Raw genomic sequence first — 72,089 nt, 5'->3', positions numbered from 1 at the left:
AGGGTGAGGGTGGAAAACCATTCACAAAAACAAGAAGTTAATTCTTCCAAGGATTTTGGTTTTGGCTTTTGCCAATTTTTGGTTCCTTTATCTGGAGCAAGCATAGTATTTTTATAGCTTAAAATATCTGAAAGAAAAGGGAAATAAAATTGTACATTTATTATTATTAATTATTTATTTTTAAAAATCTTTAAGCTTCTATATAGAAGAGTTAATATACTATGAGATTAATCATTTCAGAATATATTTCGCTTACAATATTACAGATTTACTGTACAATAGTTTTTACACATCTATCTAATAAATTAAGTTTGATTTCGGTAGTTTATCATATTGAAGCTCTTGATTTCATTTGTAATTATAGCCAACTTTGATTATGGCTGTAAATCTAGTTTTTGATTGAAACAAATAAAAATATCACTTTTTACAAATTATATTGTCATTCAATTTTGAGTTAGGTTTATTTCCGCATAATATAAAATTTAAAGCTTGTATTAGCTTGTAAAATGAAAATCAGTATCCATATCTTCTCCATGCTTACATATGGATGTAATTAGCCCATGATTGCTCCCATATTTGATGACCTATAAAGACACCATGTTTTTACCTGGCTCTAGGATCACAATGACGATAGTTGAAGTCTAAATAAACTACTAACTCTTTTGCTGCTCTGATTTCCATGTATTTAATTAAGTTCTCCTTGAGCTTTTCCAACTCCATCTTATGATGTAGGTGACCTTTAACAATTAGTTAAAACACACAATCAACATAAAACGAGCGGTAACAGAAATCCTGTGGAATATAACAAAAAAATCAATGTAAGCAGGCTCTGAATGAACTCTTCCCATGACATCTAGTGTTGAGCTGGGAAAAAGACTTCTGGAACAGACTGTATTTACATAGATACACCTACTCTGCCTAGGTATGGAGCATGATGGTGTTGCTTTGCCAAAATGACCACTTTTGGCTGGTGTTGGGTTACAAATCAGAGAAATGTTATTCTTATTGTATGAGTAAAGGGTAGCAGAACTACACTTTAGTCCACCGTGATTGAGGGCATAGGCGCCAACTTTTCCTGGCATCAGTGGGTGGTCGCCCCAGCCCTGCCCCAACTCTGCCTCAGCCGCACCCCCATTCCAAACCCTTCCACAAAGTCCCAGCCCCAACTCCGCCCCTCCTTGCTCCTATTGGACTCCAAATCACTGCCCTGGCCCCGCCACTTCCCCCAAGAATGCCACATTCCCTCTCCTCCCCTTTCCCTCCCAGCGCTTGCGGCCGCGAAAGAGCTGTTTTGTGGTGGAAGCGCTGGGAACTAGGGGGAGAAGCGGGATGTGGCGCGCTCAGAGGAGGACGCTGAGGTGAGCTGGGGTGGGGCAGGGCAGGGAGCTGCCAGTGGGTGCAGAGCACCCACCATTTTTTCCCCATGGGTGCTCCAGTCCCGGAGCTCCCACTGAGTCAGCGCCTATGATTGAGGGGATTATTTACCCCCTAAATTGAACCTCACTCAGTAAGGGGGTAAGAATGTCAAATCCTAATGGAAGGGGGGGCAGCTGTTCCTACTGGGTGGTGCGGCTCCTGCCCTAAACATTGTTTGACCTTCCCCTTCCCAGTGTTTAAAGACAGAACTCATAAGAATTATTTGAGAGTCATAGTTTCTCCTCAGTGATTACCATGGCTGAATAAGCAGGTCTAGGGGCTATGCCTTAGGCATAGCATAGGGACAATGATGAAAGGAAAGACAATGCAGAGACTGTACTGGCAGTGAGGTCCTCTGCTACCCAGTAAAATCATTAAGAGCTGAAATAACTAAAGACCAGGGTTAAACAGTGGAACCTCAGAACATGGCATCACAGAAGTGGCAGTGAGTTCCATCAGTGGCAGCATGCAACCAGCTGCAGCAGAGAAAGCAGTGGAGGCATCAGCAGCTAGCCAGTTGCAGAGCTGCACAGTGACCACAGGCATTCCTTGATTGCCCCTCTTTCTGGGGTGGGAGGTGAACCCCTGTGAACACACCTGAACACACAGCCAGTGACAGCCAATTGTGAGTGGGGTGCAGTGGAGGGAGAGGAGAATGATGTGTTAAAGGGACACTTGTTGGCTGGACTTTTCCCACTGGGAATCTGAGGAAAAGGATACTGCCTGTGCGTGCACTGTAGGGTTGGGTTTTTGTTTATGGTTGCATGCTTTTGAATGTGTTGTGGTGTTTCCCAAACTAATGCTTGGTTCCATTTTAGTAAAATGGTTCTCTTTTTAATAAAAATTCTTTTGTTATACACACACTCATTACATGCAAAAGGGGAAATATTGCCTCTGCGGGCTCCTTGGGTGGTTGTTTTGCCAGATTACAGGGTGGGGGCTTCAGCTGGTTCTGTTTTGTATTACTAAGAACTCCTAGATATTGAATCTAGCCCTTGTTGTTGACTCCACCTGGCATAAGGGTTACACAAATAAACTTGACAGCCCAGATAATAGAAATAACCCATCCTCACTCATTATCATTCAATCAGTATTTTCTTCCCCCAAAGCTTCCTTTAAAAGGTGATGCCCTGAAAATCAACAGAAATCGGGTATTTTGGACAAAGAGTGAGGGAGCATATGGCACAGGAAAGGCACCCATAAGAAGATGTCTCTACCAGCAATCAACCTGAGGGGAATCAAATTTTAGAAACATAAACAGATCCAATTACTCTACCACACTCCATTCCACAATGTGTCAGTAGTAACTATCATGGTCTTCTCTGCATAAGCAAAGAAGAGGAACAGATAGATCTGGGATTTTGTGGTGTACTGAAATGTATTCCTCCATCCATCACCTGTTCTAAATCTGCAGAACCTTTTAGAGGCCATAATATTGTCTTGAAAACTGCCCCGGGTAACCTTTCATTTGGATATGTTGGTTAGGTTCACACCTAGTATACACAGGCTAACCCTTACATGACCAGAAGGCCATATACTTTATTTTAATAGATCTCTAAGTGATATTAATTAAATGATTAATTAACACAGTTAATAAAGTTCAGCATACCTCCAAGTATATCTGAATGTGTCACTGCAAGCTATGAATCAACAGACAAAATCAGCATAGGTATCCAACTAATCTGTAGGTAGGGCTTCTGATTTTATGTTACTTGATAAAACAGTCTGGGGGGAGGGGTCACACATGTACACACACACACACACACGAATTGATGTTTATCCAATAAACACAAAAACCAGTGGAAATGATTTCTTATAGCTAAGGACATGTCTACATGGAGCAGTAATGCACACTACAGGGGTGTGATTTCTAAGGGACATTAACATGTGCATTTATCGGTCCATGTAGACTCTGCTGGTGTGCACTAAACCAGAAGCCCTATCTGTAGATGTGCGGACATGAAAGTTTTCAGCAACAAACTGATATGCTGACCATTATTGTGAAATCAGCAAGACTTAGCATGGGGCAGAGGTCCAGCACTTGGCCACCTTGCACACAGAATCCATACTCCATTTCCAGCACTCAGCTGAGCCTCTCTTCACATTCTTGCATCCCTCATGATTTGGGAAATAAATCAAGGTAGGTCAGAGGAGCAACTGAACTGGGCTTCTGGATCTGCTGCTTTAGCTACTCAGGTTTAAAGTGTCGGGAAAGATTTAACTTCTAGTAATTACCTTGGGTTGCCATGCAATGATATTTTGATATAGTGTAAAATAAATTCTACATAGCACGTAGCAGGAAAGAGTTTGCACAATGTTACGTGTGCAGAAACTGAATAATAAGCACCTCTACAGTGGACCAGAGGACATCCATGTTCTTTCATAATATGCCATTTCTGCTAGTAGGACTTTTTTGGTATTTTTGTGTTCCACTTGTATATTTTCTTAAGTTCAGTTAGAACTTCCTGGGAAGTTGCTTGAAAGGAGTGATACACTAAGTGAAACAGAACTTCTCTAGTTATATAGTCAGCAATGCCAAGAGGCATGCATATAGGTAGAATGAAAAAAAAATCACATAAAGACATTAAAATATTTTACTGAGAAAAGTGTAATACATCTCAAAACAGAAATACTATGAAAATATTTAATGTGAGGAAAACATTATACAATAATAACATATGTAGTTATTAATCAGTGCAGTAAGAGTTGAGGGAAGAGGAGATTTTTTTCTCAGGTGACTCCTTCCCCATGATCTCTAAGGGCCATTTGTCTGTCTTCTACTTCTGTCTTTTAGACAATTAGCTCTCCTGGGCAGGAATTCTCTTGATAGTTATGTGCTGAGCATATTGTCACTTAGAAGTAATTATAATAGCTAAGCAAGGTAAGATCATAACACAGATAATCATATATGTTCCTGGGCATAACCTGAGTGGTCAGGAAAGAATGATTCCCTAGTTTCAACCATACATAGCAGTATCATGTACTTCTCAGAGGCAGGATACCAGCCTTGATGAAGTAATAGGTTGATGTATTCTGTAAAATTTATGTTCCTATGAAAACTTCTAGTGCTAAGATAGCATGAGTCCATCTCCAAGAGAACACAGTTTGTCATACTAAATTTTAAGAGGTAGATCATCTGCCTGCATAACTTGGAGTAGCCCCTTTGTGTTAAATGAAGCCATGCCAATTTACACAAGCTTAAGATCTGGCCCTAAGGCCTGGTCACTTCTGCCTGTATTAATGGGAAAGACATCATTGGTATTAATGGTCATTGGATCATGCCCTAAGCATGAGAGGCAGAGGATCTCATTGAAGGACCAAAGAACATTTTCTTATATAAAAATTAGGGCTGTCAAGTGATTAAAAAAATTAATTGCCATTAAAAAAATAATCATGATTAATCGCACTGTTAAACAATAATAGAATGCCATGTATTTAAATATTTTTTGATGTTTTCTACATTTTCAAATATATTGATTTCAATTTTGACAAAACACAAAGTGTACAGTGCTCACTTTATTTTTGATTACAAGTATTTGCACTGTAAAAAAACAAAAGAAATAGTATTTTTCAATTCCCCTAATACTGTACGGTAATGCAATCTCTATCATGAAAGTTGAACTTACAAATGTAGAATTATGTAAAAATAAAACTGCATTCAAAAATAAAACAATGTAAAATTTTAGAGCCTGCAAGTCCACTCAATCCTATTTCTTATTCAACCAATCGCTCAGACAAACAAGTTTGTTTACATTTACAGGAGATAATGCTGCCCACTTCTTGTTTACAATGTCACCTGAAAGTGAGAACAGACATTTGCATGGCACTGTTGTAGCCGGTGTTGCAAGATATTTACGTGCCAGATGCATTAAAGATTCATATGTCCCTTCATGTTTCTACCCACTATTCCAGTGGATCTAAGGTTTTCTTTAACCCCTGTTGTGCCAGATGGCAGTTTCTCTGCTCCCTCAGATCTCCCTATTATTTAAAAACAAATAGAAAGTATAATTAATTCATATGTACTGCAATCAACCAGCAAACTGAAAGGTAAGTTTCCAATAATTAAAAAATATCTTAAATGCATTTACTATAATTTACACCAACACAAACACATGTGTGTATCAAAATGACCAGCCAGCCTATGAAATCTGTGTCCCAGAACACCACAAATCCAGGGTCAGAGTTCACACCATTTGGCGTGGTATGAAAAGCTCTAGCTTTTAGGACCTAGAATCTAGGTTTACCTTCATGATGGGATGATTTAATTTTAAAGGGAAAGTCCAAGCAAAATAATCATATTCCAGCTCTCACCGACCTTCCTGTTGCAAAAACTTACAAAACAAAAAGAGTACCCTTTTATCATTCAGTAAGTAACATACTTCCCAATCTTTTCCTGAGGTGTGATCCAAAGCCCATTGAAGTCATTAGAAAGGCTCCCAATGATTTAATAGGATCAGGCCCATGGTTACTAACAGCTTCTTTGAAGTATTTATTAATGCACAGAAAAAAAAAACAACCATCCTCTTATTATGTTCAAAATTCTCCCTGAAGAAACCAGCCTTATAAACATTGCTTTTTCCCCAATGCAATCCCTTGTCTCAGAAACCAAGGACCATCACAAACCTCACCACCTTCCACTTCAAGAGCAGGGCACACTTTTTGCCTTGCTTTTTCTAGCATAAATAAATTCCAACATGTCTATTTTAAAATCAACAACAAAACCTACCAAAACAAAACACTCCATTGCACATGCTTCTCCCCCTGGAAAGAAGATGACAGAATAAACAATATATGACAGATGTGAAGTTACATTGCTTAATGCACTATGGACGGTAGTCAAATAATACAGTGATAAGCATAACAGAAGAATAAGAACCAATATAGAATACAATCTGTATATTTTAATAATACTCCAAGTCGCCAAAAAAAATGTCTCCAACCACCAAAAGGAAAACACAAACACACAACCATTTATGCCTATACTATCAGTGACCAATGTATCTCTACTGCTCTATTCAGGCACTTATTGGATACAATAGGGCAAATCCTGAGCTGGTATATATGTTGGCATGGCGTCATTGATTTGAGTGAATCTACATGAATTTTCACCAGCTGAGGATCTGGCCCAATAGCAAGCCTTTATAGCAAGCCTTTAAATCTCAAGCAATGAATATCAAGATAGCTAGCCAGGAGTCCCTGTGTTTCACAACGTGTATTAAATTAAACCCTTAATTGAGGCAGCATCATGTTTTTCATGTATATGCAAAATGAAAAATGTTATATGTTACAGTTGGAATTTTATTACTTTGCACTTTACATTCTAAAAATGATTTCACTATATTGCTGCATGAACATACTCCATGCTGATTTGTGCATTAGTGGAATAAAAGTCAATACTCATGAAGCTGAAACAGTCATTCAAATTGCCTTTAAATATAATACTTGCAATTCTTCATATAGTATGTTTTTACAGTATGTTTAGCAGATGCTGCTATCCTTTCAATTGCAAAATACTCAGTAGACATTATATGAAATGTTATTTAAAAAACTAAAATGAAACAAATATTAACATTTTTCCAACAAGCAGTAATTTTACCATTTGCTAATTCATTTTTTTATAATTAAAGCTCAAATAAAACCTTTTATCGGAATGTCTTAGGACCTATTAGAATTACATTTTTAAAAAGATCTGACAAACAAAGCCTTGTAAAACTATTTCACAGTAAGTGACTTGGAAATATTACTAGAAGAAATAATAGTTACTCTCATGTGAGCAGCATGCACTTGGAGCAGGAGTCTCCTTTTGATACATATTTGTGGTTCCTGGTAAGACAAACAAGAGTTAATATATTAAATGTACACAAAGCAAAGAGAATAAACCACCATTGGATCTACATTTCAACACAGCCTCCACAAATGTTCTTTCAAAAATTTTAAGTTCACAGTCTGTCCATGAAAAAACATGTATGCTTTTGCATACATGAGTTGATATTTATAGAAAGGATTAATTGCCCAGTTTTGCATATATTATTGAAACTGGATAATGTTACTGGACTGGTTTTGGAGTGCTTGGTCCTAGATGGGCATCTAATACTGCATTAACATAAGGGAGAGTGGTGTGACCATGCTATTTGCATACAACCTGAAATGCAGAAGATTTCTTATGACAAAGTTGGATCTAGTACACTGCATTGATCTCAGATGTGAGTTCTGGGATGGGGCTAAGAAGATGGTACTGGCTGTCTTGCTGTACATCCCTACAGTTTCTCACTGCAGTGATATTGGAGGCATCGAGGCTGAGTGTCCATTGGCTTTAATACCAACATAGGTGATGAAAATTCTCTTATCAGCTCAAGATTTCATGGCCACCAGGATTATCCAGGTGGTCATTGGCTCAGTTCAAATAGCTGGTCACACTCTTGATCTCATGTTTCAACTCAGATTGGAGGTTGTGTAATCTGCCTTCATTTGATGTCTGATTACAGTTCCTCCCTTTGTGAAGATATCACTTTTTTGTGGATAAAACTGAGTGTATTTGGAACAGCTGTATGCTGCTGAGATGCAGGCAGAGAACTAGAGTAGACAAATGCTAAGTCTTTTCTGGATGAGTTTAGGCTGATGCTGCTTACTGGAGATGTTGGGAGCCCTTCATTTTTCCATGTGTGCTTTGAACACACATCCTTCTTGGTCAGTGAGAAAAAACAGGGAAGAAATGGTTGAATTATTGGTGGAGACTATCAACATCTTCCTCAAGAAAGGCAGGTTACGGGTGTCTGTTAATTAATCTGTTGTGCAGCCATTTTTCATCAAACTTTAACTTGGTATTGACAGCCTGACCAAGAATTGTCCAGTCCTTATTCTTTCACTGCTGACCAAGAGACCAGAAACAGCTGAGATGAGACAACCTAAACCACTTTATTGGGACTTAGCCTCCTAAGGTCACTTTTGAAAATGGGACTTAGGCTTTTTAATCACATAGGCACGTTTCAAATTTTTACTGTTAGGTCATGGTGTCTTCAGTATTCTGACAACACCCCGTTTATATATCTATATAATCCAATTTAGTAGTTTGAATGCCTTTCTAAATGTCTGGTGGAGATGGGAGCATACTTGAAGCTGATTAAAGCACAGTCTATATTAGAATGAGTTGATGAAGGCAAATTGGCAGTTCACCGGGTAGAAATGTTATCTGTCCCTATATTAATATTGTTACTTGAGTTCACAATCTGTAGTTTTGTTGGATACTCAGCTGCTGTTAGATGAAATAGAAACAGGTTCCAGGACACAAGTAAATTGTTTCCTTAAAGATAAGGACCAAGCTATCATGATCTGTGCCTTTGTTACCTCAAAACTATACTTACAGTAGTGTGCTATATATGATACTACAACTGAAATCCACACAGAGAATAAAGCTGATATAGAATGCAGCAGCCTGATTTTTTGGCTTGTGTATCTTGGCAGGAAAATGCATAATCTCTATTGGCTGCTTTATGCTCTGTGTTGGCTGCCTGTTGGTTTCCAGTTGGCGTTTAAGGTGATGGTTTTTCTATATAATTTCCTAAATGGGTTAGGATCTAACTACTTAAGAAACCATCTCATGATTCTCTCCATGCTTCAGCAGATATTAGCAGTGGTGTTTAAGGTGAAGATGTGTTTGTTTAAGAGAGAAGGGAGCTGCTGGCAGGGTTTCATCAACCAGGGGCCTCCATTTTGGGATGTACTCCTCTCCCCTCTTTGTCCAAAGGCACCTGAATCTGTTAACAATCAGTTGCAAAGCCTATAAATTTGTCTGGGTTAGGGAGGTGCATGTGAAGGAAGAGTATTATTTAGATTTTATGTTTATTTCTGTGTGGCTACTAGGTGACGAGGGGGTCATTTTATCTTGTATGTGATTGTATTTGTTACTTCTACAAAAAGATGCTTGGAATCCAGATTAGTACATTTTACATTTTGAAACAAAATTAATCATGAAATAAACAATTGCTTGCATAAGTGCCTGTGAATGTAGTTATTATTTGCTATGCACCTATAGTGTGCTTGGCTTTGTAATAAAAGAAGACCAAACACCAAGGAGCTTGTAATCAAAGGCCTCGATCCTGAAAAGGTACCTAACTTTAAACACATTGAGTAATCCCATTGATTTCAATAGGACTGCTCAGACTGTGTAATGTTAAGCAGCTGTATAAATCTTACAAGGAGCAGGACCTAAGAGCCGGGTGCTGCCACCATTGCTCACATTACTCACTTATTACGCACGTTGTACCATTTAATGTCTTGCATAGTGAGATGGTGCAGCAGACTTCAATATATCCTTATAATTAATCCTACCATATAAATGTATGATGAAATAGGGACTTGTCTATGCTAAGTCAGAGTTCAGTATGTACACACAGGTGCATGTGTGATGAGGTTTTGCAGGTCCCTTTGCATGTCTGGGTCATAAAGTCACATTTTGATTCATCCCTAAAGGGAAAAAACAAAAACAGCATTAAAAGGTGAGTGGAAGAAACAGAATCTGTCAGGAATACTGTCTCGATTGTCCCTTGGCTTTTGTTCACCTTTCCATGTCTCATTTAGTTTGATTTTGATTTCAAATGTAATTAATTTCATAAGAAGCAGCTAGGGACCCTGTACATCAACACTTCACAATAAATTAGCCACTGATTCTGAAAAACACTGTATGGAGCCTACTTGAATTGCAATGGGTTTCACAGACAATAATGCTTCAATCTAGGTTTTATGAAAACAGAAAAGTGCAAAAAAAGATTTTATTTTTCTTTTCAGTTTGCATTTAATATTAGACCAATGTTACTTTGAAATCATCCTAATTTGAAATCTATTACATACACAAACTCCATTAAAAATATTATTTAGGATGTAAAGTCCAGCACTGTGAAGTTAATAAATGCCAGAAATGAGGTTTCCCATGCAACCTTAATTTCTCCCCCCACCCTTTGTGCCTATGCATTAGGATGCAGTCATTAATTGCATGATTACATACGGTTTTTTGCACTGCACTGAGTGAGATAAGGGTTCTCAGAAAGCATGTGAAAACTGTTATCCCTCCCCCGCAGAGTTATAACTTGGTGAAATGTGGGCAGATTTTCAAGGAGACAAGAACAACAACAACTAAATCATGAAAGTGCTGATTTTGAAACAAGACCACTTTTTCTCAAAGCTTTTCCTGTTAAAAAAAATGCTCTTCAACCTCTGTGCCATCACAACAGCATAAAAGGGCCCAACTGTGATAGAGAAGCAGGCTCTGGAAGAGGTTCTGCATTTGATACATCCATTGAGGTGGTATAGAGCAGCAGTAAAACCCCCTCTTCAACCAGGGAAGAACTTCCGTGCCACACCCACCATCTTGAACTCTCAAATAGAGGGCATGTTGGCAGTGCCATCGGATGGGATGGAGCACTGGGGTAGGGGGCAAGAAAAGACTCTTCATATAAATTCCTTGTCACATCAATCTGTATGGACTCTGATTTTAGTAAAAAGAGCGAATTCCATGAAGTACTGTACATGCCATTTACAAACCTAAATGAAACATATTGTACTTATAAAGAACATGTTTTCCTTAGAATTTGGTCTGAGAACTGCATATGCTCTGTACACAAGTTTTTTAGAAATATATTGATTTGCACATATGTTTATTATTAAAATCAACAATATCAAATGCAACTTTAGGTTAATCTTTTCTTGGGAAGAGTCTTTGTATATATTTATAGAGAATGATCTTTCATACACTTATCTTTCTATCATATCTTAAATAGGCATAAACACTGAAATAAAGAACATGTGGGGCTGTATGACTGTGTGTGTGTGTATATATTAAATATATATATATATATTATACACACACATACACACTCACACAAACACACACACATGTATACACACACACACACTGGCTCAGATCAATGGTTCATTTAGCCCAATATCCTGTCTCCCAACAGCAACCAGTGCCAGGTACTTTAGAGGGAATGAACAGAACAAGGCAATTATTGAGTGATGCATCCCCTGTCATCCACTGCCAGATGCTGGCAGTCAGAGGCCAGGAATACCTGGGCATGGGGTTGCATCCCTGACTATCTTGGTGAATAGTCACTGATGGACCTATCCTCTGAACTTATCCAGTTCTTTTGTTGAACACTATTGCAGTTTTGGCCTTTTACAGCAAGTTCCACAGGTTGTGCATTGTATGAAGAAGTATTTCTTTCTGTTTGTTTTAAATCTGTTGCCTGTTAATTTCATTAGGTGACCCCTGGTTCTTGTGTTATATGAAGGAGCAAATAACACTTCCTTGTTCACTTTCTCCACACCATTCATGATTGTATAGACCTCTATCCTATCCCCCTCTTAGTCCTCTGTTTGTCAAGCAGAAAAGTCCCAGTCTTTTAAAACTTTCCACAGATGGAAGCTCTTCTGTACCCCTACTCATTTTGTTGCCCCTGTCCCTTTTCAGTTCTAATATATTTTTCTGAGATGGGGTGACCCAGAACTGCTTGCAGTATTGAAGGTGTGGGCATACCAGGGATTTACATAGTGGCATTATGATATTTTATGGGTGCCATGGATCAGCATATACATTGCACTCCCCATCAGTACCTGTCCCAAGCCAGGGAAGCTAATGAGCCAACCAGAGGACTAAATTTGGTGATGAATCCTGGTCATGTGACACCTACAGCAAGAAGATGAAATTTTATGTCTTCTTATCTATCCTTTTACTGATGGTTCCTAACATCCTGTTTGCTTTTTTTTTTTACTGCCATTGCACATTAAGCAGATTTTTTCAGAGAACTATCCACAATTACTCCAAGATATTTTTCTTGAATGGCAACAGCTAATTTAGCCACCATCATTTTGTATGTATAGTTGGGATTATGTTTTGCAATGTGCATTACTTTGCATTTATCAACATTGAATTTCATCTGCCATTTTGTTACCTAGACACCTAGGTTTGTGAGATCCATTTGTAACTTTTTGCAGTCTGTTTTTGGCTTAATTGTCTTCAGTAATTTTATATCATCTGCAATTTTTGCCACCCCTCTGTTTACCCCATTTTTCAGATCGTTTATGAGTATGTTGAACAGCACTGGTCCCAGTACAGATCCCTTGGAGACATCACTATTTACCTCTCTCCATTCTGAAAACTGACCATTTATTCCTACTCTTTGTTTCCTGGCTTTTAACCAATTACTGATCCATGAGAGGGCCTTCCCTCTTATCCCATGACTGCTTACTTTGCTTAAGAGTTTTCAGTGAGGGGCCTTGTCAAAGGCTTTCTGAAAGACCACATACACTATATCAACTGGATCACCCTTGTCCATATGTTTGTTGACCCCCTCAAAGAATTCTAGTAGATTGGTGAGGCATGATTTCCCTTTATAAAAGCCATGTCATCTGTTCCTCAACATATCATGTTCATCTATGTGTCTGATAATTCTGTTCTTTACTATAGTTTCAAGCAGTTTGCTTGGTAATGAAGTTAGGCTTATCAATCTGTAATTGCCAGGATTGCCTCTGGATCCTTTTTTAAAAATGGGTGTCATATTAGCTAGCTTTCAGTCATATGGTACAGAAGCTGATTTAAGAGAAAGGAAATTGTGATGTGGTGAGCTTTCCACCTATCCCCGCAAGAGCTGGCTTGGGCTGGATGGGCCCAATCAGCTAATTAGGCTGCAAACAGGGGAGCTTTAGTCCAGAGGCAGCTGGTTGGACAGAGGCTCATCTGGGCAGGAATAGGTGGGGCCTATAAAGTCAGATAGCTGGCTACAGACTGGGCTATAGGGAAAGGGTAGTCACTCCCTGGGAAGAGGGAGTTAATGTAGAACTAGTACCGCCTGAGAAGGGGCAGGGAGGAGCAGGAAGCAGTCCAGGGAAGTAGCAGTGAAGGTAGAGAGAGGAAGCTCAGAAATGTGGGTCCTTGGACTGGAACCTCCAGTAGAGGGCACGCCTGAGTTTCCCTACCAGCTACAGAAGGAGTGGTACTGGGGCAGTGAATGGGAAGACTGCCTAGGACTACTGATGGACTGAACCCTAAAAGGGGAAAATATTGAGTGACCTAGCCAGAAGAAAAGGAGTACTTGTGGCACCTTGGAGACTAACAAATTTATTTGAGCATAAGCTTTCGTGAGCTACAGCTCACTTCATTGGATGCATTTGATGGAAAATACAGTGGGGAGATTTATATACACACACACAGAGAACATGAAACAATGGGTTTTATCATACACACTCTAAAGAGAGTGATCACTTAAGATGAGCCATCACCAGCAGTGGGGGGGGGAGGAGGAAAACCTTTCCTGGTGACAAGCAAGACCATTTCCAGCAGTTACTGCCTTGCTTGTCACCATGAAAGGTTTTCCTCCTTCCCCCCCTCCCCCCGCTGCTGGTGATGGCTCATCTTAAGTAATCACTCTCCTTACAGTGTGTATGATAAAACCCATTGTTTCATGTTCTCTGTGTGTGTATATAAATCTCCCCACTGTATTTTCCACCAAATGCATTCGATGAAGTGAGCTGTAGCTCATGAAAGCTTATGCTCAAATAAATTTGTTAGTCTCTAAGGTGCCACAAGTACTCCTTTTCATTTTGCGAATACAGACTAACACGGCTGCTACTCTGAAACTAGCCAGAAGACTAAGTCACAAAGAGGATGCTGCAAATCCTGGGAAAGGAGCTAAAAAACATAGTCAAAGTGACAGTGTGCAAGCAGGCAAGCAGAGAATGGGAGCATTGACCTCAAGAGCTAATCCCTGGAGGAACCATGAGATCGGCAGTCAGTGGAGCACCCCATCTCTGTTCCTTGCCACAGTTAGTAGTTCTGCAGTTTCATATTTGTGCTCCTTCAGAATGCTTGGGTGAATGCCATCTGGTCCTGGTGATGTATTACAGTTTAAATGTATCAATTTGTTCCAAAAGCTCCTCTGGTGACAACTCAATCTGGGACATTTCCTCAGATTTGACACCTAAAAAGAATGGCTCTGGTGAGGGAAACTCCCTTACATCCTCTGCAGTGAAGACTGATGCAAAGAATTAATTTAGCTTCTCTGAAATGACCTTATCTTGTCTTTTTTTTTCCCCCCTTCAGTACTCCTTTTGCACTTTGATCATCCAGTGACCCCACTGATTGTTTGGTAGGCTTCCTGCTTCTGATTAACTTAGGGTGTTTTTTGTTGTTGTTGTTTTTTTGCTGTTAGTTTTCGAGTCTTTTGGGGTTAGTAGTCTTCCGATTCTTTTTTGGCCTGCTTAATTATACTTTTACACTTGACTTTCCAGAGTTTATGCTCCTTCCTTTTTTTCTCAGTAGAATTTGACTTCCAATTTTTAAAGGATGCCTTTTCCCCTCTCACACTTCTTTTACTTTGTTGTTTAGCCATGGTGCTTAGCCTTTTTAGGTCCTCTCATTATTTTTTTTTTGGGGGGTATTCATTTAGGTTAAGCATCTGTTAGAGTGTTTTAAAACAGTTTCCATGGAGCTTGCAGGAATTTAATTTTTGCAACTGTACTTTTAAATTTCCATTTAATAATTTTCCTCATTTTTGTGTATTTCTCCTTTCTGAAGTTAAATTGTTTTTAGTAAGTGTCTTTGGTATTTCCCCACCTCCCTATAACGATGTTAAATGTAATTACGTTATGGTCATTATTACCAAGTGGTTTAGCTATATTCACCTCTTGGACCAGATCCTGTGCTCCATTTAGGACTAAATCAAGAATTTCCTTTCCCTTTGTGGATTCCAGAACAAGCTGGTCCAAGAAAGAGTCATTATGGTGTCTAGAAATTTATTTCTGTATACTGTCCTGAGGTGGCATATACCCACTCAATGTGGGGTTAGTTGAAAAGCCTCATTATTATTGAAATGTCTATTCTGATAGCTTTTCTAATCTCCCAGAGCATTTCACAGTCACCATTACCATCCAGGTCAGGTGGTCAGCATTATATTCTTACTGCTATACTCTTATTATTCAATCACAAAATTTCTATCCATAGAGACTTTATGGTACAGTTTGATACACTTAAGATTTTTACTATATTTGACTATTTTCTGTCACATATGCCACTCCCCAACCAGCATGACCTACTCTATCATTCCTGTGTATTTTGTACCCTGGTATTACTATGTCCCACTGATTATCGTTATTCCACCAGGTTTTTGTGATGCCTGTTATATCAATATTCTTATTTAATACCAGGCACTCAAGTTCTTCCATCTTAATATTTGGACTTCTAGCATTTGTATACAAGCACTTATAAAACTTTCTATCTGTCTGTCATTATGTGAAGTAATTGAATGGGATTCATTTTAATTTGACTGTTTTCCTCCAGTTTCTCCCTGTACTTTATCAACTTCTATCTTCTTCTTCCCCTAATAGATCCTCCCCTAAGGGATGGCTATGTACAAACTGTATGCTCCTCTGCACCTGTTGACTTTCCCCCCACCCCTTAATTTAAAAACTTCTCCATGACCTTTTTCAAATTTTACATACTAGGAATCCGGTTCCATTTTGGTTTAGGTGGAGCCTGCAGAGGCTCCACCTTTCCCCAGTTCCTAATAAATCTAAAACCCTCCTTCCTACACCATTGACTCATCCATGCATTGAGATCCTGCAGTTCTGTCTATCTAGCTGGCACCGTGTATGGAACTGGGAACATTTTAAAGAATGCTACCATGGAGGTCTTGAACTTTAATCGTTTTACCTAGCAGCCTAAATTGGCCTCCAGGACCTCTGTCCTACCTTTCACTATGTCTTTTGTTATCTACATGTACCACGACCACTGGCTCTTCTGCAGCACGGCACATAAGTCTATCTAGATGTTTTGAGAGATCTGCAATCTTTGCACCTGGCAGGAAGTTCACCGTTTTTTCCGGTCATCACAAACCCAGCTATATATGTTCCTAATGATCAAATCCCCCATTACTATCACCTGCCTCTTCCAATAACTGAGGGGTATCTTCAGTTCCAAGAGGATACCATAATATTATCTGGAAGGAGGATCCCAGCTATGGGATCATTTCCCTCTGCTCCACTTTAATCTCCTTCCCTGAGGCTTTCATCCTCTGGAGCAGCACAGAGGCTGGAATACTGAGGGTGGGACTCCTCTACTGTGTCCAGGAAAGTCTCTTCTATGTACCTCTGTCTCCCTTAGCTTCTCCACTCACCCACTCTGGTCTCCAGACCCCATACTCTGTCTCTGAGGGCCATGAGCTTCTTGCACCAAATGCACACACATGCCACCTGCTCACAAGGCAGGTAATCGTACATGCTGCATTCAATGCAATAAACTGAATAGCCCCTATTCTGCTGCTGGACTTCTGCCTCCACTTTTCTTTTACTCCTGCAGGTTTCTGGGGGCTTGGGGAGAGTTTTTTGTATTTTTGTTTTTTGGTGGGGGGTGGTGTACATTGGCCTAAGTTCACAGAAAGTTAATTAGGTGTTTCTGGTGCTCCAGCTCACTCTGTAAACTCCCTCACATCACTCCCCTGTTAGCTGTTCCTGTTTGCTAGCTCCCCTGGTCATTTATGAATGGGCTTTTTAAACTTTTGTTCTCCCTGAGTAGACCCTTACCCTGGTTAATAGATGCTAATGGGGTTAGAGATCAAAACTTTGTTAAGAAGCTTTCAGCCTTGTCTAGCAGGCCCTAGGCTCGGTACATATCCCCCTAAACAAACAGATCACCCTATGTACTTCAGGCAAGAAGCAAGCGCATCACAAACCAACAAAGTAACAGATGACAAACTCATCCCTAGAGTCACATAGTCTCTCCTCGTTCTCCCTCCTTCACGGAACTCCCATTAGCTGTTTCTGTTTGCCAACTCCAGCTCTCTTTTATTCATGTGTACTATATTAGAATCCAACTCTCTCTCTCTCTCTCTCTCTCTCTCATTACAATAGTCATGAGCTCTGTACAGTGCAGTGTACAGAACTGCATGCTTACTTTACGCACCCACAGTACTGCAGGTACAAATCATGGGCATTTTCAAAGTTTTGATGCCGTAGTGTGCAAAGACCTACTTATTGAAAATGATGCCTTAAGTGTTCAGAGACAGCAATTGTCTTTGTTAAATGGAGATCGTTAACAGAATGAAGGCAATGAATGTTGTGACAAATAATTACTCTACTTGCACTACTGTATGCTATTTTTCTTGGGGGAGGGGAGCTTTTTTGACTCACTGTCAGCATTCTTACATTTAAAAAAGCAAAAACCTACCATTCGGCTTCGCCAGATAGCATTTCCATTCCCCTGCTATCCAAACTTGTGAAAATACCCCACTTCTATGGAAAGACTCTATCCACTGTAAGAGACTACACAGTAACTGGACACCCATGGCTGGTATTAGGATATAGATATTCAGGCCTGCCTGTAAAGGCCTATACTTTAAGAATGTAGGTATATGTTTATCATTTAGCTAGTAATAGAGGTATACAAGAAAGAATCTGTGTAAGGGCCTTCTCTCATTGTGACAGTCTGAGGCCCTGTTCTTAGGCTAAGGCCTTTAGCTAAGCAGCAAAGGCAGCCATAAGCAGGGAAGCGACCGGTCACCTCCTCACATTCCAAACTAGTCAATATGGGTTGTTAGGAAGGTGATCCGATCTATCCCCTCCAGAGAAAGAGAAGAGCCTAGAAGATATAAAAGGAAATTTAGGTTGTTAGTTTTCTGTCTGGTAAGAACTTACTTATCAATAGACACAGCTGGGAAACCCTTATGTCTTTATAGATATAGTTGTGAAATCCTCACTTCTGTATTGTTTTGTCATTATAGTTCCCACTTTGCTATTGTTTATTTGCATGGTCTCTGTCTGGTTCTGTGATTGTTTCTATCTGCTGTATAATTAATTTTGCTGGGTATAAACTAATTAAGGTGATGGGATATAATTGGTTAGCTAATCATGTTACAATATGTTAGGATTGGTTAGGTAAATTTCAGTAGAATGATTGGTTAAGATATAGCTAAGAATATTACTATATAAATTGGGGCAAACAGGAATTAAGTTGGGATTCGAAAATAAGGAAAAAGGAACTTGGATTTAAGTTTGCTGGAAGTTCACCCCAATAAAATCGAATTGTTTGCACCTTCGGACTTCGGGTATTGTTGCTCTCTGTTCATGCGAGAAGGACCAAGGAAGTGGGAGAGTGAAGGAATAAGCTCTCTAACAGCTGGCCTGTGCCAGCTGACTCAGACTTGCGAGATTTGCACTGAAAGGCTGTTTCTTTGCTGGATCCCAAGGTGTGGGGCCTTCCCACTGCACTGGGTCCCAGAGCCCAGGCTCCAGCCTGAGCCCAGAAGACTACAGAGCACTGAAACAGCCCTGCAGCCCAAGCCCCACAAACCCAAGTTGACTGGCACGAGCCAGCTGTGGGTATCAGTTGCTGTGTCTACATACCCTAAGTGACTTCCACTGTGGTACCTGCGACAGGATTTTCTGGGTTGGCTTTGACACTTTTGTACTCTGCTTGTCGAGATAATTAAGATGGCTTTTTGTTTTCAAATGAATTTGCAAGAAAAGCTCTAATGATGGCTATGGTCACAACATTGTTTTGTTTGCCACAGACTGAATGACCTGCACTTCATTATCTTCAAAAGACTATAATTATGTGTTTGCAGTTCTATTTGTTAAGATGAATTAGAACTGTGTGAACTTAGGAAATTATGTATCTTTCTATAGCTTTCCCAATGTATTACAGAAACTAAGATCTTTTAAACACTGTGGATTCTTATATCTAATATAAAGAAAAGCCAACATTAGTTTTTCATTAATAAGCCATTATTTTTTTCATAAACAATGGGCCCAAAACTGACCTCAGTGGCCGTTTTTAATGTGTGTTATTTGGCCTAATATGGTATAATTGGCATCTTATTTTGCATCATGAAAGTCTGACAAATTAGTGACTGTAATATCACATCAACTTGAAAATTACAGCCTTTTGGACCACAATTTTTCATGACAGGAAAAAAGTCAGGACTTTATATTTCTGATCATGGTTTATATTTACTGACTTTATGCTGTTCCACTGTATTTTCCCTCACAAATATTTACTTTATGGATCAAACACTGCTCCCTGTGGCTAAGGAACCCAGAGACTTTTGCTGTGTGGTGATGAGAAACAGGATTCAGGAAGCCAGATAATCTCTCTGCATGCTGTGCTGTAGTGTTCAGCTTCAGCTTCTTGTCTCATTAGATTGAAGGGCAGAGAGGGGAATGTGGTTAGCGGATGCATTATTACATAGGCATTGTAGCAATCTGGTTGCCCATTTTCTGTGCTGCTCTATCTTGACCTAAGATGGAAGGAATCTTTTTATTCTCTGCCTTGCCGGCACACAATCCACTTACTAAGCAACAATGGCCAGATCCCCAAAAGATATTTAGGTGCCTAACTCCCATTGATTTATATTGATTTCAGTGAGAGTCTGGTACCTTAATATCTTAGAGGATCTAGGCTAATTTATTTATTTCACCTTGCAGAACAAAAGCAGCTGAAGGAATGTGGCACAGATGTGAAATAAACTGCAGAGATCGCTCATGAAAAGCTTTGTGTATAAAAAGTGGTTGTTCTTTGTTTGAAAACAGAGTATTCTAAATGAAACTATTTTGTAGCATTAACTAAAATACTATAAAGCAAACACTGTAATACATACAGATATCCACAAAACCAACACATCTTCTATTCAGGTTTTTATACTAATTCATCATGGCATCTGAGCATCTTCTAGAAGAGCATTAGGGCCCCAGTTTGGAAAAGCATCTGTTTAAAGTTAATCATGACTAACATCTGCAACGTGGTGGTCTCTTTTTCTTCCTTCCTCATCAGAATGGATTTTTGTGTGTTCTTTATTAATAATGTTAGTGTATAACAAAAATACTTACAGAAAAATGTCTTCTGGAAATGCTATTCTATTAGATTGCCCAACACGTATCATACTCTATATATTACACTGCTAAATTACAGAAAATATTCTCAATTCTGATCTTCTGGTTGTGTCTGAGAATGCCTATGTGCCTCTGCAACATGTGCATTTTCTGTCAGAGCTGACAGGTAACATCTGATGAAAATGATGAACTCAGAAATTTTGCCTTTGGAGCCACTTACAGTAAGCCTGCTACATTATAGTTTTGCCAGCATGGAAAACTTGGTCTTGGTATAAAGACCACACATGGCTGATGCAAGGCATGCAAAATCAATTATTAAAGATTTAAAATAAGGCTAATGCCTCCCTAAGGACATGTTCCTGACACTTAAGTCAATGCTGCTAACATGATGCAAGCTCTTTTATCTATATATTCTTTTATGGGCCAGTTTGTCAGATGAGTCTCACCTAGTTATTTTAGAATCCATACATAACAGCCATGGTACAATCAACTTAACCTGGAAGTCTTCAGTTATGTTCTGTATAATGACTTTCTTGTACTGATCTAAGATCAATTGGACATTTTTTTTGGTTTTATATTAAATATAGTAACACGGTCTTCCCTTTGGAAAAAAAATGAATTTATTTGTGATAATGGAGTGGATTAAAATTACACAGAACAAATCACTATAGGAAGAAATCTTGGTCTAACTTAATAGGGAAATCCTATTTAAAAATGTAAGCTCATAGCTAACATACCTTAACTTGTAATTTTGATGACAACTTGTCAAATTCATATTAGAAAACAACACTACAGGGAAGAAGTGCTACTGGGAGAACTGAACATCCAGTTAAGTGAGTTGGACAAGCAAGCACATGGAAGATATAAGCATTTAAAATACAGATTTCATATTTAACACATCGCTATCCTGACAGTCCATCCAGTCCTCGTATTGCCAGTGCGTTGGGATGGAGCTTTCTGAGAGAGGTTTCACCTCTATCATTTTTATTGTCTGGAGTTCTTTTTTTCTCTCAGGCAGATTCTAGCAGATTGATCATAACCTCTAACATGTGACACTGCAAACATGGTAAATCTGCTACTGATCTTGCTAGCTAAGGTGCATATCAGAGGCCAGGAAGATCTAGCACAGGGAATTGGGCATAGTCTTATTTTCCAGCTTGCAAGGTATTCATTTTATTCTCTTCTATCAACAAACCTCTTCAGTTTGCCCCAGATGCTAATATAATCCAGTGACTGTTTAAATTAAGAAATTTACTAAGAATATTTTTCCCTGTAGATTAGTGAAAAGTATCTAAAATAAAACTATTAATGACAAACTGTTAGCTGCTTCTCAGATTAAATGAGACCGATAGGCCAAATTCTACTCTCCATTGCACTGAAGCAATTCTATTGACTTCAACAGGGCTAGGTTGCCATAACTGCCAGTAGAATGACAGGTTTCAGAGTAGCAGCCGTGTTAGTCTGTATTCGCAAAATGAAAAGGAGTACTTGTGGCACCTTAGAGACTAACAAATTTATTAGAGCATAAGCTTTCGTGAGCTACAGCTCACTTCATCGGATGCATCCGATGAAGTGAGCTGTAGCTCACGAAAGCTTATGCTCTAATAAATTTGTTAGTCTCTAAGGTGCCACAAGTACTCCTTTTCTTTTTGCCAGTAGAATGTGACCCTGTGTTTGGAAGTTGCACTTTGATAAAAAATATGTCAAGCTTTGACTGGAGGAGAGAGTAGTAGGGGCCTCTCCAGTGGGCCTGGGGAAAAGGCAAACCCGCAGAGAGGTGGCCTGGAGGCAGAAAGGGAATGTGGACCTGGCCTGGGTAAAAGACTGTGGGGAAAGAAGCCCCTAGGGTCAGTGGTTTGGGGGAGTGGGAGCTGGGCCTCCAGGGATAAGACTGGAATGTCAGCTCCATATGAGAGAGTAGGGCAGAAGGGTACCACAGGAGGACCAGAACTCCCTTTTGCTATGCTCTTTGGGCTAGAGACTATTTGACATACCCTCCCTGAAAGAAGTTAGGTCTGTTGCAGAACTACACTTGGGACTGGGAGAGAAGTGGAGGCAGAGCTGCTGCTGCAGTGGGCTAAAAGGAGTTGCTGCTATATGTATGTATTTGTGTGGTGTGAAATTGTGTCTTACTAGAAAAGAATCAGAACTATAACATGCTTCTAGACTTATTGAGGTGGGGCCAGAATATACTGAAGCTCCATGATATAGAACCCCTGAAAAATTGCCTGCCTTATCAAACACCACTCTAATTGCATCAGACACATGGTATTCCTCTGCACGCTGATCCTCCTAACTTGAATTTTGTTATCTGTGCAAATGAAATTAAGTCAACCTACTTAAATCTAATTTGGGCCTCCATGAGGGAGAGGGTAGAAGTCAAAGCTCAAGAGTTAAAAAAAATTAAGAGTAAAGGGAGACATTCACAGCCTCCCTATCCTGACTGACTTGTGCAAAGGTCCCTATGAACAGCGGATCTGGCCTCCAGGAAACGTCTGTGGTGTAGAGGGATTCAGTAGCAGATTAATGATTTTGCTGCCCATAGGCCCTGAAAGAATTGCCACCCCCATATGAATTTGTTTTAGTTTTTTTAAAAAATTTGTTTGAACTAAAATGAATCTAAATATCATTAAAATAACTGAACATTTACAAGTTTTATTATAAATAAAATTACAAGAATATCAATTTTTATGTTGTGTAGATACAATAAAAGAAATAAAAGTATGTGAGTAGTAAGTAGTTACATTTGTCTATACCTACACTTTTGAGCAGCAAATTTATTAATTAATTCCGTATAATCCAGAGAAGTTGTTAGATCCTTTTCAATTGTCAGGAGAGAAAGGGAGTTTAATTTTTCTTCACTGAGATTAGCCCTCAAATAATCATAGAATCATAGAATCATAGAATATCAGGGTTGGAAGGGACCCCAGAAGGTCATCTAGTCCAACCCCCTGCTCAAAGCAGGACCAAGTCCCAGTTAAATCATCCTAGCCAGGGCTTTGTCAAGCCTGACCTTAAAAACCTCTAAGGAAGGAGATTCTACCACCTCCCTAGGTAACGCATTCCAGTGTTCACCACCCTCTTAGTGAAAAAGTTTTTCCTAATATCCAATCTAAACCTCCCCATTGCAACTTGAGACCATTACTCCTCGTTCTGTCATCTGCTACCATTGAGAACAGTCTAGAGCCATCCTCTTTGAAACCCCCTTTCAGGTAGTTGAAAGCAGCTATCAAATCCCCCCTCATTCTTCTCTTCTGCAGACTAAACAATCCCAGCTCCCTCAGCCTCTCCTCATAAGTCATGTGCTCTAGACCCCTAATCATTTTTGTTGCCCTTCGCTGTACTCTTTCCAATTTATCCACATCCTTCTTGTAGTGTGGGGCCCAAAACTGGACACAGTACTCCAGATGAGGCCTCACCAGTGTCGAATAGAGGGGAACGATCACGTCCCTCGATCTGCTCGCTATGCCCCTACTTATACATCCCAAAATGCCATTGGCCTTCTTGGCAACAAGGGCACACTGCTGACTCATATCCAGCTTCTCGTCCACTGTCACCCCTAGGTCCTTTTCCGCAGAACTGCTGCCGAGCCATTCGGTCCCTAGTCTGTAGCGGTGCATTGGATTCTTCCATCCTAAGTGCAGGACCCTGCACTTATCCTTATTGAACCTCATTAGATTTCTTTTGGCCCAATCTTCCAATTTGTCTAGGTCCTTCTGTATCCTATCCCTCCCCTCCAGTGTATCTACCACTCCTCCCAGTTTAGTATCATCCGCAAATTTGCTGAGAGTGCAATCCACACCATCTTCCAGATCATTTATGAAGATATTGAACAAAACGGGCCCCAGGACCGACCCCTGGGGCACTCCACTTGACACCGGCTGCCAACTAGACATGGAGCCATTGATCACTACCCGTTGAGCCCGACAATCTAGCCAGCTTTCTACCCACCTTATAGTGCATTCATCCAGCCCATACTTCCTTAACTTGCTGACAAGAATGCTGTGGGAGACCGTGTCAAAAGCTTTGCTAAAGTCAAGAAACAGTACATCCACTGCTTTCCCTTCATCCACAGAGCCAGTAATCTCATCATAAAAGGCGATTAGATTAGTCAGGCATGACCTTCCCTTGGTGAATCCATGCTGACTGTTCCTGATCACTTTCCTCTCCTCTAAGTGCTTCAGGATTGATTCTTTGAGGACCTGCTCCATGATTTTTCCAGGGACTGAGGTGAGGCTGACCGGCCTGTAGTTCCCAGGATCCTCCTTCTTCCCTTTTTTAAAGATGGGCACTACATTAGCCTTTTTCCAGTCATCCGGGACTTCCCCCGTTCGCCACGAGTTTTCAAAGATAATGGCCAAGGGCTCTGCAATCACAGCCGCCAATTCCCTCAGCACTCTCGGATGCAATTCGTCCGGCCCCATGGACTTGTGCACGTCCAGCTTTTCTAAATAGTCCCTAACCACCTCTATCTCTACAGAGGGCTGGCCATCTCTTCCCCATTTTGTGATGCCCAGCACAGCAGTCTGGGAGCTGACCTTGTTAGTGAAAACAGAGGCAAAAAAAGCATTGAGTACATTAGCTTTTTCCACATCCTCTGTCACTAGCTTGCCTCCCTCATTCAGTAAGGGGCCCACACTTTCCTTGGCTTTCTTCTTGTTGCCAACATACCTGAAGAAACCCTTCTTGTTACTCTTGACATATCTCGCTAGCTGCAGCTCCAGGTGCGATTTGGCCCTCCTGATATCTTTCCTACATGCCCGAGCAATATTTTTATACTCTTCCCTGGTCATATGTCCAACCTTCCACTTCTTGTAAGCTTCTTTTTTATGTTTAAGATCCGCTAAGATTTCACCATTAAGCCAAGCTGGTCGCCTGCCATATTTACTATTCTTTCGACTCATCGGGATGGTTTGTCCCTGTAACCTCAACAGGGATTCCTTGAAATACAGCCAGCTCTCCTGGACTCCCTCCCCTTTCATGTTAGTCCCCCAGGGGATCCTGGCCATCTGTTCCCTGAGGGAGTCAAAGTCTGCTTTCCTGAAGTCCAGGGTCCGTATCCTGCTGCTTACCTTTCTTCCCTGCGTCAGGATCCTGAACTCAACCAACTCATGGTCACTGCCTCCCAGATTCCCATCCACTTTTGCTTCCCCCACTAATTCTACCCGGTTTGTGAGCAGCAGGTCAAGAAAAGCGCTCCCCCTAGTTGGCTCCCCTAGCACTTGCACCAGGAAATTGTCCCCTACGCTTTCCAAAAACTTCCTGGATTGTCTATGCACCGCTGTATTGCTCTCCCAGCAGATATCAGGAAAATTAAAGTCACCCATGAGAATCAGGGCATGCGATCTAGTAGCTTCCGTGAGTTGCCGGAAGAAAGCCTCATCCACCTCATCCCCCTGGTCCGGTGGTCTATAGCAGACTCCCACCATGACATCACTCTTGTTGCACACACTTCTAAACTTAATCCAGAGACACTCAGGTTTTTCCACAGTTTCGTACCGGAGCTCTGAGCAGTCATACTGCTCCCTTACATACAGTGCTACTCCCCCACCTTTTCTGCCCTGCCTGTCCTTCCTGAACAGTTTATAACCATCCATGACTGTACTCCAGTCATGTGAGTTATCCCACCAAGTCTCTGTTATTCCAATCACGTCATAATTCCTTGACATCACCAGGACCTCCAGTTCTCCCTGCTTGTTTCCAAGGCTTTGTGCATTTGTATATAAGCACTTGAGATAACCTGTTGATCGCCCCTCATTCCCAGTATGAGGCAGGAGCCCTCCCCTCACAGACATTCCTGCCTGTGCTTCCTCCCGGTATCCCGCTTTCCCACTTACCTCAGGGCTTTGGTCTCCTTCCCCCGGTGAACCTAGTTTAAAGCCCTCCTCACTAGGTTAGCCAGCCTGCTGGCAAAGATGTTCTTCCCTCTCTTCGTAAGATGGAGCCCGTCTCTGCCCAGCACTCCTCCTTCATGGAACACCATCCCATGGTCAAAGAATCCAAAGCCTTCTCTCCGACACCACCTGCGTAGCCATTCGTTGACCTCCACGATTCGACGGTCCCTACCCAGGCCTTTTCCTTCCACGGGGAGGATGGACGAGAACACCACTTGCGCCTCCAACTCCTTTATCCTTCTTCCCAGAGCCACGTAGTCCGCAGTGATCCGCTCAAGGTCATTCTTGGCAGTATCATTGGTGCCCACGTGGAGAAGCAGGAAGGGGTAGCGATCCGAGGGCTTGATAATGATAATGATATAGAACCCCTGAAAAATTGCATTTTCCTTTTCATTTTCCCATTCTTTCTTTTGTATAGCAATTTTTTTAACTGAGAACCGCTTAATTTCTTCCTTCCGGTCATATTATTAACGTTTAAGATTGTTGTGAGTATGTTTACTAAATGGCGTTGCTCTGTGATTGGTGGTTTCAATACATGCTATGATTGGTAGAATTGCGGTGTCACTGATGCTTCAGTTTGGTATGCAATTACAATATGAACAAACGACGATACAGGCATCCGACAGACAGTGGGCTTGTGCAAAAATGCCGTGATTACAAAAATGCTGCTATTATAAATTTGCCACCCCTGCAAATTTGCCGCCCTAGGCCTAGGCCTTGTCGGCCTAGGCAATAAAACGCTATTGGAGGGATTCGTCACATGGTACAGTCACTGTATTGGGAGCCTTCCACCACCTCCTCACTGTCCTTAGTATAAAGAACATTTCAGAGCCTGTGCTTGGGGAATAGGACTGTAGCTACAGCAATCTTCCAATAAACAGAGGTGCAAGTTAGAAGCAGTCTTCAGATTGTTCTAGCATTTGACAGGTAGCAGGTTCTTGGACAGAAGCAGAAAGCTGGAGGCACAGATGTGGTGAAAAGCCCTGTTTCTTGTGCCGAGTGAAGTCTCGATGAATCCAAGAATCACTGTTACTGCTTTTCTCTAACAGGCTGATGTCTATGAGCTCCTCAGGGAGCCAGACACAAATCCAGAAGCTTTACATTTTAAATAGATCCTTTATCTCATGCTGCAGAAAAAGTTTTAACTGGCATCTACTAGATAATTTTGGGGGGAGGGTTGAGGGGGAGGCAGGAAGTTCTACAGCCTGTATTAAAGAGGAGGACAGACTAGATAATCCTATGTTTCAGAGTAGCAGCCATGTTAGTCTGTATCTGCAAAAAGAAAAGGAGTACTTGGGGCACCTTAGAGACTAACAAATGTATTTGAGCATAAGCTTTCATGAGCTACAGCTCACTTCATTGGATCCATACAGTGGAAAATACAGTGGGGAGATTTATATACATAGAGAACATGAAACAGTGGATGTTACCATACACACTGTAACGAGAGTGATCAGATAAGGTGAGCTATTACCAGCAGGAAAGCGGGGGGTAGTGATAATCAAGATGGGCCATTTCCAGCATTTGACAAGAACATCTGAGGAACGGGGTGAGTGGGAGGAATAAACATGGGGAAAAAGATTTACTTTGTGTAATGACCCATCCACTCCCAGTCTTTATTCAAGCCTAAGTAAATTGTATCCAGTTTGCAAATTAATTCCAATTCAGCAGTCTCTCGCTGGAGTCTGTTTTTGATGTTTTTTTTTAATTGAAGAATTGCCACTTTTAGGTCTGTAATCGAGTGACCAAAGAGACTGAAGTGTTCTCCGACTGGTTTTTGAATGTTCTAATTCTTGATGTCTGATTTTATTCTTTTACATAGAGACTGTCCAGTTTGGCCAATGTACATAGATTCATAGATTCATAGATACTAAGGTCAGAAGGGACCACTCTGATCATCTAGTCCGACCTCCTGCACAGCGCAGGCCACAGAATGTCACCCACCACTCCTATGAAAAACCTCACCCATGTCTGAGCTATTGAAGTCCTCAAATCATGGTTCAAAACTTCAAGGAGCAGAGAAGCCTCCCTCCAGTCAACCATGCCCCATGCTACAGAGGAAGGCAAAAAAACCTCCAGGGCCTCTCCACTCTGCCCTGGAGGAAAACTCCCTCCCGACCCCAAACATGGCAATCAGCCAAACCCTGAGCACATGGGCAAGATTCACCAGCCAGATACCCAGGAAAGAGTTTTCTATAGTAAATCAGATCCCATCCATCTAATATCCCATCTCAGGGGATTTGGCCTATTTACCCTGAATATTTAAAGATCAATTACTTACCAAAATCCCATTATCCCATCATACTATTTCCTCCATAAACTTATCGAGTAGAATCTTAAAACCAGATAGCAGAGGGGCATTGCTGGCATATGATGGCATATATCACATTGGTAGATGTGCAGGTGAATGAGCCTCTGATAGTGTGGCTGATGTGATTAGGCCCTATGATGCTGTCCCCTGAATAGATATGTGGACACAGTTGGCAATGGGCTTTGTTGCAGGGGTAGGTTCCTGGGTTAGTGGTTCTGTTGTATGTTGTGTGGTTGCTGGTGAGTATTTGCTTCAGGTTGGGGGGCTGTCTGTAAGCAAGGACTGGCCTGTCTCCCAAGATCTGTGATTGTGATGGGTCATCCTTCAGGATAGGTTGTAGATCCTTGATGATGCGTTGGAGAGGTTTTAGTTGGGGGCTGAAGGTGATGGCTAGTGGCATTCTGTTATTTTCTTTGTTGGGCCTGTCCTGTAGTAGGTGACTTCTGGGTACTCTTCTGGCTCTGTCAATCTGTTTCTTCACTTCAGCAGGTGGGTATTGTAGTTGTAAGAATGCTTGATAGGGATCTTGTAGGTGTTTGTCTCTGTCTGAGGGGTTGGTGCAAATGCGGTTGCATCATAGAGCTTGGCTGTAGACAATGAATCGTGCGGTGTGGTCTGGATGAAAGCGGGAGGCGTATAGGTAGGTCTAGCGGTCAGTAGGTTTCCAGTATAGGGTGGTGTTTATGTGACCATCTCTTATTAGCACCGTAGTGTCCAGGAAGTGGATCATAGTGGTCCCTTCTGGCCTTTTTTTTCCCCCGTTTCTTTTTTTTTTTGTAATAATCATTGTAAATGCCATAGTTAAAATATCTATTTAATTGCATGATACTTAAAATACAGCTGCTCAGAGAAAAGACTCCACAAAAATAATATAGAGGGATCCCATTTTTTTTCTCAAATTCTAGATTCAACTTGGACATTTTAGAAAGAAATCAATGGCTATTCTAACTGCATCTTGCATTCTCAGGGATCAGTCAAATGCTATTGGTTGTATCTTGAATATTATCTCTACATACTTTGTAATAAAATATCTACAATAATTCTAATAATGTTGGAGAGTGATTAGACTTCAGCTCAGTTGACTTTTCCTGCATTGGCACAGCAGAAATATTTTAAAATGCTTTATTTTTTAAAAAAAGAGGGCTTGAAACATGTAGTAAACCAAAATTATCTCTGGTTTAATTGGACTGATGGCCTTGACAATGGCAGCATATCTACTTAGTAGGAAGGTGCTGTTTGTAAATAGTTATTTTCCTGACCATAATTACACTCTAAGATGATCCCATTTTTCTAAAATCCATTTCCACAATAGAGCATGTATAGACTATTCTGAGCTGTCTAATCCTGATAGCTGGATTAACAGAAAACTATAACTCAGAGTGTAGCTAACTCCATTTGTCATTCCAAGCAAGAGAAGGCAATTGTACCACAAAGGTATAAATTTGGGTGCCCCTTAGTGTTTTGGGCTCCATCATATGGTTGCATGCTGAACTGACCTCTTTTCATGAAGGAAAGACATCTCTATTTAATATAAGGAACTAGAAAATACTATGAATGAAGATTTTCACTGCAGAGTGTGATCACTTGTCAGGGATTCATGCACTTCTCACGTTGAGAAATGTCTGGGGTCTCTGTCTGTGCCAGCCAGGGGAAGAAAAGCTACAAAGATGCAGGCAGCAAAGGAGCATGCCATGGCTAAATGTGGCTAGACCTCACCTTGCAGGATTGGGGTTTCCAGTAGGGACTGGCTGGAAATCATCCTCAGAGCGCAGCAATAGACAGTATGTATGATGGGTGGAGAAATTGTTTGGAACAATAACCTGCGGAGGGCCAGAGTTATCTTGTGGATTGACCCTGAAACTGGGGTGTCCATAGGATTCTGCGGTATGAAGGGCATGATGGTGAGTCTCCCAGGTTCTCCTCCCCACTCCCAAGTGCTGGGAGAGTTGGGGATTTTCCCAGGGCTGAAGTCACTGACTTGTGAGGGGAACAGAAAGGCTCTTCTCAGTGAACTTGATGGACAAAAGGGTGCCCTGAAGTTGTGGTCTTCACTTGGCCAGAAGAATAGAGGCTCTTCTGAACAGGGATTGGATCTTGGATTGGTTTTATTTTCCTCTAGATTCTCCAGGTTCTAGCAGCAGCAGTTGCTAATGCAAACTCCATGAACTACCATCAGCTGGGCTGCCAGAGTAGGATGGGATTGCAGACTTCCTGGTGGCCAGGTATTTGGTGGTAGGCAAAGCAACTTCCTATGGTGGAATCTGGGTGTTGGCCCCCTGCAGGCCATGCATAGGTGCAGGATTGGGATATTGGCAGTAGCCAAAAAAGCATCTTTCAGGTTATTCCCAACAGTCCCCTCAGACTTTAATCTGCTGGTTTTTATTATGAGAGTCAAGCTGTTTTGATGATCCAAAACCACGGATGCTTATTGTGCTCGGCCTCTAAAAGTTGGGACCAGTGTGAGTATGCCACAATCCACTCTATCAGATAAGTTATAGGGGGTGACCATCTGGATGCTCTATTTGCAGCAAGGGTATTTTCAAGACAGGATTCAAGCATGTCGGTCTCATTTCAGGTTGGCTGGTAGTTTGGATGGTGCCCTCAGGAATGGTTATTTTGCACTTGGTGGTCAGCTGACACCTCAATTATGGCCAGATCCAATTTATTAGGAGAAAATCAAGATATGTAGGATTTATGAAGTGTTGGGTTACTGGATCAGTGCAATAGGATTTATTTTGGAGGGAGAATTGGATGCCGGAGTTGGACCCGAAAGCTAATTCGGATGAACTAGGGCTTGGGGGTGGGAGTGTGGGGAGGTATGGGACTTCCACAGGGCAATTAGTGGTGATTGGATTTGGAAGGGATATTAAAAGTTCTTTCTCATCTTGATGGCAATCACTACCTGTAAAGATGATATTAGGAGAGAGAGGTGACTTGTGAAGTTAAACAGGCATTGGTTCATGTTGGTAACTGCCAGTGCTTCAAGTCACTCAGTGTATGATGTGGGTAGAAGCTGGGTTGGTGCTGGGAGCCAGTGAGGAGCCCATTCAGGGGCAGGTAGGCCTCTGGAACCTTGGTTTTTATCCAGTTTTGTTTTAGTGCAAAGTACCTAACACCACAAAACTCAGATGCAAGGTACTGAAGAACTTAGTCAACTCTAGATGAGGACAGGGACAAGCTCTCTCTCTGAATCTGGTTTCTTTCCAGGTTGGATACTACCATCAGTGGTACGCTGGATACACTATGGGCTGGCATCACATGCTATTTTGGGTTGTTTATTAAGCGGTAAACTCTCCAGGAGATTACCAGAACCCTGATAATGGGTTTTAGATAAGCTATTGGAGGGCTGGTCTCAAGGAATGTTATTAATGAGTCAGGGAGGGAGGATTTAGATAGGGCTTCAGCATATAAAGATCTGCATTGAAAGGTCTCCCACTGAGCGTCAGAAAACCAACTAAGAACTAGCAAGCTGAGATAGAGTCCTACAAGAGTGTAGAGAGGCTGGGTTTGGCATATTTAAAGTAGTATCGACTGACCTAGTGTTGAAACTGCTGATGCAAGGTGACTCTTCACAGAAAAGAGAGTTACTATGGAAAGAACATCAGTTCCTGATGGTATCAGAGCTCATGTATTCTGGGAAGGACGATGGGGTCCCAGTAAAGCTGTTTGGACCAAGTTAATGGGGTTAGAGGCTGATGGCAACCCTCTACTAGGTGGAATGGAGGGATGGAATGCTGAGAGTGATACAGATTGTAAAAGAAAGATGACCCGCACTGGACAATTTATTGTGGGATAATTCCCAGATGTATTGTTTAATTAAGTTGCAGTCTCGTTAAACCACATTCCTGATGTCATGTCCTTTGCAGCATCCACAGCATGCAGGTCAGGCATAGGTCAGGTTAGGAAAGGTATGGACATGCTTTCTCAGAGATTATCTTTACATTTACTTATTTATGAGAAAACTTTATGCTTAGTTTGTGTACTGAGAGAAAGGAAATAAAGATACATGCAACAGAAGTTACAGATGAATATTGACTAGAAACAGAATGTTTCCAACCACTACTACCTGTACTACTACTGCCAGTACTTCTACTACTACTACTACTACCAGCTACTTTTCATTTTTTTCCCTGTAAATTTTTGGAAAAGTGGGAACAGGAAATATACCCTGGTCACAGATTAAAAAAAGGATTATTAAAATCCTTGTAACAAAGGAATGCAACATGCTATTTTCTCTCCCACATAAACACACTTTTTTCTATGATATGTGTATGCTGAGTATATGTGAAAGTATGGCTACATTGTAATTGGCTTGTTCTTTTTTGAGAACAAATTTCACATAACAGTGCAACTGAAGGAAAATTTCTGGATATATTAGAGTTCATGTGATTGCATATGTTATAAACACCCAAACAACACTCCCTATCTTTCTCTTTTGTTTGTTTTTTAAAAAAGAAGCAGCAGCAAAAGTTCTCTTCTGTCACTTTATAGCAATAATTATTCAGGGAGATAAGAGTAGATAGACCCTCTTCACAGACTTCTCTGCACCTGACATTGATATGTGAACAAGCATTTCCTGTACTGCTACTCCAGTGATTCTGGACTCTGGTGGTTAGACACACCAAATGCCCATAAAACCCTGTTACCCATTGCAAACTTCCCAAGCCCAAAAGTCTATTTATCAGCCATATTTCACCGTGGAGAAAGATGACAGTAGCTCCATTTTCCATTATACAAAGTCAACTCCCAGTCTTTCTCAAAAGCTTTGACTACTTCTATGCTGGAGAAAAAACACTGTTAACTAACACCATGTTAAACTTAACTTAGTTCCTAGAATTGACAGGGACAGACATGGCAAGATGCTATGACTAACTACAACACACTACTGTGTCTTTAAACTTAACTAACCCCTGTCTACACTAGTTGCCAAATTTCTGAAGTTACTTGGGAGCCTAAAGATTCAGGTTGCTGCCTTGTGGGAAGTTCAAAAACCTCTCATTGGGAATTGGAGACCTAGGTGTCTAGTGGGAATTTTCGAAAGTGTCTAGATGCCTATCTCCCAATGGGAGACCTTGATCCATATTTTGAAGGTATTTCTGGTGTTAGAACAGCAGAATCATTACGTGGATGAAATTTGCATTCTTCCATGTAGTTAGTATTATGGTATCTTCTTTCTTTTTTGCGGGGGAGGAATAATGAAACTCCCAATACTTTAAATGGGGCTGGGATTTCACCTACACCTTTAGATACCAATTTCACATTAACTTAAAAACAAATGGTTTACTGATTTAAAAATGACATGCATGAATATCAAAAGGCAGAATCTGTTAATAGAGGAGAAAAAAACACCATGTTCAGTTTCTATGAAATGTACCTAAATAATCATAAACATGGGGAAATAGTTTTACTTTATGTAATGACACATCCACTCCCAGTCTTTATTCAAGCCTAATTTAATGGAATTAATTTGCAAACTGGACATCATTAAATTAGGCTTGGATAAAGACTGGGAGTGGATGTGTCATTACACAAAGTAAAACTATTTCCCCATGTTTATTTTCCCCCCTCCTGTTCCTCACACGTTCTTGTCAACTGCTGAAAATGGCCCACCTTGATTATCACTACAAAAGGGTTTTTTTTCTCTCCTCCTGGTAATAGCTCTCCTTACCTGATCACTCTCCTTACAGTGTGTATGGTAACACCCATTGTTTCATGTTCTCTGTGTATATAAAATCCCCCTACTGTATTTTCCACTACATGCATCTGACGAAGTGCACTGTAGCTCATGAAAGCTTATGCTCAAATAAATTTGTTAGTCTCTAAGGTGCCACAAGTACTCCTTTACTTATTAGAGAGAGGTGGCCAGTTCAGGGTAAACGCTCTGGGATGGGTGGAAAATTTGCAAGGGCTGAGACAAATTTATGAGCTAGAAAATGGTGTCTCATGCTCTGAGGGGCAGCATAAAATTTTGTAATGGAGAGAGCAGTGAGCAATGGAAAAAGCTCACTGTGTGGGTGTTTGACAGACAGAGTGGTGATGGACAGCTGTATTTCCCAGAAGGTAAAAGGAAAATTACTGTCACTGGAAGTGGAATTAACCTGGTACATTACATCTGAACATGACTTTTTTGGGTAGTCAGTACTTGTAAGAAATGGACAATGTACTTTTCCCTCCATGGAACCACAGACATAGCCTTCCCAGGTGCAGGCTATTTCCTGTCCAGAGTAGACCAGAGCTGATGGCAAAAGTATTCCTGTGAGCACTCAGGGAGATCAAGTTCTGTGTCCTGGTTCTCTGCTGCCTTTCATATTGTGTGAACAACTGTATAAAGTAGGTGCAAAATGTTTTCAAATGACATCTTCCACCCATTTTGCACGAGTGTAAATGACTAAACAAGTAACAAGGCAGTGGAGAATCAGGCCCACTTACATTGATCTGGCATTTGTTCAGGATCTTATCTATCTTGATTTCATTTTCTGTGCCTTATAGTCAGCAAAACAACATTCTGAAGTTGTATACTTGCGGATGGGGTATCTATTCAACTCCAAACCTGCTGGGCTTGAACACTGATATAAGTGATAGGAAAGCAAAGTTTGAGAGATGGTATTCCATAGCTATGACATATGTGATATTTAAGTGTCTTAAATCAGGATTCAGTTTTGTAGGCTGAGAATTTGGGTGTCAGTGAAGTCCATTTTCCACTGAAATAGTTTATGCGTTTCCTGTGGATAAGTGAGAAAATACTGCTACAACCCTGAGAAAATATTGGCAATTATACCAAGTAAATTTAGAGGGAAACTTTGACTTTAACTCTGTTTCTACTATTTTTTCTATGTCACTCTTCATATTCCCTTTTATTATTAATAACTTTTCTTTTATTTCCCATGTTCAATCTGATATCTCAGTTGTCAATTATCATTTCATATCATGTCATCCCACAAGATCTTTTTTTCAAAAATATAATCTCATAAAACTCTTAAGAAATCTAATTTAATTATATTCTTCATTTTTATTCCTACTTTTACCACCAGAAAGCACTGCTAGATCTTTTACTAGAAGCAATTATTAATATGTTTTGCAAGAATCCTCTAGTCTGAGAATGAGGTTTTAGTAAATTAAGGCTTCTGAATAAAATCTCTTACCTTTCATAATATTGTTCAACATTTATGAAACATAAAATCAATCTTAGATTCCCAAGGATACAGGTCCTTTAGAAACTCTAAAATTGCTCTAAAGCGCTGTGTCCCTATATTACTGATTCTGATTATTAGAAAATCAGAATAATCTCACACTGATTCAGTTAACCATTTATTTGCAGGAAAGAATAACAGCACTGGATATTAGCTTTTTAACAATCATATCTAATTTTCTTTCCCATCAAGACCCTTTCATTTTTTTCTATGCAAGTTATAGAAATGTAGAGGACCAAACTGAAAGATAATGTGCAAAAATGATGTAAATTAGTTCTACATGCTGCTTACTATACTTTGAGTATGGGAATCTAAATATAGAATCATCCTTAAATGCTGAACTGGAACTCCAGCCTTTTCGCCTCTCTATTCTTACATAGATGAGCAATAATTCTGTTTCAGCTGCTCAATTATAAATAAAAGTTATGTTTACATTGGTGGGATTGATCCTGTTGTAACCCACACACTGTCTGGGTGTGGTGCTCTGTCCCATTTAGTGGCACTGAGACCAGGTAGGGAGAGAGCAAATAGTGAGTTTGCTCTATAGCCTTAGCAAAGAGGCATATGGCTTTTAGCTCATTCAGCAGAGGCTCATGCATTTAGTTCCCTAGATCCCAGGTTCAATCCTGCCTGCTGATAGCCAGGGTCTGTTGGTGTTAAACTCTCTCTCCTGGTTTGCATTATTTTTTAAATTTGGTATCATAACATGACTTCATATGTTAGCTTACTCTATTCTTTGAAAGGTCTGTGAAGGGTACCTTCTGTACTAATTCTGCTGTCTGTCACCTTTTTTAAACAACCACATACTGATCTTTGTTTCTTTTGATTGTTGATGTGTAGCAGTTAGTAATGCCTTGACTAGATAGAAAAACAGTGGGAAGAAACTCCAGAACAATGGAATTTTTTGCCTATTTTCATATGGAAGTGAAACAAGTCACTTTTTTACATTAAATCTTGTATTTGCAAAGTAGAAAGAGTGAGTTGTCTTAACTAATAGTGTTCAGTGGTGAGTAGGTTTGTTTTTACATATTACTGGTTGATTTTATAGGTATCCCTTGTTTTGTATTCCTATCTTTGTACATTTAAAATATATTAATGAAAGCAGGCGGTAATAGGACATGCCCTCCTGGGTCAGTTTTATCTTTTCTTGGCATTGGTAGAGTAATAGCTGTGGGACAGGAGAGGAGGTTACAGGAGGGATGGAGGAAGAAGCGAGTAGAGATGATGGGAAACATACTTCTTTTTGTTAGCCATGTTTGTATACCTGTGATGGGCACAACGTTCTGGAACATGGAAAATAGTATATAAACAGCACTGTTCCCACAGACCAGAAGAATCCTGCAGGTTATACACACTGACTCTTCTGGAAATTGTGGACAAGTAAAACCGTTTGAACTGTCTTTAAACTTTGCTGATCATACACTGAAGTTCTGCTGGTTTTCGTATGGCTTCTGTCATAAACCTTGACAGCTTCAATGAGAGTTCAGCCTGATTTTTATTTCTAAAGATTATTTTGAAAGTTATTCTGAGGTACAGCACTCATAGTGGAAGCATTATTATTGCTATTTCTATTGTTTGCTTGTTTGAGCCAACATATATTAATAATAAACATACAATGAACCATTTTTGACTTTAAAACGAATATAACAACAATAATTTACTTATTTCATGCCTTTATGTATCTCCTTTCCTCTTTTGGGACCAAAGGCTTTTACAGTCATACATAAAAGAATCACTATTTACCACTAAAGCACTGCCACCTCTGGGGTAGATCATTGCAGATTATTCATACTTCACAGCAACGCTTTTCAACAGTTTAGGACAAGAATTCATGAAGAATATTATGGTCAAGTGACACTACAATTATATAGATTCTTGCTCGCAAATTTTTCTTATTTATGATGTAATCACTTTTGTCCTATTAAAAGGTATCTATTTTGAAAGGTATCTACTTCATTTATGTAGTAATTGTTCAGAAATGGACCTAAAAATAATCCTGTGAATATAGTAAAGCCATCTGTGCTTGAATAACATACACTGTAAAAGCTTTCATTTAATTATCTGCAAGCCATTGTACTGTGTTTGCTCCTTCTAAAAGTGGCATCCCTACTGAATGAAGAGAATATAATAAAAATCCATGCCACTGAGAGCTGAATCAGAAATCAAGAAAAATCTGTTTATTAGAGAAAGGAAACCTAATGTCTACTATTTCCCTGGAATTCATCTGAAAGATAAAACTGTTATTCTTATGAAGTCTATGGACTGAAGAGGATGTTGACTTCATGCTTATCGTATTCTTTCTTTCTTCCATTTTTAATTGTCTTCAGTATTAATAAAATTAACAAACTTTTGCCTGTGCCTCCTGGTAATATAACTGGCTAATCTTGGGAAATCACCTTGCTTTATGAACCAATGTTATATTTGAAATGGGGGGGGGGAGGTAATGGAGAGCTTTGAGAGTTGTGGTAATGAGATCTAAAGGCAGAAAGGTACCATTTGACCCTAATGTATATTACATTACACACATGCACACCAACATTAAAAGAACACTGTTAAGGTTGCAAAGTCAAACATTCAACCTTTAATGTAACCTTTCAAGTTGCCATATGAAAGAAGCAGTACATTTGCTCTGCACAAACAGAATGCCCGAAGCACACACTCACTCAGCTGCTATATATCTCACAAACATCCCAAGTGAGATGTGCAAGTGAATTCATCCTATCATCTTGAACTCTGGGGGAAGGGAAAAAAAAAACCCTAAGAAGAAGAAACTGCACCTCCTTTGGGCTGTTTGACCTCCGATGGGCCAGAGATGCTAAACTGAAGCCAGAGATCCCCTGGGGATGCCTCCTGGGTCTGCCCAGAAAGACACTTTGAATTGACAGATCACTACAACTTTCACTCTTAGAATTCAGATGGTAACTCATTGGTGTGTATGTTTTCTTGCTGTAAATAACTTAGTCCTTTTTCCTAGTTAATAAACCTTTAGATAGTTTATTACAGGATTGGCTATAGGTGTTGTCTTGGGCGTAAAGATCTAGGGTACCAATTGATCTTGAGTAAGTGACTGATCTTTTGGGACTGGAAGCAACCTGAGTGTGGTTTGATTTTTGGTATCAGTTACCATTTATCACTGTGTTCAGTTTGTCTAGGTAGCAAGATATACTGGGGAGTCTAAGGGGACTATCTGTGACTCCATGTAAGATTGGTACAGTGTTCCAGGAGTGCTATTCCAATTGAAGTTGTTAGTTTCAGTCTTCTTTACATTTTGGGATGCTTTCAGCTGGTCTCTTGATATTTCTCAGTGCCCATCAGTGATTTCTATTTCCATATCCTTAAACCATTTCACTTATTGTTAGATAATGTGAAACTCATAAAACTTTAGCCAGGAAATCTAGATTGTAGTGCAAACTGGACATATTTAAAGGGTTCCAAAATGTATATCCAATTCTCCTTGGGAATAAGGACCAGTGGACAAAAGACTGGTGGTAGAGGAAGTTTCCAATGTTCTTGACTTTGGTGTGTTTGGGGGAGGGGGAGAAATGGAAGATTAACAACAGTTCTGAAGACTGAAATTCTCAAACTTTCTTGAGAACTAAATTTTAACATATTAAAAGTCATCTTTTTTTTAATATGGAGTCATCTGCCACAACTTGTAACTACTCTATCTGAAGAATCAAAGGTTGTTATTGTCTGTGTTTGTAGTATCAATAATAAGAACATAAGAACTGCCATGCTGGGTCAGACCAAAGGTCCATCTAGGCCAGTGTCCTGTCTTCCAACAGTGGCCAATGCCAAGTGCCCCAGAGAGAATGAACAGAACAGGTAGTCATCAAAGGATCCATCCCGGTTGCCCTTCTGGCAAACAGAGGCTAGGGACACCATTCCTGCCCATCCTGGCTAATAGCTATTGATGGACCTATCCTTCATGAATTTATCTAGTTCTTTTTTGAACCATTCTGGTCAGGTGGTCTTTAATATATCCCTACTGCTATATTCTTATTATTCAAGCACGGAATTACTATCCATAGAGATCCTATGGTACAGTTTGGTTCATTTAAGATTTTTACTTCACTTGATTCTACGCTTCCTTTCACATATAGTGCCACTCCCCCACCAGCATGACCTGTTCTGTCCTTCTGATATATTTTGTACCTCGGTATTACTGTGTCCCGTTGATTAGCCTCATTCCACCAAGTTTCTATAATGCCTATTTTATAAACATTCTCATTTAATACGAGGCACTCTAGTTCACCCATCTTATTATTTAGACTTCTAGCGTTGGTATATAAGAACTTTAAAACTTGTCACTTTTTAGGTGCCCGCCATTCTATGATGTAATTGAATGGGACCTATTTTTCATTTGACTGTTTCTCATCAGATCCTACTTGTATTTTATCATCTTCCATCCTTTCCTCCTTATAAGAATATATGAAATCTTTATTTATACATCCTCCCCGAGGGATGTCTGAACCTCGTGCTCCTCTGCAACCTGTCGGCGTTCCCCCAGCCCTTAGTTTAAAAACTGCTCTACGACCTTTTTAATTTTAAGCACCGTCAATCTGGTTCCATTTTGGTTTAGGTCAGTGGCTGGCAACCTGCGGCCTGCAGGCTGCACTCGGCCCATCAGGGTAATCTGCTGGTGGGCAGCAAGACAATTTGTTTACATTGACCATCTGCAGGCAAGGCCGCCTGCAGCTCCCAGTGGCCATGGTTCACCTTTCCCACCCAATGGGAGCTGCAGGAAGCAGCACAGGCCACAGTGATATGCTGGTCACCACTTCCCGCAGCTCCCATTGGCTGGGAAAGGAGAACCGTGGCCACTGACAGCTGCGGGCGGCCGTGCCAGCGGAGCAGCGGGGACAGCAGAGCAGCTCACAGCAGGAGTTTGCCTGGGACTGGTAAGTATCCGAGTGTGTGTGTTTGCTTGCTGAGGAAGTATCCGAGCGTGTGTTTGCTGGGAGGGAGCCTGAGTGAGTGTCTGATTGGCTGCTAGCCTGCAGGGGGCGGGCATTAGGGTGTCTGTGTGTTTGCGTCAGGGAAGCCTGGCTGTTTAAAAATAGCCGGAGCCTCGCGAACCAGCTGAGCGGCAGCGAACCAGCGGAGCAGCGGGGACAGCAGAGCAGCTCACAGCAGGAGTTTGCCTGGGACTGGTAAGTATCCGAGTGTGTGTGTTTGCTTGCTGAGGAAGTATCCGAGCGTGTGTTTGCTGGGAGGGAGCCTGAGTGAGTGTCTGATTGGCTGCTAGCCTGCAGGGGGCGGGCATTAGGGTGTCTGTGTGTTTGCGTCAGGGAAGCCTGGCTGTTTAAAAATAGCCAGAGCCTCGCGAACCAGCTGAGCGGCAGCTGAGCAGCGGGGACAGCAGAGCAGCTCACAGCAGGAGTTTGCCTGGGAGTTCGCCTGGAGTGAGCCCAGTGAGGCTTACATCTTGCCAACGTCTCTGAGGAAGCTCATAGTAGGTAGGTGATATGGAAGGGGGGGTTTCAGCTGTTGTGACCTGCACTGGATGTGCCATGTTTGTCTTTCTTCCACAGGACAGAAGCGACTTTGTCTGTACAAAGTGCAAGCTGGTCTCCATATTGGAAGAGAAGATTGAAGGTCTGGAGCAACAGGTAACGACCCTGCGTTGTATACGAGAGACTGAGATTTTCTGGACCAAACTCAGGATAGCCTTCTAGGGGCACAAAGCTCTAAAGATGTAGAGCAGGTTGCACAGAGGAGCCAAGAGGCCAGTGAAGAAGCTTGGCAACATGTGACCTCCAGAAGAGGTAAGCGGAATGTCCGGGTTCCAGTAACACAGACACAGGTAACTAACCGCTTTCATGTTCTCTCCACAGGTACCAATGCGGAGAGTGGACCAGATGATATGTCTGGGGGGAGAAAGCGGAAGGAGACTCCGCTGGTTGGGAGGCATGAGATGCGATGTCCTGAGGTTGGGGGTTCCACGACCACCACTCCCAAGAGGAGAAGGCGGGTGGTGGTGGTCGGGGACTCTCTCCTCCGGGGGACTGAGTCATCTATCTGCCGCCCTGACCGGGAAAACCGAGAAGTCTGCTGCTTGCCAGGGGCTAAGATTCGTGATGTGACGGAGAGACTGCCGAGACTCATCAAGCCCTCGGATCGCTACCCCTTCCTGCTTCTCCACGTGGGCACCAATGATACTGCCAAGAATGACCTTGAGCGGATCACTGCGGACTACGTGGCTCTGGGAAGAAGGATAAAGGAGTTGGAGGCGCAAGTGGTGTTCTCGTCCATCCTCCCCGTGGAAGGAAAAGGCCTGGGTAGGGACCGTCGAATCGTGGAGGTCAACGAATGGCTACGCAGGTGGTGTCGGAGAGAAGGCTTTGGATTCTTTGACCATGGGATGGTGTTCCATGAAGGAGGAGTGCTGGGCAGAGACGGGCTCCATCTTACGAAGAGAGGGAAGAACATCTTTGCCAGCAGGCTGGCTAACCTAGTGAGGAGGGCTTTAAACTAGGTTCACCGGGGGAAGGAGACCAAAGCCCTGAGGTAAGTGGGAAAGCGGGATACCGGGAGGAAGCACAGGCAGGAAGGTCTGTGAGGGGAGGGCTCCTGCCTCATACTGGGAATGAGGGGCGATCAACAGGTTATCTCAAGTGCTTATATACAAATGCACAAAGCCTTGGAAACAAGCAGGGAGAACTGGAGGTCCTGGTGATGTCAAGGAATTATGACGTGATTGGAATAACGGAGACTTGGTGGGATAACTCACATGACTGGAGTACAGTCATGGATGGTTATAAACTGTTCAGGAAGGACAGGCAGGGCAGAAAAGGTGGGGGAGTAGCACTGTATGTAAGGGAGCAGTATGACTGCTCAGAGCTCCGGTACGAAACTGTGGAAAAACCTGAGTGTCTCTGGATTAAGTTTAGAAGTGTGTGCAACAAGAGTGATGTCATGGTGGGAGTCTGCTATAGACCACCGGACCAGGGGGATGAGGTGGATGAGGCTTTCTTCCGGCAACTCACGGAAGCTACTAGATCGCATGCCCTGATTCTCATGGGTGACTTTAATTTTCCTGATATCTGCTGGGAGAGCAATACAGCGGTGCATAGACAATCCAGGAAGTTTTTGGAAAGCGTAGGGGACAATTTCCTGGTGCAAGTGCTAGGGGAGCCAACTAGGGGGAGCGCTTTTCTTGACCTGCTGCTCACAAACCGGGTAGAATTAGTGGGGGAAGCAAAAGTGGATGGGAATCTGGGAGGCAGTGACCATGAGTTGGTTGAGTTCAGGATCCTGACGCAGGGAAGAACGGTAAGCAGCAGGATACGGACCCTGGACTTCAGGAAAGCAGACTTTGACTCCCTCAGGGAACAGATGGCCAGGATCCCCTGGGGGACTAACATGAAAGGGAAGGGAGTCCAGGAGAGCTGGCTGTATTTCAAGGAATCCCTGTTGAGGTTACAGGGACAAACCATCCCGATGAGTCGAAAGAATAGTAAATATGGCAGGCGACCAGCTTGGCTTAATGGTGAAATCCTAGCGGATCTTAAACATAAAAAAGAAGCTTACAAGAAGTGGAAGCTTGGACATATGACCAGGGAAGAGTATAAAAATATTGCTCGGGCATGTAGGAAAGATATCAGGAGGGCCAAATCGCACCTGGAGCTGCAGCTAGCAAGAGATGTCAAGAGTAACAAGAAGGGTTTCTTCAGGTATGTTGGCAACAAGAAGAAAGCCAAGGAAAGTGTGGGCCCCTTACTGAATGAGGGAGGCAAGCTAGTGACAGAGGATGTGGAAAAAGCTAATGTACTCAATGCTTTTTTTGCCTCTGTTTTCACTAACAAGGTCAGCTCCCAGACTGCTGTGCTGGGCAACACAAAATGGGGAAGAGATGGCCAGCCCTCTGTAGAGATAGAGGTGGTTAGGGACTATTTAGAAAAGCTGGACGTGCACAAGTCCATGGGGCCGGACGAATTGCATCCGAGAGTGCTGAAGGAATTGGCGGCTGTGATTGCAGAGCCCTTGGCCATTATCTTTGAAAACTCGTGGCGAACGGGGGAAGTCCCGGATGACTGGAAAAAGGCTAATGTAGTGCCCATCTTTAAAAAAGGGAAGAAGGAGGATCCTGGGAACTACAGGCCGGTCAGCCTAACCTCAGTCCCTGGAAAAATCATGGAGCAGGTCCTCAAAGAATCAATCCTGAAGCACTTAGAGGAGAGGAAAGTGATCAGGAACAGTCAGCATGGATTCACCAAGGGAAGGTCATGCCTGACTAATCTAATCGCCTTTTATGATGAGATTACTGGTTCTGTGGATGAAGGGAAAGCAGTGGATGTATTGTTTCTTGACTTTAGCAAAGCTTTTGACACGGTCTCCCACAGCATTCTTGTCAGCAAGTTAAGGAAGTATGGGCTGGATGAATGCACTATAAGGTGGGTAGAAAGCTGGCTAGATTGTCGGGCTCAACGGGTAGTGATCAATGGCTCCATGTCTAGTTGGCAGCCGGTGTCAAGTGGAGTGCCCCAGGGGTCGGTCCTGGGGCCCGTTTTGTTCAATATCTTCATAAATGATCTGGAGGATGGTGTGGATTGCACTCTCAGCAAATTTGCGGATGATACTAAACTGGGAGGAGTGGTAGATACGCTGGAGGGGAGGGATAGGATACAGAAGGACCTAGACAAATTGGAGGATTGGGCCAAAAGAAATCTAATGAGGTTCAATAAGGATAAATGCAGGGTCCTGCACTTAGGATGGAAGAATCCAATGCACCGCTACAGACTAGGGACCGAATGGCTCGGCAGCAGTTCTGCGGAAAAGGACCTAGGGGTGACAGTGGACGAGAAGCTGGATATGAGTCAGCAGTGTGCCCTTGTTGCCAAGAAGGCCAATGGCATTTTGGGTTGTATAAGTAGGGGCATAGCGAGCAGATCGAGGGACGTGATCGTTCCCCTCTATTCGACACTGGTGAGGCCTCATCTGGAGTACTGTGTCCAGTTTTGGGCCCCACACTACAGGAAGGATGTGGATAAATTGGAAAGAGTACAACGAAGGGCAACGAAAATGATTAGGGGTCTAGAGCACATGACTTATGAGGAGAGGCTGAGGGAGCTGGGATTGTTTAGTCTGCAGAAGAGAAGAATGAGGGGGGATTTGATAGCTGCTTTCAACTACCTGAAAGGGGGTTTCAAAGAGGATGGCTCTAGACTGTTCTCAATGGTAGCAGATGACAGAACGAGGAGTAATGGTCTCAAGTTGCAATGGGGGAGGTTTAGATTGGATAGTAGGAAAAACTTTTTCACTAAGAGGGTGGTGAAACACTGGAATGCGTTACCTAGGGAGGTGGTAGAATCTCCTTCCTTAGAGGTTTTTAAGGTCAGGCTTGACAAAGCCCTGGCTGGGATGATTTAACTGGGACTTGGTCCTGCTTTGAGCAGGGGGTTGGACTAGATGACCTTCTGGGGTCCCTTCCAACCCTGATATTCTATGATTCTATGATTCTATGTTCAAAGTAAACAAACGGTCTCGCAGCCCACCAGCAGATTACCCTGATGGGCTATAGGTTGTCCACCACTGGTTTAGGTGGATCCCATCCTCTCTGTATAGGCTCCCCCTTTTCCAAAAGTTTCCCCAGTTCCTAATAAATCTAAACCCTTCCTCCCTACACCATCGTCTCATCCGTACTATATAGTATAAATAGAGCTAACAATTTTTCATATTTACTTTCTGAGGGGAAAAAAATGGAGAACACGTCTTGGTATGTTTACTAGATGTGGTAAAACTTGGTTTTCAATCCTGATAGGCAGTGCTATGATCTGATCTCTGTCCCTCATTGTCAATTCTTGGTGCCACTCCCTTGTGTGATATTTAATGCAGAGCACCACAAAGTTGACAGTTCAGTATATGGTAAGTTAATTTCTCTAGTCTTTTACCAGTAACCTTTTATTTAAATCAGAATCTTTGAAATGCAAGTGCCATAACCTAATATAGTACCACTAGTATTGCTTCAGAATTAAATAGATTTAAAATAATCAGAAGTGCTGACAAAGCACTTATGGATGTGGATGTGTGTGTGTGTCTCTCTCTCTCTCTCTCACACACACACACACACACACACATTCTAGGCAGGACTGGCAGCAATGCCTGTGGTTAAGGTTGCCTAAAGCTTTCATTACAATACTATGTGCTGAAATTTTCCTTGCCGGGTGTTTGCCTCTGGCTGAATATGTTTGGGGAATTTTCAGCTAGAATGGTTCAGCAGTTTTCAAAAACAAGATTGTTTCAATACTTCAAAAAAAAAAAGACAGAACATTTTTAACCATTTCACAGAGAAACTGTAGCATCTCTGTATTTTGAAGCAGATACTGGAAATCTGGCAGGGGAACTGACCTCGTGTAGATGTTCCTTTGCTATCTCTATGAAAATCTGGCCAAGTTACAAGCTTCTGAAAAATCATTCACAGATGCTTCGTAGAGACTTGTTTAGAGTTTTGGCAGTTAAATTCTCTAAAGAGTCCATCTGCACTGAGCATGCTTCATCTCCACACAGCTCCTACTTGCCAACTGTACTGCAGATGCACATGCCCACGAACAACTGAGCATTCTCCATCTAGTGGCTAAGTAGGACCCTCCTTCAGTTGCTACTCCCAATTTATGGTGGTTGCTGAAGCACTGGGCACTGGAACTGAAAGCAAGGAGAATATCTTCTGCTCTCAGTGCCCCATTATCCTTCTCTCCCCACCCCACCTCATTCCCAGCTGACGCCTAAGTAATGAGGAGGAGGAGAAGGAACAGCCTGATTTAGGGTGAGAGGTAAAGACAGTCAGGAGCCAAGGGGAGATCTGCCTCATCTGTTGCAGGAGTTGAAAGGTATGTAGGGAATGAGACAGGATTGCAGAAGGCGAAAGATGGTAAAGCAGCTGAATGCCACCTGAGGGAACTGGATTCTATCCCTGGCTCTGCAACTGAGTTCCTATGTGATGATGGGCCAGTCACTTAAAGTTCTCAGGGGTGGCTACTAACTCATTTTCTGTGTGCCCAGTGGAAATGCTTAGAGCCATACTTACAAAAGTGCTAAGCACTCACGATTATAACTGAGGCCAGTTCTAATACTTATTTTTTTTTAATCAGGCACTGGGTTTCTCAAGCTACTCACCCAAAATTAGTAGACACTTTTGACAACTTTGGCATTAATGTACCTAATTTCCCCATCCTTAAAGAGGGGATGATAATATCTCATTATATGACATAATGTTTGTAGTATCTGAATGCCTCACAATGACAGCACCTTTGACATTTACATGGGGAAATTAATAATTGTGTTTTCAGAGCAGGATTTAAATAGTGTGCAGTAAATAAGGCATGCAGTCAGATATTGAACAGCTATAGGTTAATTGAGTGCCATCCATCCTGTGCACTCAATGTGGCAGGAGTCCTGGGGTGGGGGGCAAGGGAGAAATTGTGTGGTCATGTACTTAGATGGAATCATAATGAATACACACAAAGGACGTGAATAAACGTTGCACAAGTAACCTTAATTCTGGTATTTCCTAGCTTGTGTGTGTGTATACTTTTAAATGTAGGCTTGGTGTATTTTTTTTGTATATTATGGTGGCTGCATTGTGTCAACATAGTTACTTTTGCATTCAGTTTTACATTTTAACTCATGCTTTAAGATCTTTGTTTTATGCAAAAAACATAGCATATCTGCTGCAATTTTTAGCATATAATATCTGATTAAAGCTTCAATTTCAATTTCAAGACTCAAGTTCTATTAAGTTTCAAAAAATTGTCCCTGAAGTTCATATTTTGAGTCTCATGAATTTTGGATATCCTCTAGCTTAAAAATTATAAACTGATACAAGGCAAACATTTCTACATAATGAAAGTTTGTTGGGGTCTCTGCAGCTATCTAATTTTATTAATTAACAAAAAGACAAATTAGGGTTTTCCAACACAACATGATTAGCCAAGGGAGACTGTGGTTGATAGTGATTATCTTCTAAGGAACAGTAGATGTTGAGCTGACCAGGAGATCAGGGAAATCGTTCATCCAGTTGAGGAGCACATTTGAATCAGATGAATAATTTCATCCATAGAAACCAGGATCTTCGCCACAGCACCTGTTATTTTGTGTAGACCAGTTTCTATGTGGAACTGTACACCTGAACTGGTTGAATAGTTTGACTACCTTGATCCTCTATGATCTCCCTTCCCCAGCCATAAGTGACATTCCAGAACTGTGCAGAATGCATAGTAGGATAAAGGCTGACTGTCTATAGTTGTGGAGAGTATGGGGAAGACTGGTCTGGAAGGCTGGCATCCCTTCTGAGGCAGATTTAAGGTGGTATGTTCTCTGTGGAGTGAAATGTGCATCTCTGGATAAAGGAGTAAAAGGTTTGTCATACTAGATGCCTTCAATTTTCATTTCATGGCCTTTGTGTTAGGTTTCTCAATACATAAACATATCGTACTTAATACTCAGTGTAGTGTGTTTGTACCATTATACATAGCATGAGAGTGTGTGAGAGAGATCCTGGAGTTATCTCCAATCTGATAAAGATTTTTTGATCCTTTCTGATTTTTTTTCCAACTCCCAAAGTTCTATTTGAGACCTCAATGCTCTTTTTGGGGGGACTTTAAATAGCTACAAAACTTCAGCTGGTTTAATAGTCTTTAGTTTTGTCAGGAAACTTAAATAGAATTTTTAAGGAAATGGATAGTACTGACCATTAATGCCACTGAAGTCAAAAATCTATCACCTCTGCGCCACCTGCAACCTGAAAGTTGTGGGGTCTTTGTATGGGCAGCAGAAAGGGCATCCTCCTGGAACTGGAAGCCGACTCAGTGGAAGGCTTTCCCTAAAGAAGTTGTGGAACAGGGAATGGGACTCCTAATCTCTGGTACAGAGAGGACACAACCCCCATTCCCCATGGTTATTCAAGAAGAGGGTGATGGGATCCCTGCTGGGAGCCCTCATATAGCTGGAAACAAGTGAGGAAGGAATCCTAGCCTGCACGGTATGAGCCATTGCCAGATATTTTCTAGATGAGTTAATAAAGTTGTGGCCTAATTACACCACATCCCTTGCATTTTGTCTGTCTTCCTGCTTCTCCAGGACAATTATCAATGATTTCATACAGCTATAAACATTATTCTTGGGCTGAGTGTGGGCCTCAACCTAGAAAGAGACCAAGAAATAAGCCCCTACAGCAAGAACTTTGCTACAGTATTGGTGAATGTTTGGGTGTGCATCAACAAGTGCACCAATAGCCAAATCAGATAATTGCACATGCATACAAATATGTACACATCTCTCTTCCCAAATGTCCATTTGGGTGAGCAAATGGCAGCATCCATCGGCCCTTTCTTTGAAGAAGCTGACTTCAGTTTCCTGATTCATATTCTAATTTATATTAATCTCTTTAGCTGTTTTTAAGGATATAGGCCAGTAATAAAACCAAAAATCTTGGTTATAAATCTTATACACTCCTCTAAGGTAAATTAGATTCTCTTGTTGAGATAATCTTCTGCGTCACAAGGGGTACATGTAGCAATGTCAGTGAAATAAGATGGCATTTAATTTTGTTTGCTAACTCTTTAAATACAATGAATATAAATATATTCTTGCCAACTGATGGGCAGAATTGTGAGGAAGTAGTAGTGATTTTGTGTTCAAGTTTTGTATTTATTTTAATACTCTAGGCTTTGTGGAAAAATACATAAAAATTCAATCCCAAATGCCAGCAAACTTCAATAGAGCTGACAATATGGCCATAAAAGTCTAGTACATCCCACAATATAAGTGAGTGTTCCGTAGTATACTCCTCTTAGGAGTCCCACAGCTTGAAATTCTTTCATTCAAAAATGTATTTGCCTTTGAGAAATGACAAATACAGGCAGAAAAAAAAATTTGCCATCAAAACTGACTGAGTTTCAAGAAGTAACTAATTAAGCTCTGTTAATGTGAGCTTGCAAGGCTTTTATTTTTGTTTTCTTGCTTAGTTTTTATTAAACAATTCTTTTGTCTGGTAAAATTTCCATCTTGTGAAAGCTCTGACCTTGGCATAGATGTATTCTCCTGTGAAACTTTATGATGATGTCATCCAACAACAATATCTCTCAATGTCAGAGTTATATATGTTGCATTAAATAAACACTGACTAGGATTTTCTTTTAAGATTGAGATATAAACCAATTAAAGAAAGAACTGAGATGTAAGGCTTCCATGACATCAATTACTTGGGTCTTTGTTGTCCTAGATATTATACCAGCCATGGAGCTGTAAATATAGTTGCCCACTGCTTTTAGATTAATGTTGCTTTAGTTGCTAACAATATGATACTGTTGAAACAAATCTTTTATTATGTGAACTCTGTTATAGGAATAGACAAGGCAGCTAGGCTATGATTTTTAAAACTGCATGTCTAAAATTAGGCTTCTAAGTCCATGTATAGGGTGCGTAAATAAGATATCTGTTTTTCAAAGTGTTTGGTACTCAGCAATTCAGTGACACTCAAGTGTGTAAAGTTAAGATTGTAAACTCTTTAGGTCAAGGACAATTTTTTTTCCTGTATTTGCACAGTGCCCAGTACCATGGGATCCTAGTTCTTGACTAGAGCTCTAAGTTGCTACTGCAATACAAATCATAAATATAGCTGGTCAGAAAACAAAAGTTCTGTTCCTTGGGAAATTCTGACACTCCAAAACTTGTTTTTGTTTTGAATTGGAACAAAAATCCAAAAGTTCAAAACTTCTTTCCCTACAAAACTTCTGAAATTTCAATTTGGAAACAACATCAAAATGTTTTGCTTTGGTCATGTTGACACATTTCATTTTGATAGTGTCAAAAAATTTTGTTACCATAAAGTAAAAATATTTCATTTAAACTTTATTTTTATTCATTTTTTCACCTTTTAATATAATATCAAAATAAAAGTTGAAACAAAATTAATTGAAATAACATTGAAATGAAATGTTTTAACCTTATGGAAACAAAACATTTGGAAGCTTTCAAAACAAAACGAAAGTCAAACACAGAAAACTTGTGTTGAAATCAGTATGTTCCATTTAAAAGTTTTGATTGCGCCACAACTGCATTTTCTAGATGGAAAAATGTTCCATGACTTTTTAATCAGCTTTTATAATAAAATGCTTTATTGAATCTAGATCTATATCACAAACACTTCTGAATGTGACTCTACCCATATAGTAAAAATTCTGTTAGACTTCATTGTAAACAGAATGGTCATGAGCACAGCTGCTTCACTGGAGAATAATTTTAAAAAGCCTCACTTCTGTGTATCTTCTGAGTAGGACTACAAACTTTCCTGCCAATTTTTTTTCTGAAAAAAGTGCAGTTTCAGTGGCATCAAAATGTCTCAAATTTATATCAAAGTTTCACTCAACTGTTTGTTTTGATTATTTCAAGGTGGGTTGGTTTTTTTTTGTTTGTTTGTTTGTTTGTTTTTATGTTTAATTTTGACTCTTTTGAAACAATGTTTTGGTGTTTTTTTTGGTTTCACCCAACATTTTTAAATTTCCTTATTTGTTGGGGTATTTTTTAAATAAAATGGTCAAAACTGAAACAAGACATATCTATTTTGTCAAAATGAAAGGGCTTATTTTTTTAAACATGGAACAGATCTTCACTAAAAGTTTTGAAAATGTTTGATTTGTATCCAACTTGAAACATATTTTCCCTTTTTTAAATTTCCAGTGAGCCAAGAAATTATTTGCCCAGTTCTGCTCCTGAGTTTTTTGTCTTCTATAAAAAATTCATCTCAAATTACCCTTTTTTTAACACCAAAAAGTCTATAATACTAGTACTAGAGCTGGCTGGAAATTTTCCAATGGAACAGTTTTCCATCAGAAAATGTCAATGTGTCAAAAGCAAAATGTTTATCTCAAACATGTCAACTTTGAGGAAATTAAATTTAGGAAAAGATCTGATATGAAGTGTTTTAATAATGTGCAATTGTTCCATTTCAACTTTTTCAGAATGGAATAATTTAATTTTTGAAACTTTTTTGTTTGTTGTTTACTTTATTTCATTGTTAAGAAAATGTCAAAATGGGAATGAAAGTTTGATCTGAGATGAATCTTTCCCAGTATTTCTTTTCTCAAGAAACTTAAAACTTAGTTTTCGTTTCATCTTGGAAGGGAGGTCGGGAACTGAGCTTGTTGAATTTTCCACAAAATGGAGAATATAGTTCATCCATCTGTTACAAGAACACATCCCAGTCCTAGCAAATGGATTTTGTACTGGTGTTGAGTCTATGTGTGGGGAATGAAATCTTATTCCTTAGTCTGTGGAGCTGATTTGCAGTGCTATAGGATCCTCAAGGCAACATCTGCTAACTCCATCCCACTAATTTCCCCTCCCCCCATACACAGATTGGCTAACTGATCTTTTGGGTACTGCCTGTAACTTACAAACTTCCAACATATTAGCAAGAAAATATCACCTCTTACCCTTACCTTCCCAAGAGCTGCAGTGCATAACACACTAGGTCTGAAGAACAGTGTGTGCTTTCTTCAGGCTGTCCCTCCCCTTCACAGGCTGTGTTGCGTGCCTTACATGTCTCGTTGTCTTGAGGCTGCAACAACCCCTATCTGAATGGAAAGTACCAAGAAGTTTAGCATTATTGTTTCTATGTATTAATTTATTGTATTAGGACACAGACCTTGTGAGCTAGAAAGTCTAAAACTGTTCAGTAACTTACAGTGAATAGTGTATAGCTATGAAAAGAATAAGGGATGTGCAAATGTTGTTTCACATGAAACAAGTAGCCCAATTCACTCTGTCAGAGTTCAAGTGACTACAGGCTCATAACTGATATATTCTGAAAACTGTTGCTATAATGAAAAAAATACTGTAGGCCTTAGATGGCAATAAAGCTTAATGTTGCAAAATATGGCTGTGTGAAATGCAATGTAATTGGTGACTAGATTTTATTTGTCCAATCTCCTGTTTTCTTTCCCACTAGGAACTAATTTTGTTTAGTAAGCTCAAGTTGGAATGCAAATGTTGATTAAATGCATACTCAAACCCTGAAGTCACTGGAAAACTGCTGCAGTGCTTGCATATTGCAGCTTGGCTACCGTGGGTACCGTTTGTATTAGAAACTACGTTTCCTGAGGGCTGCCTGTAATGAAGAAGTCATTGACCTGTAAATTACAACTAAAATGCTCAAGCTGGTCTTGCAGATGAATGCCTTTGGTTATAGTCCACAGTACATAGAGTTCAATTTCTATTTAAAGTGAAAAGTTTCGGATTTTTTTTTAAAGTCTGATATTAGACAGCAAAAGTGTTAAAACATCTTTGCTTTTAGGTTTAAATGTTATCTAGGGCTTAAACAAATGCACAGAAATATGTATGCAGTGGTTGTCTGACGGTTCAGAACTGATCAGGGTATAAAAGCAGGAAAATATAACCAAGTGTACTTCCAAAATTGCAGTTCTACATTTCTTGCTGTTTATTAATAAGCTGATGCTGATAATGATGATCCATCAGTGATCATGATGGGAAGAGTTTTAGACCGATGAAAACTGAGGTTCCACATAACACCTGGTCAGAAAACATTGAAAGCAAACTGTTTCATGGAGATGTATCACTTTTGCTGTTTTCATTGGGGAGGGTGGAAAGAGCGCTCTTTCTGACACTGTTACCTGGTGGTTATGTGTTAGACATGTGGGGGACAATTCAAGTCCCTGCTGTCACTTATTCAGAGCAGAGTTTTTCCTTCCCAGATCACACTGAGGACTTGTCTACACTTGAAATGCTACTGTGCCGCCTATAGTACTTCAGTGTAGACACTGAAGGTTCTCCCATCAAAGTAAGTAATCCACCTCCCGGACAAGTGGGTCAATAGGTTGAGGGAAGAATTCTTCAGTCTACACTGGAGTTAGGTTGGTTTAACTGTGTAGCTCAAGGGTGTGGATTTTTCACATCCCGGAGCAACATAGCTGGGTTGACTTAACTATTTAGTGTTGACCTGACCTGGGTCACTCTCAGCAGATATTTGATCTTGGATCTCTCAAATTCCTGCTTGCTCCCTTATACACAAACACCTTCCCAAATCAAAAAGAACTCCGGTTTTGATCTCAAAACAGAAATTTTTATACAGGTCCTTTTTTGCAAAAATCTTCAAAAAGTTTTGGTTTTGTTGCAATACATAACTAAACTAAATCTCAAACTTCAGAGTTGCCACAAAATGGAATCATCATCCTCCTGTCAGGCATTGGTCCATGTATAGTGTTTTTTCTTGTCCTCCCATTAAACTTTTGTGACTGATTATCTTTATCTTTTTGTATTAGACTACACTGCTCCAGTCAGACTACTGTGATTTGGAGAGCTATAACTCATCAGCACGTGAGTGGAATTCAGCAGTTCTCAAACTAATTCATAAAAAGCAATGTCAGTTTTACTAACAGTAAACATGTAACATTTAGGTGAAAACAATCTCTTTTTTTAAAAGAGACAGAGAAAGCCCTGCCAAAATAAGACACAAGCTCAAACAATGGCTCATTGAAGTTACTTCTCTTTATTTTTCTCAGGTTGGTGATGCACCAGGAAAACACATTAACCTTGCTGATTTTCTAAGACTTGTTAGTCAAATTTAGGGGAAAAAAGATTATATTTGTATCTTCCCTCCCCCCCATTTAATAGTTTCAGAAGTAAGAAAAACTGTAGAAAACATTTTGTGACCATTTGGAGAATGTATATATAATTTTCTACTTCTGTTCTGAGATTATGAACTCTCTGTATGTTTAAGCATGAGGATTATTTCTATTGTACTCTTGCCATATACTCCCTCTGCTATGGAAACAGGGAGGGGCACTGGAGTGTCTGTGTCTGAATGGGATGGTAATTAAAGGCCTTCAACACCAAAATATCATAGAATCTTACAAACATAGGGCTGGTAAGGGCCTTGAGAAGTCATCAAGTCCAGGACTCTGGTGCTGATGCAGGACCAAGTAAACCTAGACCATCCCTGAGAAGTGTTTGTCCAATCTGTTCTATAAAACCTCCAGTGAGGGAGATTCCACAACCTCCATTGGACGTCTATTCTAGAGGTTAACTACCCTTCTAGTCAGAAACTTTTACCTAATATCTAACCTAAAATCTCCCTCTGATGTACATTAAACCCATTACTACTTGTCCAGTGGGCATTAAGAACAATTGACCACTGTCCTCTTTATAGTACCTCTTACATATTTGAAGACTATAATCAGATCCTACCCCCCATGATCTTTTCTCAAGAATAAACATACCCAGTTTAAAAAAAAAACCCTCATAGGTCAAGTTTTCCAAACCCTTTATTGTTTTTGTTGCTCTCCTCTAGAATCTCTCCAGTTTATCCTCATCTTTCCTAAAGTTTGGCACCCAGAAATGACACAGTACTCCAGCTGAGGCCTCACCAGGGCTGAGTAGAGTAGGATATTATCCTTCTTCACAACTGGATCACATTTTGACTCGTATTCAAATTAAGATCAACTATACCTCCCATGTCTTACATATGATGTTCCCGATACTATACCCTAGAATGTTAGCCTTTTTCACAACTGCATCACGTTATTCACTTATTCAAATTATCATCCACTATAATGTCCTGATCCTTTTCACTGATATTACAACATGGCCATTCCCCATTTTGTGGTTGTGAATTTGATTTCTTTTCTTTCTAAATGTAATATGTTACACTTTTCTGTGTTGAATTTCATCTTGTTACTTCTGACCAATTCTATAACTTGTCAAGGTCATTTTGAATTCTAATTCTGTCCTCCAAAGTGCTTGCAACCCCTCCAAGTTTGATTTCATCTGCAAATTTTATAAGCATACTTTCCCTTAGCCAAAACATTAATGGAAATATTGAATAGTACCAGACACAGGAGAGACCTCCTAGATACACTTCCCCCATTTTGACAGTGAACTATTTATAACTACTCTTTGAGTACGTTCTTTAAACCAGTTGTGCATCCACCATATAGGAACTTCATCTAGACCACATTCCCCTAATTTACTTATGAGAATGTCATGTGGGATGTGTCAAAACCTTTACTGAAATAAAAATATATCATAGCTACAGCTTTCCCATCCTATGAAGGAAATTAGGTTGGTTTGGCGTGATTTGTTCTTGACAAGTCCATGCTGGCTATTCTTTAAATGTTATCCTGTAGGTGCTTACAAATTGATTTGTTTAATAATTAGTTCCAGTATCTTTCCAGGTATCGAAGTTGAGCTGATTAGTCTATAATTTCCTGAGATACTATGTTTGACCTTCTCCAGCTCTCTGGGGCTTAACCCATCCTCCATGAGTTCTCAGAGATGATTGCTAACAGTTCCGAGATTGCTTCAGCTAGTTCCTTAAGTACACCAGTAGGAATTTAATCAAGCACTGCAAACTTGAATATGTCTAACTTATCTAAATATTATTTAATCTGTTCTCTCCCTATTTTGGCTTGTGTTCCTTCCTCCTGGTTGTTAATATTAATTGTGTTTGTTATCCTGATGTCATCCATTATCTCCCCTTACCTGCTAAATAACAGACGTACACATTCTTTCATCTGTCCCTTTCTCCTAAAGTATTTAATGAACCTCTTATTGCCTTTTATGTCCCTTGTTAAGTGCAATGTATTTTTGTGCCTTAACCTTTCTGATTTTGTCCCTCTGTGCATGAGCTATATTCTTTTTTTTTTACTCCTTAGCAATTAATCCATGTTTCCACTTTCTGTAGAATTCCTTTTTTCATTTCCATGTCTTTAAAATGCTCCTGTTGGAGCCATATGACTCTTTTACTATTCTTCCCATCTTAGAAATGCATTTCCTAAGCAATCCAAATGTAGTGAAGGCCAGTGATTAAGGGTATTTGTGATGATAGCACCAGCATATGTCACTTTCTGAGAAAGCAAATAAAACTTTTCAGGGAAGGAATAGGAAAGAGGAGAAATTTACTTTTGGTAAACATGCCAAAGAGTCATCACCTTTGAGTAACTTCAGAATTAATATTTCTGTTGGATAACCTTATAATATTTTTAGTATTTTATAGGATGTATAAAGGATACTGTCTGCTCAAAATGTACACCTGTTTAAATAGTCTTACAAGTTCCTTACAAAATCCTAAATTAATAGTCTAAATTTGAGAAAATATACCATGAGAAGGATAATGTTGGGGTTTGTAGATGACATAAAATTCCATATCATGAAGTCTGCAAGGCTGAAAATTCAAATGAAGTCAACCATTAGCCCACCAATCCATGGAATAAAACCAAGTAAAAGAAAGTAGGGATCAACAAAGTATCTCCTGACACTCTAAATGGGAAATAAAACTCAAGGAATTGTCATAATATATTATACAAGTGTTCCCTTTAACCTAATAGGCTGTGTCTGACAGAAGCCACTATGAGATGATTCAGAAGAAGTTTTAACAAATCCCACAGTGGACAACTATAAAATAACAATGGAATAATAGAAGATGTTTTCCCCTTTACACATCCATTTCTGGTTGGCTTACACACTAAAACACGAGAATTTATAGTCTCAGTATTTTTCATCTTATCTAATGGAACTGTGGATGTAATTTTTCTCCATATTTAATGTCTATTACTATTTTGAATCCTATTAAGCTCTGGGACTCTGCCATAAGATATCACTATTCATTCTGAAGGTTAATTATGCTTTGTTCCCGAATATATTTCTTTTTATCTCTTTTGAATGTTACCTTTAATTTTCTCTGAATGTCCTTGGTTTTGCATTATGAGAGGCTAAATAGCTGGGCTAAGTTTACCTTCTCTATATCTTTTGTTATATATCTCCCATGCCCCATATTATACACCTTTCTACAGAAAGTAATAGCAATCTTTTCAAGTTCCCTCCATATGAAAGATTTCCATTATTCTAATTGTTTGCCTCTCTCTGTTTGTATATTTTTTTTAGGTGGAGTAACTAGAACTGAACATGTATTCTGAGAGAGAGGGTTCCCACTGATTTATATAATAGCATTATAATATCAGAATTGTTTTCTAACCTACTCCTTATGCAGCCTAACATATCATTTGAATGGAAGGTTTCAATGATCTGTCCACAATGCTGCTAAGTCTTCATGATGAGTGGTTACAGTTAACAAGGTGCATGAGTAATTCCAATGATTTATTGCAAAGTACATTACCTTGCATTTTTATATATATATATATATATATATATATATATATATATATATATATATATATATATAAAATAGAGAGAGAGAGAGGTTCTAATGAAATTTAATTACAGGAAAGAGGGCTTGGGATGGGTGAGAGTAGCATTTGAAGGACACTCATGTGGCAAATATCCTTGGAAAAAGGTTTTAGTTAAATCTCTCTCTAATGTGCACCTACAGACTGTGAGCAAACAGTCACTCTACTGTACCAACTTCCATCAGATAAAATTACTTCATCTGCATCAATTATTGCCTTAGCACTTACCCAGCAGCAGGAGACTATTTATATCTTGTGATAATGTTCCCTTTTGCTGAAATTTTGTCATTTTTTTTAGAAGTGAATTCAGAGCAAACAAGAGGCACCACACTGAGAGAAACAGAAATGTGTTAGCCACAGAAAGGTACAATTAATGGGAAGTATCCATTGCAGTGCAGTAGGGTGCTATATTGTGTCCAGTGTCACTTATTCGTGGTCTGGGAGAAGGAGTAAAAAGCACAGTAAATAAAGTGTTTGTGAACACCTGGAAGAAGAGAAATAATAAAGAGGGACATAAAGAATTTAGATGGTGAAGAGGCAGCTTGGCCCAGTAGATAGGGCACTGAAATGGGAGTTGGGAATCCTGGGTTTCACTTCTGGTTTTGCTACTGACCAGCTGTATGAACTTGGGCAAACTACTTTGCCTCCGTGAGCTCTGTTTCCTCCCCTCCAATTGTTTTTTTTTAAACTATTTGGGCAAGGAGTGTCTCTATGTTTGCATAGTGCCAAGCAAAATGATGCCCCAGTTTGGGTTGAGGACTCTAAATGTATGCATATTACCCTAACATAATAGAAATATGGGCATAGGAAAGAGAAAAGATTGCACCTGGAAAAGGCGAAGTGTGAGGCTGAGGACAGCCAAAGTGTGAGATCAGGGACAGTATATAGTAATAATGCTACCATTAAAGAGGATGGGTGATAGAAGGATTTTAGAGTGTTTGCACATACATTGTGGCTTCCATATCCTCATCCTTTAATTATTGTTGTAGACTTGCAAAATCCCAGTGAGAAAGGTAAGTATTGCTTTCATTTTACAAAGGAAGAAACTGAGACTGGTTGAGGATACTTCTACACAACCTGAGGCAGTGAGTCTCCTAGCCTTGGTCAACAGACTCGGGCTAGCATGGTTCATACTAGCACCAGCACTCTAAAATAGATGTATAGACAACAATTTGAAGTTGCAGCTTGGGCCGGAGCATGGATTCTGGAGCCAATCACCATCCATAGCCTCCAAAGCCTTAGAGTGGAGGCTCACTGCTGTGGGCTGTGTAGACATACTTAAGAGCCTAACGTTCAGATATGATGAGCACCATTGCTCTAGCTGAAGTCATTTGGGAACCTCTTGCGCCTCTGAAAAACAGATTGTAAGTGATTTGTCCCTTGGTTACAAAAGAAGTCTGTACAGAATCAGGAAGAGAAATTAATATTCTGACACTGCATCCTATGCCTTAGCCATGAGACCATTATGTTTCCTTTCTAGTGGTTACAACATACCTAGGCTCTTAAGAGAGATAATGTTTGAATGAGTTTTGAAATTCAGACAAGAAGAGATGGTTTTCTTAACAGCTATCACATAGATACATGCTTGGGAAAATTTGATGGTTTTGTAGTTAATCTCTATTTAAAGGAAAACTGATTTTGGTCTCAGTGAATCTTGGGGGTTTTTTTGGTTGGTTGGTTTTTTTCCCCCCTTGGTTTTCTTTAACAGGGAAAAAATGTATTGTTTATCTTGAATATAGTAGAGAGGTAAAAATTCTAAATCCTTCCCTTAGAGTATCCATTTATTTGTCTTTACAAAGCCAGTTTTGGTAATACACCTCTACCCCGATATAAAGCTGTCCTCGGGAGCCAAAAAATCTTACCGTGTTATAGGTGAAACCGCATTATATCAAACTTGCTTTGCTCCACTGGAGTGTGCAGCCCCGCCACGCCGGAGCACTGCTTTACTGTGTTATATCCGAATTCGTGTTATATCGGGGTAGAGGTGTAGTTTTATATTGTGTATTATTTGGGGTGGAAAGGAAAATATGTGATTACCATGAAAGTTTACAAACTGGGAGGTCTGTGGAATAATCTCCATATGAAAAATGGTACGGGCCGCATTATCACTGTTTATAAAGTGGACTGGAGAATATATTGTAGGGAATAATCCTATATTAGCAGGGTAGTGGGAAGAACTAACTGGTCTTTTCCATCTCTATCTTCTGATTGTACAATTCCTTCTCTTATACTGTGTACCATGGATTCTCTGGGGTGAGAGAGGGTTACACTAAACCATTAGTATTTTTATGAACTTTAGGAAGAGAAGAGAACCAGGAGCTATTTCTTGAAGATCATGTATCTGGAAGGAATGGGGATGTATTGTCATTGTTGCATTCTGTACTTCAGGGGGACGGAACTGTCCTGTCACTTCTGGAGTAGGGAGGTTTTCCACTGTTAGGCATGTTTTGGGACTGCACAGTGGAGTATTGAACACTGCTCTGGCTCTGGCTCTGTTTTATTTGTTGTGATATCCTGAATCTGATCCAGTTTTATTCTTTTGGGGGGCTTTTTCTTTCATATCCTCTTTCTTGATCCCATTGTAGGTAAATGAAGTTTCATTCACCACTTTGCTTGTCTTTCAGCGGGTACACTTGCAATCACTATTTTATTTTTCCCTTCATCTGCTCCTGCACTCAGTGGAATTTATGTTTTTGTTATAGTGTAAAGAAATACAACTTTTCTCCTTCTTCCCTTAACGTTGGAAAAAGAGGGGTCACATTAGCTCGTCATGTAATTCCCACAGTTTGGAAAGATCCCAGAATCCTTTGTCCCACCTCTTAATTTAACCTCACCATCTCCACTACTGTATGGTTATAGATTATGAAGATATGTTGGATTAAAATAGCCTCAAAGTAAAATTAGGTACCAGTCTTGCTACCAATAAGCTCAATGGTTAAACTACCATTGACTCAAATGGATGCAGAACAAGGGTACCCAAGTAGGATTTTAAAATCATGTAGAGATTTTTGAAATCTGACCCATCATCACTTGAGGCTTTTGCAGCTTTTAATTTTACTTCCTGAATTTAGATAACTGTCTTAAAGGCAGGGGAATGGTGTCAACCCTGAATTTTGCTTTCAGATTTAGATTGTTTCACATGTTTTTGTTTTGGTTGTAATATTTAATTGAAACTTGTCATTTTGCCTACTCTAAGCATTAATGGGTCAGATTCTCACGTGATGTAAACTGGCATAGTGCCACTGAAGTAGAAAGTTACAGCAGCTGTAGATCAACCCATTGACCATACTAAAATATAGTTACAGTAGTAATGTTGAGATTCCTATGGATTTTATATTAAGAAGAAATTATCCATTGCCCTAACAATTACCTTTTGCTGATATCACCAAGGCAGTGATTAGAATTTATTTTGTGCTGGGCTACATAAGAAACTCCATGCTGGGATTTCCCTAGAGCTGTCACAAGGGAAAATGTTTGCAAACAAAATCTGAAGTAACATTAGACATGTCTTTTGTTTGCTAATTTCATTGCAATTATTTATTAAATTGATACTGTTCAGCATGAGATCTATTAGTGATCATCACATATGAAGATTATTGTCCTAGTCCAGATAGAACTTTGATAGTTTCTCTGGATTAAACAAGTGAAGTACATTGCTTATTGAATCCAGAGAGACTATCAAAGTTGCAGGGTACAACTGCAGACAACTGCCAAATCACCTTTTTGTGAAATTGTCAGATCATCACAAAAATAGTCTGCTTAAGTACAGTATTTTTGTAACACTGACTCTCCCAGTCTCTCCACATCTACAGTGAGGTTTCACACACCATATTGTATATACTAGTGTAAGCAACAATATTTTTACTTCAATATGACATGTTAATAAGTAAGATGGGTACCATCACCATATACTTAAATCCCAGGGGGTCCCATGGTGTGAAATGTTTTCCATTGACAGTGAAAAATAATGTGCAAACTGAGACAGTTTTTCTTTCAAATATATGTTGGCAAAAAGTAGCAGTTAATTTGGCTGTAATTTTGTGAACACATCTAGCTGAATAAAGAGACTTACTTCTGGACTGCACAAAGCTGTACAGTCCAAGTTGTATCTACAGAGCTTGAAAGTAGATCAAGGAGAGATTTTTGGCCTCACAGAGCACAATATGTGAACAGAAGAAACACTGTTGCTGTTAACTCCCCAAAAGAAAAATCTTGTGGATTCACAGTCCAAATTTCCTTAAAGATTAATAGCAGTTGAACAGAGTAAGAACTGCCAGACATAAAAAGGTCACTTAGTACCTTCTGGATATCAACAGGATGGGGTGATATAGATTATTTGGATATGACAGTTGATGTCATAAGGAGCTGCTAGGAAGAGAGGATGATGTAGCACTAAACTATCTTCAATCTTTCCTCTTTTTTCTCAATAAGATCACAGAAAGAATGAAGAGGCAGCTGCTTTTTCATCAAATGCCCTCACATGCAAAGTCTCACTGGGATCAATTCTGTCTCCTCGCCTCTTTAACATGAGACCCCTAAGAGATTCAAGTGACATTGCAAGCTCCAACTCTTCCAATATGCTAATAACCCTCAGCTTTATATTTCAACAGACACAGATGACAGAATGACATACATGGCACTGTGCCTGACTCAAAGAGATAAGCAACTGGATGATTTCTGGCTTAATATTAACCCAGGTAAGACAGGAATGATGCTGGTAAAAAGCAGGAAATGCTTTGAAAGAGCTTACTGAGACACTGACCTTTACCTCCATCAAAGTCACCTTCACTTTAATCGTGAAATTCTCAGGATTGGAATAGATTAATTACTTTTCTTTGATACTCTGGTAGTGACAGTGGTAAGAAAAAACTTTCTTCCACTTTCGGTTTCCAGGAAACTATATCCACTTCTCTGAGACAAGGGAACTAATAGTGACTGTGATCTGTGTGTTCTACTGTAGTTTTCTCGAACAAGTGCTGAAGTTCAAGGCCCCTCAAAGCTTCTGCAATGTGCAGTACTTCAATTCTTGGGCAGACTCCCATTCCACACCGTGAATACATCATACCATATGCTCTCCACTGACTCCACACTTGCTTCCAGATCCCATACCATGTTTTAATCATAATCTGTAGACCTTCAGTGAACTGAGGCCCAGCTTTATCAGAAGTGTCTATCCATTTGGAGCCACGTGTGCTTACTGATGATGCTAGAGGTATCCAGGTTCAGGGTGAAACTTTCAGATGCTTGAGGCAGGATATTCTGTGCTGAGGATCACAGACTATGGAATTCTATAGCAAAGGTAATCAGAGTTATAATTATGACTGAGAGTTTGTACAGCTCAATGCAAAAAACATCTTTTTATGCATGTTGTTTTGAAATAACAGAAACTTAAGAATGAATACTAAAATAAAATTCAAATTATAAGCTGCTTAATGTTAATATTAAGAAAGCAAGACCAAAGTAAACTGTGCAAGTCCTAGTTCTATATTTGGCACTCCGATTCTCCAATGATAGGCAGGTTATACATGCCCAAGAGTAAGACATGCTGCAATCCATGCAGGCATGAATCTTTTCTTCCAACAAAGCTGAAGAAAAAGAGTAGAATATTTCATAGTGAGTGATGTAAAATGTGATCTATAATATTGTTTTTGCTTGAAATGCCAAGTAAACTTTCCCAGCATATCACGTAGACCATCACCAAAATTTTCAGAGTGACCAATAATTTTTGAGTGCCCAGCTTGAGACACCTTTTAGGGGTCTTCTTTTCAGAAAGTGCTAAGTAACCACCCACTTAAAAATAACAATAATAAAAACCTAAAACCTTTCACTCCATCTCATGTTGAGCACCTGAAAAGCTAGTTGCCCCAAAATAACTATAAGCTTTTGAAAGTCTTTGCCCTTGTCGCTCTCTTTCCATGCTGTCTGTTTACATAGTCCCCAACGCTTATTTTTTTTAACACAGTATCACTGCATCGATCAATCACCTTCTTGGCTGACTGTTGAAACGACCATTTCCATCTCTTCCTCCACACAGCTCTAACTTATGATGTATGTTAAAAGTTGTTCCGTGTCCTTCCATTTAAAACCCTCTCTTTTTATTTTCTCCATTCACTTGAACAGTGATATTAATGTGCTTAGTACATTTTTTCAGGAAATGTATTGGAGTGCCTTCTAGCTTCCAACACAAGGCCAAAGTCCTTTTAAATCTGCTCTATTTCCAGGGACCTATTTCTCAAAATAAAATAACAGGACTGGAAGGGACTTCGAGAGGTCATCTAGTCCAGTCCCCTGCACTCATGGCAGGACTAAGTATTATCTAGACCATCCCTGATGGGTGTTTGTCTAACCTGCTCTTAAAAATCTCCAATGATGGAGATTCCACAACCTCTCTAGGCAATTTATTCCACTGCTCAACCACCCTGACAGTTAGAAAGTTTTTCCTAATGTCCAACCTAAACCTCCCTTGCTGCAACTTAAGCCCATTGCTTCTTGTTCTATCCTCAGAAGTTAAGAACAACAGTTTTTCTTCCTTCTCTTTTTAACAACCTTTTATGTACTTGAAAATTGTTATCATGTCCCCTCTGTCGTCTCTTTTCCACACTAAACAAACCCAATTTTTTCAGTCTTCTTTCACAGGTAATATTTTCTAATCATGTTTAATCATTTTTGTTGCTCTTCTCTGGACTTCCTCCAATTTGTCCACATCCTTCCTGAAATGTGGTGCCCAGAACTGGACACAATACTCCAGTTGAGGCCTAATCAGCATGGAGTAGAGTGGAAGAATCACTTTTTGTGTCTTGCTTACAACATTCCTGCTAATACATCCCAGAATAATGTTCGCTTTTTTTTTTTTTTGGCAACAGTGTTACAGGTTGACTCTCATTTAGCTTAAAGAAAAGGAGTACTTGTGGCACCTTAGAGACTAACAAATTTATTAGAGCATAAGCTTTCGTGAGCTACAGCTCACTTCATCGGATGCACACACACACAAATGCATCCGATGAAGTGAGCTGTAGCTCACGAAAGCTTATGCTCTAATAAATTTGTTAGTCTCTAAGGTGCCACAAGTACTCCTTTTCTTTTTGCGAATACAGACTAACACGGCTACTACTCTGAAACCTCTCATTTAGCTTGTGGTCCACTATGACCTCCCCTCCCCCAGATCCCTTTCTGAGGAAGTTATTGAACAGAAGCAGACCCAGAACTGATCCCTGTGGGACCCCTCTCATTATGCCCTGCCAGCAAGACTGTGAACCACTGATAACTGCTCTCTGGGAATGAGTAGCAGCCATGCTAGTCTGTATTCGCAAAAAAGAAAAGGAGTACTTGTGGCACCTTAGAGACTAACAAATTTATTTGAGCATAAGCTTTCGTGAGCTACAGCTCACTTCATCGGATGCATTCGGTGGAAAATACAGTGGGGAGATTTATATACACACACACAGAGAACATGAAACAATGTGTTTTATCATACACACTGTAAGGAGAGTGATCACTTAAGATGAGCTATTACCAGCAGAAAGGAGGGGGGAAGGAGGAAAACCTTTTGTGGTGATAACTGCTGGAAATGGCCCACCTTGATTAACAAGAATGTCTGAGGAACAGTAGGAGGTGGGGTGGGGGGAGAAATAACATGCGGAAATAGTTTTACTTTATGTAATGACCCATCCACTCTCAGTCTCTATTCAAGCCTAAGTTAATTGTATCTAGTTTGCAAATTAATTCCAATTCAGCAGTCTTTCAAATCTAAATCCAGATCCAAAATTCACACACAGCTAGTTCCTATGTTAATAATGGGAGGAACAAAACCCTGATTTCCAAGGTGAATAAATGCTTGATCAATATTCATTTTGTTTTCCTTGTGGCAACCTCTGTTTGAAAATGCTATTAAAAACAAAACATCTCTCTCTACCCTTCATGCATCTTAGTTCATTTAGATACAGGAGTGTCCTAATTTTTTGACATGTGAGCTGCACAACTGTTTATTGTTTGAGGTGCTGGATCTCATTTGTCATAGTGCTGCTGCTTTCATTTGGTAACCCATCATGTTTTCTGAGACCACTGACTCTCTGAGCAGCTTTCCTGTTTTTTCACTCGCTCCCCCCATGGTACTACCAGGTCTCAATCTGTACTTTTAATCAGGGACTCATTGCTAAGTGTGTTTGTTTCAAGTATGGTCCCACAGGGATCTGTTCTCACTGCTATGCTATTTAACATTTTTAGTCAATAACCTGGAAGAAAACATAAAATCATTATTGATCAAGTTTATAGATGACCCAAAGATTGTGAAAGTGGTAAATAATGGAGAGGACCGGTCACTGGTAAAGAATGATCTGGATCGCTTGGTAAGATGGATTTAAGCAAATAGTATGTGCTTTGATGCATCCAAACGTACAGTCATACATTTAGGAGAAAAGTACACAGGCCATAATTACAGGATAAGGGACTTTGTACTGGGAAACAGTGACTCTGAAAAGACTTGAGGGGACATCCTGGATAATCAACTGAATGTGTGATCTTAGTATGCTATGGCCAAAAAAGCTAATGCGATATATGTATTGTTTTGGATGTAAAAAACAGAATATTTAGTAGGAGTAGAAAGGTTAGATTACCTCTACATGGCACTGATGTGACCACTACTGGGATACTGTCCAATTCTAGTATCCACAGCTCATGAAGGATGTTGATATATTGGAAGGGTTCAGAGAAGAGCCACAAGAGTAATTTAAAAAACTGGGAACAAGCATTATCGTGAAACACTTAAGAAGCTCAATCTATTTCTTTTATCAATGAGACGGTTAAAGGGCAACTTGATCAGTTTATAAGTATCTACATGGGAACAGAAACGTGATGATAAAGGACTCTTCAGTCTAGTAGACAAAGATATAACATGATCCAATGACTGGAAGTTGAAGCTAGATACATTTAGACACAGTCATTGGATCTTGTTATATTTTTGTCTATTAGATTGAAGAGGTTTTAGGTTTTAAAGTATTAAAGATGAGGCTACTTAACCATTAGAACAATTTATCAACTACATCACTGGAAACCAAGATTGGATTTTTTTTTCTAAAATATATGCTCTAGTTCAAACAGGAATTATTCAGGGGAAATCCTATGGCCAATGTTTTGTGTTGTACATGAGATCACATTAGATGATCATAATGATCCCTTCTGGCCTTGGAATCCATGAATCACCAATAAAGTGCTTTAACTAGAGAACTTTTCAGTCACTAGAACCACATTTAAGCTTCTCTGTTTTGTTAGGCTTGATGTCATGATTTAGCTGTCATGATTTAGTTAAAAACTCACACAATTAAGTAAAAAAAATTAATCGTGATTAAAAAAATTAATTGCAATTAATCACACTGTTAATAGAATACCAATTGAAATGTATTAAATAGTTTTGGATATTTGTCTACATTTTCAAATGCATTGATTTCTACTACAACACAGAATACAAAGTATACAGTGCTCACTTTATATTATTATTTAATACAAATATTTGCACTGTAAAAATGATAAACAAAACAAATAGTATTTTTCAATTCACCTCATAGAAGTATGGTAGTACAATCTCTTTATTGTGAAAGTGTAACTTACAAATGTAGATTTTTTGTGTTACATATCTGAACTCAAAAAAAAACCAGTGAAACTTTAGTGACTACAAGTCCACTCAGTCCTACTTCTTGTTCAGCCAAGTTTGTTTACATTTACAGGAGATACTGCTGCCTGCTTCTTAGGCCACATCTATACTGCCTGCCGGATCGGCAGGTAGTGATCGATCTATCGTGGATCGATTTATCATGTCTACATTAGTTACAATTACTAGTTACTAGACACGATAGATTAATCCCCGATCACTCTGCTGTCGACTCCGGAACTCCACCAGGGTGAGAGGCAGAAGTGGAGTCGATGGGGGAGCGGCAGCTGTCGATCCTGCGCCGTGAGGATGCAAAGTAAGTGATTCTAATTCGATCTAAGATACATTGACTTTTCTCGTAGCTGAAGTTGCGTATCTTAGATCGAACCCCTCTCCCCCAGTGTAGACCAGGCCTTATTATAATGTGATAAAGTGAGAACAGGCATTCACATGGCAGTTTTGTAGCCAGTATTACAAGATATTTACGTACTAGATATGCTAAACATTCGTATGCCCCTTCATGCTTTGGCCACCATTCCAGAGGACATGCTTCCATGCAGATGATGCTTGTTAAAAAAAATAATGAATTAATTAAATTTGTGAGTGAACTCCTTGGGGGAGAATTGTATATCCCCTGCTCTGTTTTACCTGCATCTGACATATATTTCATGTTGTAGCAGGCTCAGATGATGACCCAGCATATGTTTGTTTTAAGAACACTTTCACAAGATTTGACAAAACCTAAAGAAGGTACCAATGTGAGATTTCTAAAAATAGCTACAGCACTTGATCCAAGGTTTAAGAATCTGAAGTGCCTTCCAAAATCTGAGAGGGATAAGGTGTGGAGCATGCTTTCAGAAGTCTTAAAAGAGCAACACTCCATTGCAGAAACTACAGAACCCAAACCACCAAAAAAGAAAATCATCCTTCTGCTGGTGGCATCTGACTCAGATGATGAAAATGAACATGCATCAGTCCACACTGCTTTAGGTCATTATCAATCAGAGCCCATCAGCAGCATGGACCCATGTCCTCTGGAATGGTGATTGAAGCATGAAGGGGCATATGAATTTTTAGTGCATCTGGCACGTAAATATCTTGCGATGCCAGCTAAAACAGTGCCATTCGAACACCTGTTCTCACTTTCAGGTGACGTAAACAAGTAGCAGGCAGCATTATCTCCTGCAAATTGTAACTAAATTTGTTTTATCTGAGCAATTGGCTAAAGTAGGACTGACTGGACTTGTAGTTTCTAAAGTTTTACATTATTTTATTTTTGAATGCAGTTATTTTTTGTACATAATTCTACATTTCTAAGTTCAACTTTCATGATAAAGAGATTACATTACAGGTGAATTGAAAAATACTTCTTGTTTTTGTTTTTTACAGTGCAAATATTTGAAATAAATATAATAACATAAAGTGTGCACTGTAAGCTTTGTATTCTGTGTTGTAATTGAAATCAATATATTTGAAAATGTAGAAAACATCCAAAAATGTGTGTGTAAATAGTATTTTATTATTGTTTAACAGCACGCTTAATAGTGATTAATTTTTTTTATCACTTGACAGCCATAGTAGGAAATAAATTGAATATGATCTTATGCACTTCTTTCCCTTCCACCTTAAGACTCTTGTCCAAAAAGATGAGAGAATTTAAATTGTTTTTTAAAATTAAAGTAATTTTATAGTTCCTATTGCCATACCAGCTAGGTCCTTTAATTACAATTTTTAAAGCCCCACATAAATGTGTTGGCACTAAAACTGCTTCTATCATTTTCACTATTATGCCTTAGAAGAACATGTATTAAAAGCACTGCAACTAGATTAACAACTAAAACAAACAAATTGCAACTAAACCAAACCAATCAACTAAATGATAAACTAAGTAAATGAGCCATGGATCACATCCTGAAGGTCACCAAAGTAAGATTCGTATGGCTTGCTACAAGAGATGTGTTCCATGGTTAGGTGCTCTCACCGGATAGGCCTGTTACCAATGCTAGAGTTTTATTCTGGAAGCTATAAGCCATAGCAACTCAGCTCAGCATAAAACAGAAACTCTAAAGTTGATTTAAAATATACACATCTTCCACAAAATCTTTAAAATGAAATGAAACAAATGTTTTTATTCGAAATTTTTTGTGGTGTTTTCCCACTTTTTCCAAACAACTATTTGAAATCAATTTTCTACTTTGAAATATTAAAATATTGAAAAATTATGAACGATATGAAAGCTTGAATGTTCATATTGCTTAAAAAGCCATTTTTAAAAAAAATTGAAATGTTCTGCCAACTCTCTGGGACTGGTGGCCTAGCTTTTTCAGTTGAGAGCCATATGCTTTGGTGAGCTTTAGACTGCAATATGATTTTGGGGGAACAATACTTTAGTTATGCAGGCCTGCCACAAACATCGCTTCTCCTTTCTTCCACATTCTGCACAGCTAAAGAGGCTAAAATTATTTTAAACTAGATTAAACTTAAAAAAAAATTAAGAGGATTGGTAGGTCCACAGTCTGAGGTCTCTATGCTTCAAAACATCCTGTGATGTTGAGGTTGGTTTGTTATGATAAAGACCAAAGAATATTGCCTTTTATACTGTGATTTTTTTTCCTCCTTCCCATTAATACGTTGCCAAAACTGGAATAAATGGTTTTGTTTTGAATTGAAATTATTGCTCTGCTTCTGAACCCATTTCCTTTTCTTGTTTGTCTATTTAAATAAATTACTTCTGACTGAAATAATTTCAGTCTCAAAGAGGCAAACAGACACTATTTCCCCCCCCCCCCCAAAATAAATGAAATAAAAAGGATAAGCTATAAGTACATAAAAATGACTGTATAGCTTGCAGGTTTTATTGGAAATGGTGCATTTTGTGAAGGGAGGGTGTAGAGGAGGAAGCAGCTGAAAACACTTTTCAGACATTGGAGTATGTATATAAGGGAATTAATATATTTGATTTTGTTTGTGAATATTGGTAGAAAAAATGAGTTCAAAAGTTATTGTAAAACATTCAAAAAAGACAAAATTTAGTACCAACATGATGGGTGAATCTGAACAGAGTTTTCCCTTGAGTAACACAAATGGTTATATTTATATGGCCTTTTTCTCATTTATACTAAGGCTTCTTCATGCTGCTCTTGCATCATTCTCAGCATTGGTATGATTCCTCTGTGGAAATCAAAGGGAGTTTTACCATTGATTTTCAATGGAAGCAGAGTTCAGCAAACATTGAGCACTTTTCAGTGCTCATCCTCAGGGTTTACTTCCCTTGAGACTGAAGTCCTCTGTCTACTGATCAGGCACATCATAGGCATGAGTGGCACAAGCATCCCCACATTACCTTCCCAGGTGCCTGAATCCTGAACTGGTTGCATATGTAACTTTTTTGAAATAGTGATGCAGAAGACATCTTGAGGACTGTTAGTTTCTTTGGGAAGTTTGGAACCTAAGTCAACCCATATTTAGAACATAAGAACAGCCATACTGGGTCAGGCCAAAGGTCCATCTAGCCCAGTATCCTGTCTTCCAATACTGGCCAATGCCAGGTGCCCCAGAGGGAATGTACAGAGCAGGTAATCATCAAGTGATGCAGCCCCTGTTGCCCATTCCCAGCTTCTGTCAAACAGTGGCTAGGGACACCATCCGTGCCCATCCTGGCTAATAGCCATTGATGGATCTATCCTTCATTAATTTATCTAGTTATTTTTTGAACCCTGTTATCGTCCTCGCCTTTACAACATCCTCTGGCAAAGAGTTCCACAGGTTGACTGTGTGTTTGTGAAGAAATTCTTCCTTTTTTTTTTTAAACCTGCTGCCTATTAATTTCAGTTGGTGACCCTTGTGTTATGAGAGGGAGTAAATAACACTTCCTTATTTACTTTTTCCACATCAGTCATGATTTTATAGACCTCAGTCATATCCCCCCCCCCTTAGTCATCTTTTTTCCAGCCTGAATGGTCCCAGTTTTATTAATCTCTCCTCACACCTAAGCCGTTCCATACCCCTAATCATTTTTCTTGCCCTTTTCTGAACCTTTCCAATTTCCATGTATTTTTTTTAGATGGGGCAACCACATCTGCACATAGTATTCAAGATGTGGGCATACCATGGATTTATATAGATTTATTTATATGATATTTAATGTCTTATTATGTATCCCTTTCTTAATGATTCCCAACATTCTGTTCACTTTTTTGACTGTCGGTGCTCATTGAGTGGATGTTTTCAGACAACTATCCACAATGACTCCAAGATCTCTTTCTTGAGTGGTAACAGCTATTTAGACCCCATCATTTTATATGTATAGTTGGGATTATGTTTTCCAATTTGCATTACTTTGCATTTATCAATATTGAATTGCATCTGCCATTTTGCTGCCTGATCACCCAGTTTTGTGAGATCCTTTTGTAGCTCTTCACATTCTGCCTGGGACTTAACTATCTTGAGTAGTTTTGTATCATTTGCAAATTTTGCCACCTAACTGTTTACCCCTTTTTCCAGATCATTTATGAATATGTTAAATAGGACTGGGCCCAGTACAGACCCATGGGGGAAACCATT

This window comes from Dermochelys coriacea, chromosome 5 (assembly GCF_009764565.3).
Source record: "Dermochelys coriacea isolate rDerCor1 chromosome 5, rDerCor1.pri.v4, whole genome shotgun sequence".
NCBI classification, from domain to species: Eukaryota; Metazoa; Chordata; order Testudines; family Dermochelyidae; genus Dermochelys; species Dermochelys coriacea.
This window is presented reverse-complemented; position numbering follows the sequence as displayed.